General features: G+C 44.8%; 1 protein-coding gene across 1 annotated transcript; it reads right to left on the bottom strand.

The window, feature by feature from the left end:
* Nucleotides 1-34,174: 34,174 nt before the first annotated feature.
* PHOX2A (paired like homeobox 2A) lies at nt 34,175-56,256 on the bottom strand. The gene is made up of 3 exons (XM_085623406.1): nt 55,507-56,256; nt 49,520-49,707; nt 34,175-39,400 (listed from the first exon to the last, which is right to left on the bottom strand). The coding sequence occupies exons 1-3, from the start codon at nt 55,727-55,729 to the stop codon at nt 38,969-38,971; spliced, it is 843 nt and encodes a 280-aa protein (XP_085479532.1). The 5' UTR covers nt 55,730-56,256; the 3' UTR covers nt 34,175-38,968.
* Nucleotides 56,257-72,089: the final 15,833 nt, after the last annotated feature.

Genomic DNA, 72,089 nt, shown 5'->3' with positions numbered 1-72,089 from the left:
TCTGGATGTGCACCTCCCACACCACAAAGAAAACACCTCAAACGATCACAGCCACTGGCTCACATCACAATGGCAATAACCACAAAACTCAATACATCACCTGGTGCATACACTGCCCACTTCTGACTGGGGGAATCACAGCCGGGGTTCAGAGCTCAGCACCAGGGTTCATAGTCCAAGATAGACACGTCTGCCCTCGCTCGGAATCCAAACTCCCAAACTCCCAGTTTCTCAGCCTGAAACCCTCAGCTTTAAACACACTAGAAGATTCATGAAAGACCTCCTCCCACCGCCAGAGGAATTTTACCAGAACTGGCCAAGTTCCAAGCAAGCATTCTCATGACAGTAAGAAGCTCTCAAGTCTCTTCCTCCATTCGCACTTCTTCCAGCCTCTGTCTTGACGAAGCTCTCACAAGGCCTTCCACAGTACACTAAACAAAAACAATCGCTCAGGAAAACAGCAAGACCTTGAATGTGAATAACCCAAACAACTTGCAAGCACTGCTGTGCACGCAGCAGCAAGGCAGAGTCAGACATGAGGCCCTGTCAAAGGCAATAGTCAGCACCTATAATTCTCATCCACACAACTTACAAGCACCACTGTGCACACAGAAAAGTTTGAAGCAAGGTAAAGTCAGAAAGCAGGATGACATGAGGCCATGTCAAAGAAAGACAGCAAGAATACAGGATAGAAGAGAAGCAGATATATGCAGGACCATCCTACATTAAGACTAGGGTAAAATAACACACTAAAGTCAGTTAAAATGGTGGTAGTCGGAGGTCATCATAGGGTGCCAGACTACAAAAGTGTCTCTTTCTTTCACTACACCGGGGGGGAAAGCAGATTGCTTGTCAAGACTACAGGTTGGTAACCAGACAGATCATCTTAAGGAAGAGGACATTGACAAGTGCATCTTTGCGAAGGTTGAGGTTCTGATGGATACATCTGCCAGTGGATTCCTCACCTCGTGAATATCCCCTGCGCCAGCAACATTCGGAAACTTTTGTAGCAGTCCACGCCGATGGGGTCGAAGATGACGTCACAGAGACACGGCTCCGCTCGCGACTCCACTGACGTCACCGGCTCCATAAGAAGACCTCCTCGGCGTGATGACGTCAGTTCCCTTTTTTCCGCGCCGACGACGCCAACGGATTTCGGGAATCGTTACTGGTAGCTTTACCTGTTACTTTGTGTTTATTTCGAAGTTTCTCTGTCTTTCTTCGAGAATGTCGGCAAGGAAGTCTGGTTTCAAGCCTTGCCATGAATGTGGCAAACACATGTCCATCACTGACCCGCATGACGACTGCGTTTGGTGTTTGTCATCGGACCACGATGTTGAAGGATGTTCGTGTTGCAGGAAGATGAGCTCAAAGGCTCTTAAGGAAAGAGAGGCAAAGCTCTTTATCGCCCGGATGAAGAGAAAGGAGAAGAGAGGTAGAAGAAGATCCAGGTCGAGGTCGAGGTCGGCTTCCAAGTCGACTTCGGGACATGCTTCAAAGAGCAAGAAGCATAAGAAGAAAAGGAGGCATTCGTCTCATCACAAGGCCTCGACGTCGAAGTCTAAATCACCTGCTCGGCGTCGAAGGGAGTCAGTGCCTCCTTCTCCTGTTCCGGCTTCGCCTCCCGTTCCATCTTCTCCTGTGTTTTCTCCGGCTCCGGTTGATTCGCCGGTGCCGGCGTCCTCTCCGGCGCCGATGGCTTCTCCAGGTCCTGCAGGTCCTTCGGCTCCGTCTCCGACTCCGGCCCAGGATGAGGATGATCAGGCTCCGGGTGAGTCTGTGACGCCGCAAGTTCCACCGTCGGCGCCGGCAGGCCCGAGTCCGGTGTTACCTGACCAGTATCCGGCTTTCCCTAATCCAGGTCAGGACCCCTCGCAGTATCTCAATGCGATGTATGGGGTGTTCTCACGGGCCATGTATTCCTCTGGTGCACCTATGGGTCCGATGGGGCCGATGGCTTTTAATCTGGGAGTGCCGCAGGTTTATCCTCAAGCACCGTTTATGCCTTTCTTCCCAGCGACGCCGTCTTGGCAGATGCCGGCGCCGAAGACATCGACGCCGCTTCCCTCTTCACCGGCGCCGACTCGACCTCGTTCGACGCCGGCTGCTCCAGCTGATCCGCGTTCGACGCCTCTGCCGGCGCCGTCGGAGTCGATCACGGCGCCGCCGACGCCGCAGGTGCGGATCCGTTCCAGGAGGGAGGCGCAGAGAGTGCTGGAGGAGAGGAGCTATCTTATGGATGAGGCTGAAGAGGGAGAATTGGTCGAATCCGATGAGGTGTTTGACGAGTTGAAGGAGGCAAGTGGGTTGGATTTGTCTCCGGAGTGGGAGATCACTCCTCCTTCAGATGAACCTTCTAAAGATGCGGCTCCTTATCATGCTGTAATCAGAAAGGCTGCAGAGTTGTTGGACCTTCAATTGCCTTCTGTTGAGTTCAAGTCCAATATCTTGACTGAGGTGTTGCACTCTCCAACTGCGGTGTCAGAGCCACTGTTGCCTTTTAATGAAGCAATATTGGAGCCTGTGTTGGATGTGTGGCGCAAGCCTTTTTCGGCTCCTGCGGTGTCTAAGGTGGTTGCAAGGAGATATAGGGTGGCTCCGGGGGATCCTGAGTTTTTGTCATCACACCCTTCACCTGAAAGTCTGGTCGTTCAGGCTGCTTGTTCTGGACGTTCAAAGGGTGCGTTTCCTCAGGTCCCAGGGGACAGAGAGGCCAAGAAGGTGGACCAATCAGCCAAGAAAGTCTTTTCTTCAGCCAGTATGGCATTAAAGTCTTCTAATGCGACTTGTTTATTGGGGCGCTATATCCATGCGCTTATGGATTCAGCTAAAAAGTTGGCACCGAAGCTGTCGGAGGTGGATAGGGCAGGCTTCAGTGAAGTACTGTCGGATGCCCAGGCGGCTGCTCGCCAGGTTATACAGAGTGGCTTGGATACAGCAGACTCAGTTGCCAGGGTCATGGGGTCTTCAGTTGCCACCAGGAGGGGTGCATGGCTTAAGTCCTCCGAATTTTCTTCGGATGTCCAGTCGACCTTGTTGGACTTACCTTTTGATGGGTCTGGTCTGTTCGGGAAGAAGGCTGATGCTGCTCTCGAGCGCTTCAAAGAGAGTAAGGCTACGGCTAGGTCGTTGGGCCTTCAATCCCAGCCGAGAGGTACTTTCAAGAGGTACAGAGGTTTTGGAAGGGCGAGTTTTCGTTCTTATAGACCAGCCCAGCAGCAGCAGCAGCAGCAGCAAAGCTCCAAGGGATATAGAGGAAGACTTAGAGGTCGCTCACGTGGCCGTCAACTCTCCTCCTCCTCTTCCTCTTCCTCTTCCTCAGCCCCTCCCACCACCGCAAGACAGCCCTAGATTCGACATTCCGGATCATGCTGGTCCTGTGGGGGGCCGGCTTACCCATTTTCTACAAGATTGGGAATCGGTTACTACAGACCTTTGGGTTCTGGATCTTGTAGAAAATGGGTACGCCCTTCCCTTTCGGGAGTTCCCTCCAAATTACCCTCCTTGCCAAGGTGCTTGCTCGGAGGACCACCGTCTTCTCCTGCAGGAAGAAGTCCTGAAGTTGTTTCAGAAAGGGGCGATAGAGGTGGTTCCGGAGCAGGAGAGGGGTCAGGGATGCTACTCCCGGTATTTTCTGATCCCGAAGAAGGACGGCAGATTGCGTCCGATACTAGACCTCAGAATCCTGAACTTTTACCTGAAACAGGAGAAGTTCAAGATGCTCACCCTTGCGCAGGTTCTTCAGGCGCTGAATCAGGAGGACTGGATGGTGTCGCTCGACTTGCAGGATGCGTATTTTCACATCCCCATCCTGAAGTCGCACAGGAAGTATCTCCATTTCATGGTAGGATCGCAACATTATCAGTTTGCGGTCCTCCCGTTTGGTCTTACTTCGGCACCTCGAGTCTTCACAAAGGTGATGGCAGTGGTGGCAGCCCATCTCAGAAGATCGGGAATTTCGGTTTTCCCTTATTTGGACGACTGGCTGATCAAGGCGGAGTCGTCGGAGAAGGTGCTGTGTCATCTGCAGGATACAACTCGGCTGTTGTACAGATTGGGTTTTTCGATCAACGTGCCCAAATCTCACCTGGTGCCCTCTCAGCGCAACCTGTTCATAGGTGCGGTACTGGACACTACTGTGTGTCGAGCATTCCCTCCTCCTCAATGGATTCTCGACATACAGGAAATGATTCCTTTGTTTTTCAGCGGAGCGGTTGTTCCAGTTCTGAAGGTCCTTCGCCTGCTCGGTCTGTTCGCTTCCTGCATACTGTTGGTCAACCATGCACGCTGGCACATGAGGGCGCTCCAGTGGTGCCTCCGCAAGCAGTGGTATCAGCACAAAGGGGATCTCAGGGAGTCTGTGAGGATCTCCAGAGAAGCTGCAGCGGATCTATCTTGGTGGAGCGTGGAGGGCAATCTGTCTCAAGGAAGGCCCTTTCATCTACCTCCATCGGTGACCACAGTGATAACGGATGCATCCACCTTAGGGTGGGGTGCGCATCTGGGGGATCTGGAGATCAAGGGTCTTTGGTCTCCAGAGGAAAGGTTGCTTCACATCAACCTTCTGGAGTTGCGGGCGATACGCTTGGCGCTCAAGGCCTTCCTCCCTTCCCTTCGTGGTCGGTCTGTTCAGGTTCTGACGGACAACACTACCGCGATGTGGTATATAAACAAGCAGGGAGGAGTGGGGTCTCTTTGTCTATGCAGAGAGGCCCTGCGTCTATGGTCCTGGGCTCAGGACCATCGGATTTGTCTGATGGCGAATCATCTGGCCGGGGTGCTGAACGTACGTGCGGACAGTCTCAGTCGGCAGTTCTCTGCCGACCACGAGTGGAGGCTCCATCCGGAGGTAGTTCGTCACGTCTTTCGGACGTGGGGAACTCCTCGGGTGGATCTGTTTGCCACTTTCGAGAACGCGCACTGCCTGTCATTCTGCAGTCTCCAGTATCCGATGCAGGGGGCGTTGGGAGACGCGTTTCAGTTGAGTTGGGGCTCACGACTCCTTTACGCGTTTCCTCCCATACCCTTGATTCCTCGGGTTCTGAGGAAGGTTCGCCAAGACCGGGCCCAAGTTATATTGATCGCCCCGGATTGGCCAAGAAGGGTGTGGTACACAGATCTTCTCCACCTCTCCTCGTGCCCTCCGCTCCGTCTCCCTCTGAGGGCAGACCTCCTCTCGCAGTCGGAGGGGCAGGTTCTACACCCCCACCTCCAGAGCTTACACCTTCATGCCTGGAGATTGAACGGGGCAACCTGAATTCTTTCTCTCTCCCGCCAGATGTGGTGGATGTTATTTTATCGGCCAGGCGACACTCCACCAAATCCATATACTCCTATAGGTGGTCTAAGTTCGTACTCTGGTGTGGAGAGAGGTCGATTGATCCCTTGAAGGCTCGTTTGTCTAACATTCTGCAGTTTGCTCTTTCTCTAGCCCAGCAAGGCTTTGCTGTGGCCACTGTTAAGGGATATTTATCGGCTTTGTCGGCTTTCCTATGCCTGCCGGATCAGCCGTCCTTATTTAAATCACCTATTGTGCTTAGGTTTCTCAAGGGCCTTACGAATAGATTTCCTCCTACTCCCTTTATTGTACCTCAGTGGGACTTAAACCTTGTACTGACTTATCTTATGGGTTCTCCTTTCGAGCCCTTACATAAGTGTCCCTTGAGACTGTTGTCTTTTAAGACGGTTTTCCTCGTTGCAATCACCTCGGCAAGGAGAGTAAGTGAGCTTCAAGCTCTTAGTTCAAAACCCCCATTCTTGACTGTGCATGCTGAACGAATGGTTCTCCGGACCAGGGCTGCGTTTTTGCCTAAGGTGGTAACTCCCTTCCATCTGGGGCAGTCCATTACCCTTCCTACCTTTTATCCTCCCCCTCACCCTTCCAAGGAGGAGGAGAGACTTCACCGTTTGGACCCTAAGAGGGCGGTGAGCTTTTACCTGGACAGGACTAAGGACTACAGGATTGATGACCAGCTCTTTGTGAGCTTTGCTGGCTGCAGAAAGGGTCGTGCGGTGCACAAGCGCACCCTTTCAAGATGGATTGTGCTATGCATCAAGATCTGCTACTCCCTAGCTGGTAAGGAGCCTCCGGAGGGTTTAAGAGCTCATTCCACTAGAGCAAAGTCTTCTACCTCTGCTTTGTCTAGGGGTGTTCCTGTGGAGGACATTTGTAGGGCGGCAACTTGGGCCTCCCTTCACACCTTTGCAAAACATTATTGTTTAGACTCTGAGGTGAGGAGGGACGGACATTTTGCCCGTTCCGTCCTTCAGGATTTTCTGGTATAGGGGGATGGACACCCTCCTCCGGGAGCGGGGACTGCTGTGGAATCTATTCACGAGGTGAGGAATCCACTGGCAGATGTATCCATCAGAAGAACAAGTTACTTACCTTCGGTAACGCTTTTTCTGGTGGATACAGTATCTGCCTGTGGATTCATCACTGACCCACCCGCCTCCCCGTTGTCCATCCTTCTATTCCAGTGACTCTATGCGGTAATTCTATTGATGATTTCAAATGTATTTATGACTGTCAAGGACATTGGGTTATTTCTAGTGCTTTGATGTTTCTTTTCCACACTGTGTGTGTTGATATGCATATTGTGTACTGTGTATGCTGTTTATGTACATGTTGCTGTCAGTCCGTCCGTGTGCCTCGAAGGCATGGAAAAAAGGGGCGGAACTGACGTCATCACGCCGAGGAGGTCTTCTTATGGAGCCGGTGACGTCAGTGGAGTCGCGAGCGGAGCCGTGTCTCTGTGACGTCATCTTCGACCCCATCGGCGTGGACTGCTACAAAAGTTTCCGAATGTTGCTGGCGCAGGGGATATTCACGAGGTGAGGAATCCACAGGCAGATACTGTATCCACCAGAAAAAGCGTTACCGAAGGTAAGTAACTTGTTCATCAGGTACTAAGTGAGAACCTGGACAAATGGCATAATGCAATAATTGGTGATGGTGAGTTGCAAATGGCCATGGAATTTGTATTGAAAGGTTGGCTTACAGAGAAGAGTGTGATGTTGAGTTTACAACTGTTCAGGAAGATTGTGGATGAGTTGTCTTTGAAAAGTGGCATCCTTGTCAGCGGAAACAAGTTAAATCCTCCTGCGTGCTACAGGCAAAAGAGTTATTGACACAGCACTTGCAGGGCATTTGGCCATGACGCCCGCATAAAAGCATGTGAGGACCTAATAAATCCAAGACGATGCGATAATTCTCAGATAGCTTTAATAACTTTTACCACCGACAGGTTCCTTAACAGGTCTTCTCTCTAATGTCTCCTTTGCCAGAATGCCCATCTCATTGAGAACCATGAGATCCACATTCTGTCGCTAGGACAACTACTAGATTCTAAAACAACACATTAAGCAAACAAGCAAATTACAACACATCCCCTTTACAACAAAACAAAAACTTAAAACATACACAAAATAAATGATACAACTTTATGCAGACGAAACAACATACCCATAATCCCACACAATTCCAAGACTTAAGAAATTTGAGGTAGTAGATGTTAATATAAAACATAATCCTCAAATTTTGAAGGTATGGATCTCTGTCTACATGACCTTGCAACACAACCACCCCTTCCCTCTGGGACACAACTAGGAACACTGGCTGCACCCAGATTCATACCATCCAACTTAACCAACCTAGACATACTCCAAGTACAACCATTATTCAAAGTTACAACATTTTTTTTTATCCTTGTGATGACAAAAGGACCAGAAAAATTTGTCAACCCTTTATGGCAATGTTTCACTTTCTTCACCCAAACTTTATCACCTACATTCCACACCTTCTCCTTCACAGACCTTTTGTCATCATAATGTACTTTGTATCTTCTTTGATACTCAAGAAGCTTAGATTTTTTTTCTTCCGCACTCACACCCTTGCTCACCCACCTTGGAAGCCAAACAGGATTTAACTTAGAACTCGCCAATCTTCCTCTCAACGCCTCAAAAGGAGACTTTTGAGAAATCACATTGGGAGCTGTACGATGTGCCCACCAAGTCTCTCTCAACACCTCTCCCAAAGGAACCTTAGTATCCAAAGCTCTCTGGACACAACTTTTGACCACCCTATTCATCCTTTCCGTGAGACCATTCGCTTGTGGGGAATACAACGCAGTCTTTTGATGCACAATGCCTAAACCCTCAAGAAAATCTTGCATTTCCTGGGAGACAAATTGTACCCCATTGTCAGTCACCAGGAACCTAGGTACACCTTCTGAAACAAAAACATCCTTCAGAAACTCGATCACCGTCTTAGAATTCACTGTGCCCATGCACTTAGTGACCACCCACTTAGAGGTATAGTCCACCAATAATACAACAAACCTCTCCTGGCATGGCATCAACTCCAAAGGGCCCATGATATCCAACCCCAACTTAGTCCAAACTGCATCTGGAACTTCCACTGGCGACAGGGGAACTTGATTGGTCACATGAGACTTGTCATTGTTAGCACACAAATGACAATCCTTCACCACTGACTCCACCATGCTATCCATCCCTGGCCACCAGTACCTTTCCCTGACCCTTCCTTTCGTGAGACTCCTACCAAGATGCCCTTCATGAGCCAAATTGATTACTTTATCTCTGAGAGTAACAGGCGGAACCAACCTATCACCTCTCAATAACTTGTCCTCACAAAAAGTCAAATCATCCCTAACACACCAAAACGGCTTTAATATAGGATCAAGATCTTGAAAATTAGGCCAACCTTTAGCTACAACCCCTCTCAAAAGCAGAAAAACTTCATCTTGAGCAGCACTTGACAACCACTCTTCCTCAGAAGTTGTCTCCTCCACCACCCAATTCACACATGGTGGCTCCTCCCAAACCTCATTCCCACCTACCGGTAACCTAGACAGACAATCAGCTGACTTGTTGTTCAAACCAGGTATATAATGAACACGAAAATTGAATTCCTGTAGTCCTTCACTCCACCTTTTAAGTCTGGGAGTCAAATGATCACCGTGGTGACTAGAGTATATTTGAACAAGAGGACGATGATCACACTTCACCTCAAACGGAATCCCCCACAAGTAAAACTTAAAATGGTGTATCGCCCAATATACACTCAACGCCTCCCTTTCAATACACGAGTAGTTAGCCTCCGCATCCCTAAGAGCTCTGGAAGCAAATGCCACAACCTTCTCCTCCCCATTCTCCACCTGCGAAAGCACCGCCCCCAAACCCTTAAGACTGGCATCAGTCGTAAGAATGGTTTTTAACCTAGCATCAAAGTGCCCCAAAGTTGGCATGGCTCCAATCTCTGACTTAACCAGCTCAAAAGACTTCTCACACTCCGGCGACCAAACAAAATGCGCTCCTTTCTTTAACAAAACCCTAATCGGTTCCACCACACTGGCAAACCCCTTCACAAACTTGGAGTAAAACTCCGCCATACCAAGAAAAGATCTGACCTGTTCCTTGTTCTCTGGAGCAGGAGCTTTCATAATACTCTCAGCCAACTTAAACTTCGGTTGTATCCCATCACCAGAAATAACATGACCTAGATATGTTACAGATTTCAATCCAATCCTACACTTTTCCTTCTTGAGGGTGAGACCTCTATCTCTCAGCTTACTCAACACCAACCTCAACACTTTTTCATGCTCACTTCCACATTTCCCGTAGACCAAAATATCGTCTTGAAAAAACAAGACATTGGGAAGATCTCCTAGCACCATCTTCATAATCCTCTGAAAACATGCTGCTGCCGAAGCTAGCCCAAAAGGCATTCGCAAAAATCGGTAAGCCCCTAAAGGAGTAACAAAAGATGTTAGGTGTCTCGAACTTTCATGAAGCTTAACTTGATGGTACGCAGACGACAAGTCCAACACATTAAAGATCTTTGCCCCCTTCAACAAACTAATACACTCAGAAATGTTTGGCAAAGGCTGTCGATCCACCCAAATCCATTCATTTAATCCACGCAAGTCCACACACATCCTCACAGCAGACCCACCATCCTTGGGTGCTAAAACTATCGGAGACAACCACTCTGATGCCTCGATCTCTTCAATCACCCCCAAATCCAGTAACCTCTTCAACTCTAGTTTTAACGGCTCCACCATCAGGTTCGGTACTCTGCGCACCTTATGTACACAAGGTCTGGCCTTATTCTTCAAAATAATTCGGTGCTCAAAACCACTCAAACATCCTAAGGCATCAGAAAACACATCCGGAAAATCCTTGATCAATTCCTCACTGACATCCCCACCATCAATTGACGATATTTTCCCACATGAACACATCTCATCCATCAGCATGACTTGGTTTCTCGGATTGGTGGCATTGGGATTCAAAATTATTCCCAAATCACGTTGATGCCTCCATCCAAGTAAATTATCTCCCCTCACAGCAATGTACACTTTTCTTGTTATTTCTTTCTGTTTAAAAGTGATCTTAGCAGTTGTATAACCTACAATGTCCACTCGATAACCCCCATAACTAAAAGGAGCAATATCTGGAGGTTGCAACACTACGCTTTCCAACCCAACTACCTCATCCCAGATTTTGTTTCCAATTAGTGTGAATGGAGAGCCAGAGTCAGCCATGACAGTGAAATTGTTATCATCCACCAAAATGTCACAAAAAGGCATAACCACCTTCCCGGAATCTACTTTGTCTTCTACCACTGAAATATTAGATATAACCAAAGTACGAATCATGTCAGAAGAACTTTCCGCATTGTGACTTTTCCTTGCAGATTTACAAACCCTAGCATAATGTCCCTTAATTCCACAATTTAAACATACTGAGTCTCTGGCATAACAATTAGGAAAATTTGAGGAATGCGAAAAGCTTCCACATCTGTAACAGCGTACTCTCTTAACATCATTGCTATTTTTCACCTCCCTATCAAAAGTACGCTGTTGACGAGGATCACGCTCATTCCGCACTTGAGTATCCTTCTCTCTATTGCCAGCGGTAAGTGTATGAGTGTTCTTGAAAGTACTTTTATTCTTTGATCCTGATGACACTTTGGCAATACCATCAGAAAATCATTCTCATCATCACACCCCGACATAGAGTGTACAGTTCCTTGGGGTCTTTTCACATTCTCACTGTGGGTTTGATCAATGTCCTCTTTGTCTTTCCTGATCTCCTTCACCCACTAGGACATATTTTCTACCCCTTCCACAATAGCGATTGCTTCAGTTAGTGAGGGGTTTTTAGACAATAACTTCCCTTGTACCCTTGAACTATTGGTGCATCTGATGAGTTGATCCCTTACCAAGGAATCTGACAATTCTCCAAAGTCACACGTACGTGCTAATGTTTTTAAAGAAGCAACATAAGTACCAACTTTTTCAGTAGGACCCTGAACCCTTGTGAAGAACCTATGACGTTCCAAAACCACATTAATCCGTGGACCAAAATATTGTTCTAACATAGTCATGGACATTTCATAAACATCCGATGGTTCTCCGTCCCCATTACCAATAGTTAGAGGATCCATGCTGTCATAAGTGTTTCTGCCTTCAACACCTAAATTATGCAATAGTATTGCTTGCTTTCGTACAGCAGAAAATTTTTCTCCCCCAATGGCTACTAAATAAGAGTCAAATAGATTTCTCCATCTTTTCCAAGGAAGAAGCGGTTCCCCCTTATCTGATAAAAATGCTGGTGGTTGAGACATGCTGGTGGAGGTTGCCATATTTTGTAAAGTATTTAAAATGTTCCCCCTCAAAAATCAAATGAATTGTCTCACCTTAGATGTTCTTCACCAACCAGAAACCAGTTTTTGATGTAAGAACCAAGAAAATCGCTTAACTGTAGTAAAACGCGATGTTAAATTAGTTGCCCAAACCAAAATGGCCGCCACGCTTACTGACGCAATGTATTAACATAGCCCAATCTAAGATGGCCGCCACGCTTTATGCGTAATGTAACGCGAGCGTCAGTATCACCTTGTAACAATCCACGATCCAGGCGTTCTTGAAGCCGCGTGAAGATCGTTACCATGGAGTCAGCAGCGCGCATGAACCAGCCGTGTGAGAATCGTTGTCATGGAGTCAGCAGCGCGCGTAGGTGCTCGCGAAGCTTCAAACGAGTAAGTGAGCAACAGTTGTCCAAAAGTTCATCAACTCCAAATGAAATCCGATTTCAGAAATCGCTGTAAAATCGCTGTAATATCCTTGCGATGTAAATCCAGTAGATCCAGTGTAAATCCAATCCAGTAGCTGAACGTAGCCTTGTAGATTAAAACCTTAAATCCATAGAGTCCATCAAAAATGGGTTCGCAGGGGAATCGGTGGTAGTAGCTTGTCCCCAATCAAGCAACTCGTCGCCAGTAATAAATCCAAGACGATGCGATAATTCTCAGGAAGCTTTAATAACTTTTACCACCGACAGGTTCCTTAACAGGTCTTCTCTCTAACGTCTCCTTTGCCAGAATGCCCATCTCATTCAGAACCATGAGATCCACATTCTGTCGCTAGGACAACTACTAGATTCTAAAACAACACATTAAGCAAACAAGCAAATTACAACAGGACCATGTATTGTTGGCCATCCATGGACTGTGAAGAGCGCTATGGTGTTATCATGTTGTCTGAGTGATAAATGTCTTATAACCTCAGTCCCAGAACCCAGGGTGTCTCTAAGTCCTAACAAAGTTTAGAAAAGGTGTCTGTAGATTTTTTGGGCCTGTTCCATGTTTTAACTGCACATATGAAATATAATATTGTTTTGATTGACCATTTATCCAGATGGGTGGAGGTGAAGGGTATTGCGAAACCTACTACTGCAAGCTGTATTACATTTTTCAAATAAGTTTTTTGCAGAGCAGGTACCCCAGCTGAGGTGTTGTCAGACAACAGAATACAATTTACTTTGAGAATCATGCACAGGTTTTTCAAGAAAAATTGGATAAAACACACCCGTACTCCGTTGTATTGTCCACAGTTTAATGGAAAAGAGGAAAGATTTAACGTCTTGGTTGAGAGTATTCAAAGTGTGTTGAACTCTCGTGTTGATTGTGTGAAGGCTGTTAGGGATACCATATGAGCATATCACATCACTGTGCTCTCTGTTACAGGACACATTTCCTTTGAAAAAATGAGTGGAAGAAGTGTGAGGTTAAGTCTATCTCCCGAGTGGATGTCTGACTTTCTGGATGTGGGTGTTGATGTTCAGGTGTTGTCTGAGAAGGCGAAAGCTCCGAGTGATGAAGTGGGAAGGACTAAAGTTAGAGACAGATTGTCTGGTAAGCAAAGGTGCAAGAATGATATAATGCTGGAAGCAGAAGAATGGGTTTGCATTAAAGATCCTTTATTGCTAAGAAAGGGGTTGTAAGAACCTATCCAAGTGAAAAAGAGTGTGTGGTAATTCAGTTCAAATTTCTAATGGCCAGTGGTGGAACTTGTACCGTATAGCTAAAGTGAATAAGGACAGTTGAAAATCTTCTGATGATATGAGGGGTGATGTTGGTGGGGACTCTGCCTCGACTCTGCCTCTCTGCCCACTCTGCCTCGAGGGGGATGTTTTGATTTAAGGGAAATGTCCACAGTCCAGAGATCCTGGCAGCTTGTTAAGGGAAAGTTCATGTACAAAGAGATTACCTAGTAGATTTATGGAATAGGTTTATGTGTGTGTTAGGTTGTTGTGTGGTGTGTGTTATGTTGGTTTTTGTTGAAAATAAAAGGGTGGAGATGTGTGGTGTAGTTATAGGCGTATTTTCTATCTGTATTTGTATTGTGTAATTGATCATTCTGTAGTGGCTGGTGACACACTAAAGGTTCCCAGATGTTGCAATTCATTGAAGATGACTCCAGACTTTCTGACTTCCAAACAGGATTCCGTCCAGGAAGAGGCACAGAATATCCCTTCATCGTCATCTGGGATGACCTTAAAAACACAGTATACCGCAAAGGGGTTGTTGCACTATTTCTCTTGGACCTCTCAGCTGCCTTGGACACAGTTGACCATGATACTCTAATCCAAAGACTCTACGAAGCTGGCATAGAGGGGACTGCCTTCGACTGGATCATATCCTACCTTCAGAACAGTACAAATGTCATCCATTCTCCACCTTTCTCATCCAAATCATACTTCACAAAAGCAGGGGTGCCTCAAGACGACTCTATCATCTCATCTTTGCTTTTTAACATCTACATGAAGTCATTATTGGCAATCATCAATGAATTTCAGCTCACATGCTATAACTATGTAGATGACACACAAATACTCCTTAAACTGGAAAGCCCCAAAGCCATTAGAAACTTACAAATCTTCAGTTGCCTCAGAGCTGTTGATCAGTGGATGACATGGAGCCATCTCAAATTGAATGCTTCCAAAGTAGAGATACTATCATGTGGCGATTGGAAAAAATATGACCCACTTTGCACCTGGACTAACTATCTGAGACCTTCACCTAAAACATCTAAGGAAGTAAGAAACCTTGGAATTACTATGGACTCCAAATTATCAGTGAATGCCCAAGTGGACAAATTAGCAAGATCAAGCTTCATTACTATGAAAACTCTGCAATGCATCTTCCCCCACCTAGGATTGCCACACAAGGTCCAAACTTCTAGTGTCTAAACTTGATTACCCCAATGGCGTCTGCCATGGATCATCTTTATCAACTATGAAAAGACTACAACAGATTCAGAACTCTGCTGCCAGACTACTCCTACAGGTAAAGCCACAAGTCAACAACTCCCCTGCCTTGATTGCCCTACATTGGTAACCGGTTGCCAGAAGTTCCACATTCAAGCTGCTTTGTATCACCCACAAAGCAATACATGAAATAGGACCACTTTGCATCAGGAATAACATCATCAAATACATTCAACAAAGGAACCTTTGCTCCAGATTGGCACCACACCTCAAAATCCCACCATACAAGAAAAAACCATTGGTGGCACATCTTTCTTCCTCTCAAGTAGCCAAACTATGGAATTTATTACCTCCAAACATAAGATCCACAGATAACTATCTTAACTTCAGAAGATTACTCAAGAGCTGTCTCTTTCATGCATAACCACCATACTCAAACACAGATTTACAGCATATCCCTGTGTACATAAACATTTAATTTGATTATGTGTATGTATCTAGATGTGTATTTCTTGATATAAATATGTATAATAATATGTAATAATGTATCTATGTATTTATTACTTTACTCCTACTGTAAATAAAAACGTTAACTATCTCTAAGGCACTACCCTATATTTCACCCTATACCTCTCTCAATATATCCCCTACCTCCAATGTCTAACCCATCCCTAACCTCATTCTACTACTATGATCTCCAAAATAATCCTTTCTAGACTCTTCCCTCCTCTATCTCTCCTTGGATCACCACAAACCTAATTTTAATACTATGATCTCCCAAAAAACCCTTCTAAATTCTTCTCTCAACTATCCCTCCTTTGACCCATGCCCAAACTAATTTTACTATTATGATCTCCCTAATACATTTGTAGAGATTTTTCCCTCCTCCATCTCTCCTTATACTCATCCCAAACCTCCTCTTACTACTATGATCTCCCAATAAGCACTTTCTAGACTCTCCCCTCTTCTATCCCCCCATTATCCTTTTCAATCCAACTAACAGGCTCATATGACTACTGCTCACATTAACTCAAATTTCACTTTACTAATCCTTTTTGGGTTCCGGGGTAGAGTGCTACTGGTAGAAAAGCGCTTCAACACCTCATCAGGGGTAGTAAGCACTATATAAATACAATACATATGAAGAGTTCTACATAGGACACTGAGGAGACACAGAAAGAAGCGGTTGGGGACTGGATGTGTCTTCTAGGCTTAGTGATTATGTAACGCAGAAGTCTTATCGTTTACCAATAAATTATATATTGGTTCAACTTCTTGTGGCCACATGTGAACATCACCTAAATCCCCATCCTGAAAATAAATACCAAGATATATGGGAGCAGGGTAGGGATACCCTGACCATCGGCCTTGTGGAAGGTGGGGGGTCTCACTCGGAGCTGGAGTTGAATGCTCTTCATCTGGAGTGCAGGGACTCCTCATGGTTGGTCCTACGGCTGCATTTTGTGGTCTGAAAAGTGTAAAAAAGAGACTCGGCACATATTTATGGTTGTTTTTAATACAAATGCTTTATTTATTATAGTTTTTAGACTGATTATTATTACTAACCATTGCTAAGCATGTACATGGAAATACATTGGATTATAATTATTGATACATTATTGTAGTGATTTCTTGACAAAGCCAATGTCTGCTTTATAGAGGTTAATATGCTGACCCCTTGCTAAAGCAAATAGGTCAGCCTTTTGGTGCTCTGGCCCTTTGACAAAGCCAGTAGCTCTGCCTTATTTAAAATGGCATCTCTTTATATTATTGATTTATGATTTAAAAAAAACAGAAATTCATTGAAAAGACAAAGGTTAAAATGAGGTTATAGTTAGGTCTGGTAATAATATTTTACTTTCTATTAAAATAGACCTCAGAAATTCACTGAAAAAGCAAAGATTAAAGTGGCTTTATAGTTAGGTGACAATGTCAGTTAAAATGTGATATTTTAAACACAAACAACCACTGAAATTCAACAGTCATAGTTAACTGAAGTAACTATCATTTGCACCCTCACCATGCACTGCTTATTACCTCAAATTTTACATCACGGATGGCATATTCTATGACATCATTGGCAACATTACTGATGAGATTTGAAATTACATCATTGATGACAATACTGTGCATGGCGGGGGCAAGAGTATTCCATGCCAGTATTGGGCATTATGGAATAAACATAGCACAAAAACATCTACTTTCAAGACGCTGATGACATAATATTAAAAATTACATTTCCTCAATGTCACTCAATTGAGATTACTATCAGACCCCAGTTGGGGGTTAGGGGCAGGGGGCAAGCGGGGGCTAATGGATTTCAGCTGCAGAGGCTGGGATCAGTTGCCTCTGATGTTCAAGGGCCCGCCCTACTATGACTCTACAAAATTGGGCCAACCCCTTCAGCACTTGACTCTCATTGGTAGCAATGGCATGCAATCACAGGCTTCTCAGGAAGGTAGAATGGGGATGTGTAAGCTCAGAACTCAACATTCACCCAGCAACACAATAACTGGTTGTCTTCCCCAGTGCTTTTACTTTGGTAATTAAAAGTTATTTAATTCACAGCTAATACTTCACAGAACAGGTGAGAGAGACAACCACTTTCCCGGCACTTGCCATGGGACCTGAGCTGCCGCCTGGAGTCCTTGCAGACATGCAGGGCTCTGGTGATGACGCAAGCCTCTGGCTATCTACAAACCAGAATCTGAGCTCAAGGTGAGATATGGGGATTGTGCCATGGAAGTCAAAGGTTTTCTCAGTCAAAGTTGTAGTCCTGGTGAATCAGGAGGAGGCCTTGAAGATTTTTGAGGTAAAAGGATGATGTCTTCAATACTCCACCGGACTGAGAGCTGACAAGACGTGTTGAACTACAGATCGCGTAAATGATGCAACTGGCTTAAAACCCCAAATTTATTGAAGACATCATCCTTTTACCTCAAAAATCTTCAAGGCCTCCTCCTGATTCACCAGGACTACAACTTTGACTAAGAAAACCTTCTCGCCCGCAGATATTAACCAAAATCTGCGCTTGGGCTGTATACCCATCTGCACTGTCCTGAGGAAGACCCGCCGTGACGCTTATTATATTTTGCGCAGTACACGGGGTTGAAACGTCAACGCACCCTTATATGTCTACACAATGCTTCTGATCACAGATTAATTCACATAGGATCTTGTAGCATATGTGAAAAACCATAAAGACATATCAAGAAATAATGTACCTTTCTATTCTACTTATTCACTTTTACCGCATTTGAAATATATTGTATATACTATTTATCATCACATGTCACTTTATCACCACAAGTCACCAATATTTTGCTCTTTTGAATTTATGTATTATGACAGCCCATAATACTTTATTCCCTTAAATTACCAAATTGCAAACGTTTTATTGGTGTGTGTTTTTTTCCTCATTTATCTGATATCTGTTACATGTAATGAATATTTTTTGAACTTTCTAAAAGAAATTAGAAATTCCCGACAGAACCATTGTATTTATATAATACGCCCACCCAGGTTCTGAGGGACACCGGGTCACCCTATTATTTTTGCTCAATCCTTCGCTTTCTCAGCAGGCAGACCGACTTCTGGGCATGTCTGCTCAGAGAATCATATTCTTCAATCCAAGAAAGGCTTCAGGTTATGTCCCATCATCTTTGGGAAACTGGCTGTCAGTCACACACCAATTCTAAGTATACAGCAGTCCTCTGAGAACTCTGTGGAGCACTCCCTTCCTTGGTCAAAGAGAACTTGGAAATTAATTAACAAGTGGGTAACTGCCTCCCACTTTTAGACAGTCAAAGCAGACAAGGAATGTGGATTAGCTGGCTTCACTTTCAAAACATTTTAGGGTAGCTCTCCTTTTAAGTGTCCTTCCAGGCTGTTTCTACACCCAGCCTTTGTTTAGAGTGATGCTCCTTGCAGGAGGGTAGTCTCCAGCCTGCAGCATCCACAACAGAGGCACAAAAAGGTATGAGCTTTTTTGTACCTGGATATCAACAGACACGCTGAGCAGTCATTAGGGAAGAGACCAAGGGTTTTCCTCACCTAAAGGGGTCCCTTTGACCTTAACAACAGAGACAGCATTCCTACCCTTTACCCCACCATCTACCAAATGGCAGTGCTACAAGAAGGCTATCCAGCAGGTCCTCCCAGCAAAAGGCCTATTGAATTTCTAAACACTGTCTCGGCTTTTCCCAATTCAGTGTCTAGCTCTCCTCTCCCCTCACCCCCACCTAGCTACAGGAATGTCAGCAATACATTTCCACTTTCTGGAAAAACAATCTCACCATCTTGTGGACAGGAACAGGCCAGGAGCTTCAAAAATAGAACACACAAGCCTCCATTACTCTAGTTCACTCATATACTCAGTGCATGTACCACATAGGTTCACAAGAGTGGGGCTAACAGCCTACAGTCCAGTGACGTAGGTAAAAAAAAAAAGGGGGCTGATCACAACAAAGGATTCACAAAACATGGTACGCTGCCACAATCTCTCTACAGTACTCTAAACCCTCAAGAGGGACAGTAGCCCAAAAAGAGTCAATGTCAGCATGCTTTGAGCACCTTTTCCGGTGATGGATCAGGTCCAGGATCTCACTCAAGTCAAGGGACAGGCCTAGACCTCTGCATACACACTAGATCAGTATGAGGCTTTCACCAAAAATCATAAGACGGGACACTAGGAGCCTCCTTTATGGGGTTTTGATGTAGGGCAGTGCAGCAAGTCACCTTGTAGCACTGCCCTACGTAAAAGTGAAATGGCAGGAATGCACAATGGGGCACATGCATCAACCAAACCAAAAGCGATTCCTTGATAGCGAGAAATAAGGAATCGTTATTAAGGAATCGCTTTTGATTCCTTAAAAATCGCTATATTTACCGAATAATCAATAGCGGGGGCATGCAAACTCCGATTAGCTATTTGCGAGTTCGGTAATAGCGAATTAGCTATTAGCGAATTCGGTATTCGCGAAATCGCAAATGACCGCGTCGCTCCGGGAACGTGCAGATGACATCACCAACCAGGAAATACTGCAGCCCCACCCTCATTGCCTCGACAGAGGAGCAAACAGGAGCTGTGAGTGAAGACTGCCTGTGCAGAGTGAAGCCACACCGACTGTGCAATTCGCAAAACTGATTCATCATGGAGAAGGAAGTGCCATCCAGCGCTGAGTCAGCACGCAAGCGCAAGCGCAAGTTCTCTGACAGGGAGCTGGAGTACCTTATAGAGGGAGTCAGCAGCAAGCACGATCGCCTTTTCGGTAAGCTGTCCCTCAAGGTGCCTGAGCAGGAGAAGCGGCGCATATGGCTGCGCATCCGGGAGAGGGTGAATGCAGTTGGTGTAACGCCCCGCAGCATCGACGACCTCAAGAAAAGGTGGTACGACCTGCGGAAGCGTGCCAAGGAGAGGATTGATTGATTGATTGCAGAGAGGCTCCGGGAGGCGAGCAGGACCGGAGGCGGCCCTTCAACGGTACAATCCAACACTGCTCCGGAGGACCTGGTGGAAGGGACGATCGAGCGGGAAGCCGTCGTGGGAGTGACCCAGATGGACACGTCCGGCGCAGCCACAAGTGCCCAAGGTAAGATGCATGCCTGTGCCCATACCCAGCATAGCGTAAATCCATTCCCATGCCCCCAGCAGGACCTGAGTGTGTATGCAGCTTTGGGCCACACACCTTCACTCTTAACACTAGTGCATCATGGGAGTTGTAGTCTAGTCAGCCCAGTGTGCATGTACAGGCGTAAATACAATTACGGATCACCACATCAGTTGAACATGGAAATAGAGTGTTTATTTAGTGGATCACAGAGGGACATGTACGTGTACAACACTACGGAGGTGTAACTATCCCACTAACCATGCACTGTTTCACACACAGATGCATCTCCTGGGGAATCGGACGACAGCGGCCAGCTGATCATATCTGAGACACCGGTGGATTCCGACATGGAGACAGCGCAGGATGCGCATCCATCACCTCCACCTGCCACCCCACCACCACCAGCAACAGCACCACCAGCACCAGCACCACCAGCACCGGCACCAGCCATACCAGCTGCAGCAACAACAGCCACTAAAGCGCAGAGGCACAGGTCCCAAGTAGCGCCCTTGCAGGTGATGGAAACACCCTCCACACAATTGGGACAAAGTCAGCGCCCCATCACACCGCCTGCTGCACCACCTGGACGCGCCAGACTCCAACAGCGGTGCAGGGCTCGGCCAAGTTCTGTCTCCTCAGGCGACCTTGAACTCCCACACACTTCTGCCATCGAGGAGAGGATGCTACGTGTACAGCGCCTGCAGGGATGACACATGGCAACAATTAGCTCTAATATCGTGCGCCTTGCTCGGGAAATGCGTGCCATGAGTGCGGCGGTTAGGGACATGTCCACTGTGGTGGCAGAGGGCAATGGGCACCTCAGGGAGGACATCCAAGAGCTCACCCGTGCCATGAGGGAGGGCCATGAGTGCGAGAGGAGGAGGCACCGTCAGCAGTCGTTGCTGTCCGCGGCCTCTACAAAGGCCATCACACTTCTCAGCAACAGCACCGCAGTGTTGGCACGCCGCTCTGTGTCCTTGCAGGTGGACCTTGGGCACTTTTGCGGGGATGTAGCAAAGGCACTAGGGCAGATGACCGCTGCTGTCGAACACCTACAGAGCGGCACATTCAGTGCTGGTGCATTGGGAGGGGAAGATGGCAGTGAGGCTGCCTCGAGTGTCAGCAGTGTGTCAGTGGCAGAGGCCACCACCAGGCGCCGCAGTTCGCAGGCCTCCACGGGGACAAGGCGTGGTGAGGCGTCGGAGACACCTGAGCGGAGGCTTGGTGTACGTGGCAAGCGCCACTAGACAGAATTACAGGCCTACCTGACCGTGGTGGGGCAACCATGGTCCTCCCCTTCCTGAGTCTGCCCAGCCGTGACTTTAACGCACATTTGTTTTTACTTCTTACATGTGGTGCATTATTTCAATTGCTTGTTATGTTGCACATACCGCAGTGCTACTGTGCATTAAACAGTTGCACCCCCAACAAATTAGTCATGTATCATTCTCAAAAAGCAATTCATTTGCAAAAGCATTATTTACTGAAATCACTCCGGGTGACTGCACCTTCCCAAATGAATTGTCTGCATTTAGTATTTTTCTTCTGTCATCAGCCTCTATGTTTCTGCTTTAGCGCTGGGACACCTCTTTAAATAATAATCCGGCAGCAGGTTTCAGGTTTGTGTAGCATGGCACCACCAGTCTTGTGTAGGATTCGAAAGCGACTCTTCAGAATCCCAAATGTCCTCTCTATTACATTCCTGGTGCTAATGTGTGCTGCGTTGTAGCGTTGCTCCTGTGGGGTTGCTGGATTGATGTATGGGGTGAGTATAAAATCACGCAGGGCGTAAGCACTGTCACCTAGAAGATACAAGCAAAGACTTAGCAATGGTGAAGTTCATACATATGTGGTGTTCATGTTGGGAAGCGGGATTTGTACGTACCAAGCAGGATTCCCTCTCCAAATTCTCTGTTGAGTAGACGCCGGTGGATTCCACTGTTGCGGAATATGTAGGAGTCGTGTGTGCTCCCTGGGAAATGTGCCACTAGGTCCGTTATGATGTGATTGGCATCGCACACAACCTGCACGTTGATTGAGTGGTATGACTTGCGGTTACGGAATATGTACTCATTTGCTGCCGGTGGACATATGCGTACAGTCGATGCATCCAATTACATGGGGGAATTGTGCCACCTGGTAGAATGCCTGTTTCTTGCGGTCCAACTGCTGTGGGGTTGTGGGAAAGCTGATGTGGGAGTGTAGCATTGTCAGCATGGCATCTAGGAATTTCTGGAAGAAGCGTGAGAGTGCACTTTGCGATACGCCTCCGGCTACCGCAATTACCCCCTGAAAACTTCCTGAGGCCAGTAGGTGCAGGCTGCATAGGACCTGGACGTGCGCAGGGATTGCATTGGTCCGGTGTGTCTGGTGCTGCAGTAATGGTTCCAGGTCTGCAATGAGGCGCATGATCATGGCACGATTGAGTCGATACTTCTCGTACACCTCGTCCTCATTCTGGCCGAGCAAGGTGATGCGCAGTCTGAAAACTCTCTTCTGGACCCTTCTCCTGCGCTGTCCGCCGCATTGATACGCATCCTCCTTGCAAGCACGTAGAGGTCTGCCATTTTGTGGTAGCCAACAGGGTCTCCTTGGCCACATTTAAGGGGTTGGTGATTACCACAATCAGTTGCACCTGTAGAATCATTTTTTTTTATTCACAATTTTTTTTTTTTTAACTTTACCTCCAGGTTCTGATTCCCCTTATTTAGCTTATGCTAAATAGCGAATTTTGGGATTTTCGGTATTTGCGACTGTTGTTGCATTGGGTAGCGATTCATTATTAGCCATTGGCACTTGCCGGGAGCTATTAGTGATTTCGGTGATTGCTAATTCGGTATTTAGCGATTCGGTATTTTTGCATGTTGGTTAATTGCGATTCGGTATTTTACTGGATTTCATTTAGCGATTCGTTATTTGGTCACGTTTTGGTTGATGCATTGGGATTGGGTTTTTTTTAATCGCTAACGGGTGTTATTAGCGATTCGGTATTTTACCGACTGGATTTTGGCTTGATGCATGAGGCTGTAAATTTATCCAGTTCAGTACATTTCTTTCCCCCAGCACTGGTGCCATTTTGTCAGCCAATGCAGGTACACTTGCACCATGGTGCAAGGGTGTCTGTGTTGTCAGCAGGATTGTTTTTTGTGCAGGCACGTCACCTTCCTGCACAAAAACAATCATGAGAGTCATTTTCCTCTTTCTATGTGTGCTGCAAAATGGAGCACACATGGAAAGAAGAATAAACAAGGAGAAATAAAGTTATTTCTCCTCGTTATGCCTCACCTCAAGAGGCGTAAGGTTTTGGTGCATCCCCAGGCTTACATGGTTTGTAAATCTGGGGAAGAATCAACCATGTGTGTTGCGTGGGAACACCCACCACAACGCCCATGGAATGCCTCCTGAGCTCAGAGTAAGGCGAAGCAGCGATTTGTACTGCCTTGCCTTACTCCATATCTATGAGGCTATTCAAATCCATGCAAGATGGCGTTGCATAGCCTCAAAGATATGATTTCAAGGTTTGCGCTGCCGCAGCATCACAAAAAGTGACTCTCCGGTGGCACAAGGGACTCATAATTATTCCCCGAGATTCTTGCATTTAAGCAGTGGCGGAGGTAATAGAGGTGCCAGGGGGTTGGTGTCCCACCTGGCTCACTTCTGGTTCCTGTTCCTTAAATACATTTTACAATTGAAAAAAAAGCAATTCATTTGCAAAAGCATTATTTACTGAAATCACTCCGGGTGACTGCACCTTCCCAAATGAATTGTCTGCATTTAGTATTTTTCTTCTGTCATCAGCCTCTATGTTTCTTCTTTAGCGCTGGGACACCTCTTTGCTGGGGCAGTTGTGCGCTCTATAAAACAGGCTAACATAACATAGGAAAATGCTTCACAGGTCATGTTGCTGGCCTAGTTACAATGAGGCTTGGGCAGGGGTTAATATCAGGAGCATGGGACCTGGCTGTAGAGATGCAATGCTGCTCCATCTCTGGATCAGCAACCTGGCAGCAGGTTACAAACCACTGCTGTCAGGCTGTGCCTGCTGTCATTTACTTCACAAAAAGCACATTCTACGTCTTTATATTTGCACAATAATTAAATTGTTGCCATTTTCCTTGTGTGTCGGTGCTCTTCTATCCTCCATTGAAAGGAGGAACAGATATTCTCATAGTGGAGGTTGCCGCACTCCTGCACCGTGCACCAGTTCAAATGGGCAGCGTACCCTCGTGCAAACTGAATTTGTTGGGTCAAATGAGATATGATAATAACTGGCAAAGGATTGGTGCGTTGGGAACATGCTCTAGAAACTGTCACCTGCAGGAAGTGTCACATATAGTCTGCGGTGGCGCCCCCGCAATGGCGGAGGAGCATCGCACCCTTCCCCGCTAGCAGCCAAAAAACGACAAATAAAACAATAACGAACCTGTTTATTATCGTTTTATTTTTCTCTGTAGCATCGTCTAGTGGACGGGGCCATGGGATGACCGGCACAGGGAGAGTGGTAGGTGCACTGGTTGTCAGTGCGCATGACAGTTTGGTCGGCTGTCTCAGGCTGGCCAAACCATCATGCGCACTGTAGCGCTCTCCAACCCAGTTGCGTTGCTGGGATGGAGAAAGCAAGTCCAGGCTCCCAGTCTACCTGGGAGGGCAAATCCACGGCGCTCAGTACAATCCTGACACGCTTTCACGCAGCGTCATGATTGGCCCAGGGGATTCTGGGAGCCTGTGCCTGCAATGCACAGTGACGGAGCCAGAGAGGAGCGTCAAACATGTAAGTTATTTGTTATTATTTTTTTAGGGGGTTGTCCGTCCCCAATCTCCTCTGCCCTGCCACTTTGCCCAGACAGCGCCTGCTACTGCATACAGTGTCCATTTCTAATGACATATTTCACAAGGTTGAGCATCTGCTGCAGTGATCTGTGCGTTATAACTTTAAGGTCAACGGACAGATGCACTAACATAATGCTCAGAAAACGTTGCTTATTTAAAACGTTGCAAATTTTTGCGACCAGTATCATTTTTTGAAAACCGACCTATGTATTAATAGCAGAGACCCATTTATTTAATTTCCCTGAAACATGGGATCTAGTCTTTCCTTTCCACCCTGGAAAGGCACTTTTTAAAACACTACTTTTACGTTTGATAGCAGAGTAGCAAACGACTTATAAAAAGGTTTGTGTAGACCTATGAACTTATGAGTTATTCATAAACTTTTTTCTAGGCGACTGCCCGGAGAACGCTCCATGCACCCCCTGGTCAAAGATTCTCTTCAATGAAAAATATGTAAAACTGGAGCATTATTTGCAATAGTAAATCTGACCTGCTTGTGATCCTAGTCCTTTGAATCAGGAAATGTCCATGTGCTGATCTCTTTTTTGCATATATACGCTTCACTTGTGAACTCCAAATAGACTTTATGAACACAATGCAAAGAATTCAGAACTAAGAGTCGTGGCCCTGTCTAAACCTGAGAAACCAAATCACAGAGCCAAGGCTCTGAAAGCGCTCCATTGGCTCAGGGGGAGAGAGAGTCATGTTCTACATCCTGAGTGTTGTGCATAAAGCCTATGGAGGTAATGCTCTGGAGTTACTTAAGAGCCAGCCTCCTCACCACAATCCTTATGAGTTCCAAAAATGCAGGCACACCCCATCCAGCTGCTAAACCATATTCTTAGCTGCTTAATGAATAACATGGATCGCCATCTGGAATCGATTCCTTGATTTCAATATTTCAAGAAGGGCCTAAAATGGCCATTCTTAGGTCTCGCCTGATACAGCACGTGTTGTCGCTTGCAAGACATTTTGTTTACTTATAGGGGGCTTGGCGCATGCCATTGGCTGGCTTCATTGTCACTCTCATTTACTTTCTCCTCTTTGGTCAACACGTGCCAGCTTGACTTTGGCCCTCTCTTGGAACATGGCCCCAGTCCTTGCTAATTGTCCTCCTTTGTTCACACTTTCAAAACTACTTTTTTCTTATTGTGGAAGCACTCCTTAAGAGTGCATGTTGCTTGTCCCCTCCCACCCTCCTCCCGATGTCCTTGGTGTTGCTTCACCCTTCTAATCCTCCTCTTGCTGTCTGTTGTGTTGCTTGCCCCCTCAAACTCCTCCAGCTGTCGTGTTGCTTACTCCCTTCCACCTTTCTCCTGTTGTCCATCGTAATCCCTGCCCTCTTCCGTCCTCATCCCACTGTCCGTATTTGCTCCACCCTCTCTCAAGGTGTGCTGCTTGCCCTGTTCCTCTCTGGCAGTGTTGCTTGCTGAATCCCTCCTGTGTTTTGTTGCTTGCCCAGCTACTTGCAAGAAAAAACAAGCGTAATGATGCGGCCTGCTCTGGCTGTGTCATGGCGCTTTATTCCAAACCTTTAGGCCATGATACGCAGTAGAATATGTCTAAAAGACATTGAGAAGGCCAATAGCACATGGTATCCCACATACAACTAAGGTCATCCAGCAAAATATACACTTGAATATTGCACATTTGCGAATGATTCCTTATTGTGGGGATGGCTGCGTTCCACGTCGCGTAGCCACACGTGATCTCCGCCCCCCGCCCCACGGCAATGGCGGTTTGCTTTGTTTTCTCCGCATCTCGATGAGGAGACGCGGAGACGCATCAGCGCTGATTTTCTTCCGACGCGTTCTTGTGCCCCCGGGAGGCGGAAGGTGGATGGTGGAATCCTTTTTCAGAACCAGCGGTTAATTTAAGGCGTTTTTGGCACACATGCTGGGAGGGTCGGACTTCGCTGGCTGTATTTTGGATATCATCCTTGCGCTTCGTCCCCGGTGGAGGAAGAATTTAGTACCGGCTACTGGTGACGAGGGGGAAGGCTGCTGTTTAAAGAGACTGTAATTGAAGCTGGAAATCTGGAAAACTTGTATGGCTGGTGGGAGAAAGAAAAAATAATTATACTCTGAAATTTGTACAACTTAAGACTCTCTACGTTTCTTCTTTTTATAGGGTTTTTTGTTGTTGTTTTTTTTAAAATAAGGTATAGCAAGAAGTAGAAAGCCCTATAATAAAGCACCGCCCAGTCTAACAATTTTTGGAGAGTTTTTGAAGAGATCTAAAGGGCGGTGTTAGAAAATGAGAAGGAACATGAATACGCGCCCTAAAGCCAAAAAGCGCCTCCTACTGGCTAAAGAAACTAGAGAACTGGCCTGTTGTACTGATAAAGACATTAGCCTGAAATCACCTGGACCTGACTCTACGTTTGAAAGTTCAGAAGAAGAGGAGGGCATTGCAGCGATGTTGGTGGAAAGGGACGATAAAATAGAAAAAAACAAGAATGCTTGTATCTCTCTGCCAGCTTTACAGATCGCTGAAAATCAAAAGAAGCTGAAAGTAATTAAAGAAACAAAACAGTTTCCAGTCTTTTAAAAAAAGACGGCAGCATTAACCCCCTCCTTGGCTTTGAGCCCAGCCTTGAACCCTGCCGCAGTCTTGGTACTAACGACGTCGGAAGGGGTCGTGCTAAAAGATTCCCAGGATGCCTCAAAAGAGACTGGACTGGCCGTAATGCACGGCAGTATGTCTCTGACTACTACAGAATGTTTGGAACAGGGGAAGGACTTAGAGCCTTTGGAGGATCTACAGAAGTCAGTGAAAACAGTTGTCGATATTCCTCCTCTAATTATACCTGCTGCAGCAGTATCTTTATCTAGCTTGGAATATAATCCTCTAACTTCTCCTAGCGGAGGGTTTAAACAATCAGAGGCCACTGGACAAGAAATGCAGCATATCGGTCTTCCTAAAAAGTTTGGAGGTGAACAACTATTATCGGCTCCGGATGTATCTTCTGTCTCCCCGTCCGATAATTTAAATTCTGTTATGGATCTAAACGGAGAGCTTCAGCTGAACATTAAAGATATGCTAAATCTAATATTAGATGATATCCGGGACTTAAAAAGTTCGCAAAGATCCGAACTGGCCTCTATCCATCAAAGATTAGAAAAGATCGAAGAGACAATGTTGAGTCTTCCTACGAAACTGCAAGAAGCAGAAACCAGAATTTCAGCATTAGTAGATCAAATGGTTATTGTATCAGAGAAAGTTAAAGAGGCTGTCAAAGATAAAGATACATTGATAAATAAGAGGAGTTGAAGAATCACTCTAGGAGATCTAACCTTCGAATTGTGGGCATACCAGAGGGTCTTGAAGGATCTCAGCCCTTGCAGTGGATCAACTCTTTTCTTAAACAAAAAGTGGTTCGGGAATTCGACGGCGATCTTACAATCACTAGAGCTCATCGGGTGCCGTCACGTCCTTTTCCTAACTCCTCTCTGCCTCGAAAATTCTTGCTAAATTTTGCAGACTTTCATGTGAAAGAAACAATTTTGTCTAAAGCAATTCAACAAAGACAGTTTGTTGTTAATGAGACAGCAAGTTGCCGGATCTTTTCAGATATGACAGCTGTCGCTGCACGTAGAAGAAAAGAATTTGTGAAAATGCTCCATCTTTTTAAAGCAAAAGGAGCACAAGCTTCGATCGCTCAACAATCTAAATTGACAGTGTTGGTTAGAGGCAAATTTATAATGCTTTCTGATTTAGAGGACGCCCAGAAGCTGTTAAAGGAAATTTCGTAGGGCCCTAAGCTGCTTAGCGGTCTATATTTAAGGAGGCTTTAGGTTAAGAGAATAGCTAAATTGTGGGTGTTCTAAGTCGTTTTTAGAGCTTAAATCTGTTATTTAAGAGATGTTGGAGTTTTGAGAATTGGGGGGGGTAGGGGGGTAAGGTCACGGGGTGTAAATTCAAGACACCCAGTTTAATTGGGGGTGGTAAAATGTGGAAGGTGTGGTGTTGGTGAGGGGTTCCACATTTTGGGAAGGGTAGGGGTGGTAGCATAGGGGGAAAAATGAAGTCCTTTATTTTTTGGTTTTTTCAATTCTACTGTAAAATTATAGTAGATAGGTTGAATTTGGTTCATAGGAAGGACCATAGGTTGACAGAGTTTAAGTCAAGTAGCTATGATGTCTAGCATCGAATTACTGAAGGTTATTTCATTTAATGTAAACGGCCTAAATAATAGTAACAAAATACGGGCAATTGAACTATGGATTAAAACAGAAAATCCGGCAGTGATAATGTTGCAAGAGACGCATATTTCCGATACTAAGCTGCCAGATTTTCGTATGTTTCAATCTCGGGCTTCGTATCGGGGGTTTTTCTTCATCCTCTGCCTCCTTGAGAGGCACGGCCATATTTCTAAATGAAAAATTACAAGCAGAGGTAGTGAATTCTGAAAAAGACCAAAATGGTCATTGGTGCTGGGTAACCTGTACCCTTAGACAGTTTAAAAAAACCTATAACTTTTGTTAATTTTTATGCACCAACAGAAGATAGACCCAAAGTCTATGAGGAGTTATTTCAATCCATAATTCTGGTACCGGGGGATCTGATAATGGGGGGGATTTTAATATCCTTATGAATCCTTCATTGGACTCCTCTGAATCAAAGTGTAAGCAGTGGAAACCTAGATCTCTTAAAACTCTACAACAATATAGCGTCACTCTTGACTTACACGATCCCTGGCGAATAATTAATCCAAGTAAATCCGCATTAACATGCTGGTCTGGGAGGCATCGCTCCTCATCTCGTATTGATTTCTTCCTGGTTTCCCGGACGTTAGGCTTTAATCATCAGGCTTTTCTGTTTAACGGATTTTTCAATCATGCGATGCTGAGGTTACAAATTAAACTGTCAGAGGTATCAAGGATCCCGAAAAAATGGTCTCTTAATCGACATTATCTATATGATGAAATTTGGGTGGGTGCCTCCATGAAGGAGATTCGACATTTTTTGAGCCGAAATATGGGCACAGCATCGCTACATACGATCTGGGATGCTCTTAAAGCCTTTTTCCGGGGGTTAGCTATTGGAAAGGATTCTGAATATATTAAAAAAGTGAAGAAGGATAAGAAAGATTTGGAAGACAAGGTGCAAACAGCATATGCCCTCTTCATTAAAATTCCTTCCCAGAATAATAAAAATCTGTTGACCCAGGCTAAGTATGATCTTACCTCTAATTATTACGCTCAGGGGGAATCAATTTTTCAGAATGCACAGCAATAAATGTATGAGGAAAGCAATTTTACTGGCCGTTTCCTAGCATGGCAGGCTAGGGAACGAGCCGCTTCAAACCATATAAAAGCATTAAGATGCCAGTTAACTCTCAGACAAAGTAAGGACCCTGTCTATATTGATGAAATCATGGTGTCGCATTATGACTCCATATATGGCCACCAGCAAAATGTGGATCTGAATACCCTTCAAAAATTATTATTAAAAAACAATCTACCTAAACTCACTGAGTTAGATAATCTTTCTATGGCCAGCCCTTTCACAATGGAAGAACTTGAAAGGGTTGTTAAAAACTTGCCGAATGGCAAGGCTTGTGGCCCGGACGGATTACCATCAGAGTTTTTTAAGGTCTTCTTTAGTTCATTTTCTGAATTTTTTCTTCAATTATTGAATTCTATGTTAGAGGGGGGTGAAATACCCGAATCTTTTCGTCAAGGCAATATAGTAAGCTTTTTAAAAAAGGGGAAAAACAGTGAAGATCCGAATGCCTACCGGCCGACAATGTTATTAAATTCAGATTATAAAATCTTAACTAAACTATTATCACTTTGATTTATCCGGATCAAAATGGCTTTATTGCCTCCAGACAATTGGCTACCAATATTCATTACTTAACGGAAGTCCTTGACTATTTTGAGATACAGAAAATCCCAGCTCATGTTTTATTATTGGACGCCGAGAAGGCTTTTGACCTCGTTGTCTGGGACACATTGTTTATGATTTTGGATCAATTGGGTATCTCTTTCAAAATTATATCTTTGATTCGGAAATTGTACCAAGGGGCAGAAGCAAATGTCATTGGTAATACTTTAGTCGCCGGGGTGGTCAAAGTGAGGAGAGGCACAAGGCAGGGGTGCCCTCTCTCACCTGCTCTTTTTGCATTCTTTATTGAACCTTTGGCGGCGGCCATAAGGAATTGCCCGATTATTTGCCCTCCAATACCGTCAATAGCAAAGTTAAAATGATATGCCGATGATATAATGCTTATCATTAAAGCGGAATTGGAGGTCCAAACTAAAGCTTTTCAGCTTTTTGAAAATTTTGAAGCCTTAGGTGGCTATCGTGTTAACAAATCCAATACTGAAGTTATACAGTGTGGCGGAAACATCGGGGACTTACATAGAGATATTCGGTCATGTATTAATACTAAACCAAAGAGATATCTTGGCGTACATTTCTCATGTTCAGTTTCTGTTTTATATCAATTGAATTATGTACCGCTTTTGCAGAAAATACAAAATCTTTTTGAACGCTGGGATTCTCTTCCCCTCTCTAATTTAGGTAGTGTTGCATTAATTAAAATGTCGGTTCTTCCTTTATTCAACTTTTTATTCTCAACTATTCCATGCACTTTATCTAGTGCATTTTTCAACCGAGTTGAGTCTTTGTTTACATCTTTCTTATGGGTGAAGAAGACTCCGCGCATAGCACTTAGCACTTTATACGAGGATGTGGATCAAGGAGGCTTAGCACTCCCGAATCTAAGGGATTATTACTATGCGTATTTTGCGCAATATTTATCTAGATTCAAGCCTCAACCACAGAGTTATCCCTTTATTAATAGTTTAAGGAAATCCAGATTCAATCCCCCCTGCAAATTTTTAAATCACCTAAATTGGTTTGTTATAAATGTCTACACTGGTTTTTCAAAAAACGACAGGCACTGTTTAAGAGATATGATATCCCTGCTATTAATTCAGCTACACTACTGTCAGGGATGTTTTCAATGGCAGGGATTTCATTTTCCTTAGATCTTACTATGAAATGGGCTGCTGCTGGGTTTTACAAGGTGTCGGATTTCTTAAAAGATGGAAATTGGCTTTCTAAGATCGAAATGTTTAATCGGATTCCAAATGATTTTATTCTTCATGGGTCTTACAACATTTTATATAAATTTTTATTGGAATTAGATATCCCCCAAATCTGTGCACAAAGTCAATTAGTTAATGATTTGTTTATAGAAACTGTTAACAGAAAACCGGGTGCTTGGAAACTGTTTAGCATTTGCTAAGAACGTGGATCTCGGAAATAAAGCAATAAAAAAATGTACTGATCAGGAGAATGTGGTGATGACTTCCGGGGTTTGGTCAATGATCAGCAAATTAAATTTTCATACTTTGAGGGGCGCAAAATGGCGAAGAATGTTATTCTTTAGTAAATGGTTGCTCTATCGAACCCCCTCTCTTCTTCAAAAAATGTATCCTGATCACCCAGCAAGTTGTTTCCATTGTATCAATCATCCAATAGCTAATTGGTCCCACATTATGTGGTCGCGCTTAAAAATTCAGAAATTTTGGGAAGATATCTTTGGCTTTTTGGAGATTGAATGTGATTTACATTGTATTAGGACAGAGAGATTGATTTTCTTGGGGTATGATATTGAGGTTTTACTCTCACCCCAAATGATTAAATTAGTATGCATTGCCATAGCAGTAGCTGGATCACTTCTTTTGCAGAATTGGCGAACCGAAGTAGTTCCATCAGTGGTAGAATGGTCCCGCAAGATGCAAAGGGTGAAAAAAAGTGAATTCATTTATGCAAGGAGAATTGGAGGTCTTAAAAAATTCTATAAAATATGGGCCTCCTACTTTGATTAGAAAAGAGGGGATTTTCTGATATCAACTTATTATTATTATTATAGAGGATCCCTGTGGAGGTGGTTTTTTAGATCTTGATGGGTTTTGATCTGCTGCTTCCTGAATTGAATGTATTATTTTATCTTCATGTATTATGGTGCTAATTGTTGGGCATATTTGGTATTGTTTTTAATGTGTTTTGTATGTTTTATATGTCTTTTCTTGGACTTCTATAAAAACAAAAACAAAAAAAAGAAGAAAAAAAAAAGAATATTGCACATTTGCACACTTAATACAGTCATGGCCAAGGGGAGTACTGCGTCCAAACAAGCCATTGGGCAAGTCAACGGCTCATTGTGTAATTTATACTGATGTGTATGATGTGCTCCTAAAGGTTGCACTCACTAAACTGCTTATCAGGGTCACTGGTAGTGAGGTAACCAGATGGTTTCATTTGGATATCAGTCCACGGTTTTGATGTGGCAGTCCTTGTTCTCTTCAATTGGACAAATAGTGTCAACTTAACCAATTAAAGTATTCTCTAAAAGATAAGCTAAGACTTCAAAGTGACATCCTGCCTACAAACATTCTGAGGAGCACACTACTGGGCCAGGTGGGTTGGAAAGTGGCCTCCAATACACAAAGAGACAGGGAATTAGAAACATGGGATATCTTCATATAGGTTGCAATTTTATGAAAACGAGACTGTAAGTGACATTTTGCCCAAATCTTCTTAGGTAGCACGAAGGACTATAGGGCTATGATAGTTGACATCACCTCGAGGCACTGTAAGCCGCTGAGACATGCACTTCAGGCGGCCTGTGTTGCATTACCACTGTCAATCGAAACTCCTACGGTGGCAGCGACAATGGTATGGGAATGGTCAGATATGTGACTAGACTCTAGGGATCATGTGACTGGATTGGGGTGGCTGTTCTGTAGGGGAGGGGGAAGGGCATGTATAAGGTACTAGGTAAATAGGGGTATAGTCTTAATTTTATCAGACAAATGTCCTTGCTCACTACTATTGGCGTCCAGTAACTCATTGTAACAGCATGGTTGCACACTCTGAGGGCAGAACAACTAGAATGTGGGATCAGGGAGCAGTTGGAGAACAAGCCCCCATCTGCTGCTTTCCACACCAGGAAATATGTGATTTTACATGCTGATGTGTAAAATTATTTTGTACGTGCCTGCAGTGCATGCCTGTCTGTAACAAATTATTTGTATGAAATATTCGAGATTTGTTGGACCCTTTTCTTTGTGTTCCACACCAGCTTTTGTTTTTGATGTCTCTCGCGATCACTAGTAATACAATGAGCCAGTCACTTCTTCAATAAATTAAGTTTTATTTGGAATAGCATAATTTGCAACTGAGTTCAATAAATTACAGAACAACCAAAAATAAAAATGGCGAACGACATTTGGATAATTATCTCAGCGTAAAAAGATTCTATAAGTTAATAAACTTGTGTGACGCACTGCGACACGCTAAAGGGAAAAGGAAACATATTTTAAGTTTCGGCGGCTGGTTTCATGAAGTGGGCTTCCGAATTGTCCACGACTGACCAGGAACTGCTGGGCGGCGAGAGTTGCTGTCAGGAGTTCTGAAGAGAGGAAATAATGCTTTCTACTAGCCAGTGTTACCACAAGAGAAAAAAGTGACACCAGTAACCTCAAAGCAGGTCAACTTTACCACTTTGTCATGGCTACCTGTTGACAAATGTCTGCCGTCACCTACAAAATTGACAATTTAAGGCATAATGGATCTCGTATTCATCTCTTACAAGCATATCTTTGAAAAATGTGCCTAAACTGAGCCCATCTGTTTATTAGCAAAGATGAGGTTTACTAGCAACAATGAACTCAAATGTTATGTCAACCCGGACAAACAAGGCGTGTACTAATTGTTTCAAATGATCTGCATGGATTTAGTACCCACGAACAAGCATAGTGCTGTCCATGCTTGACCCACTGAGTTGTCTCAGCCTTTACCGGACTCCGCTCCATTTGAAGCTTTCTGTTGGAGACAGAGCTTAACAGTTGAAGATACATGTACAAAATCCCGAGGCGAATAAAGATGGGTATGTGTGAAAAAAAACAGACTCGCCACGTTTCCATATGGACCTACCCAATGGTGGTGTAGGTCGTAAATACCTCGAAGATGAGGAAAGCATGGAGAATGGAAAGCTGTTTTACTTGCCAAGAAGGGAGAACTTGGGGACAGGTCAATTCTGCTGCTCCAGAACATCAGCAAATAGCAAAATTCAGAAGAGGAGGGATGACCGCTTCGAGGCTGCACATTCCATCATTCATTGTCATCATATCTGTGTTTTATTTTGCTCAGGATGTGCCCATTCTATTTTGGAATAGAAGATTTGTATGTGAATGCACTTTCATGTCTGCCTTTTGAGCCATCAGCTAGGAATAGTGCCTTTCCTGATACACGTAGATAACAAGTCAATTGTTTTCTTACTTCCTCGCTGCCTTTGTGCAGAGATGGGATGTTTTTCAATCGGCAAGCAGTTCTCTGAAGCATGTTCCAGAGCAGTCGTTGGGACCGCCAAATAACTGAAATGTTGCTCCATATTTCACTTCAGATGCTATCAGGTGGGTTCTATCCACCACGACCAATATACTCGAAAGTGATGACACAGGTCTTGTGGAGATGTCATCTAATGGGAACATGCGGCCTGCATTGTTTTTGTTAAATTATGTAGCATTGGTCCGAAAAATTAGGACTGCTAAATCCTTCTCATGCACGTATGGCCTGAGATGGTCCCCTCACTGTCTATGAGGACGCAGAGGCTCTTCCCTACAATCATGCACATTGGTTGAGAGCAGATGTCAAAGTGAAGTGTTTGAGCCACCCTGCCCTCATAGTAGATTTATCTAGTGCAGCCGTAACACGGAGCTGCTACGATCCCTCTGAGAGACCTCAGCATAGGTAACGCAAGACCTTGTGATGTGCTGCATGCTATGAGAAAAGAAAAGAGGGTTTACCCAATATCCCTAAGAACCTGGTTCATAGCTGAGCAGAACAGAAAAGTTAACTTTCTCTATTTTATTGATGTTCCTTTCTTTAGGCACAATTTATTTTATCATGACAAATATTAACATTATATAAATGACGCAAAGCGACCACTTTGCTGCTTATATACATGCTTTGAACCATCGATATGGCTTGCAACTAAGGGAGAGCAAATTTTGATCTGCATTTGTCAAAGCACAGGAATGTTTAGAATTTTTTGGTTTGCAAATGTGTTTGTAAAAACTTCGCAGACATTTGTACATGTATCCATTTAATTCTACGGAGAAGCATTTGTCCATGAAAATCAACAGAATACAATGTAAGGACCTGGGAAACCTAAGCAAAAGGCATCAAAAGATGTCAAACATGATGACATATGATTGTGACAGCGATAAACAATTTTTCAGTCCAGAGGTTGATATCCTCATAGGTGAAAGTAGAAAAAGTAACATTTGACAGACTAATGAAACATCACCTTCCAACATGTGTCTATTCCACTGCGGATATGGTAATCCTCTCTGGGCCTTTTCCTAACATGATTAACAGGCTCACTTGCCACACATGTAGCACCGGTATTCAGAATAATCAGTAAACCGTTCCATCACATGGCGGCGAGTTTGGGACTAATCAACGAAAAAATATTAAATACAGCAAATCGCAAAGTATTGAGATGTTTAGTAGTGGTTACAATGGTCCCTCTCTAGAATTTGAGATATTTGAGTTTGAGGGTATTAAAATATCTGATAGAGACATCAATAGTGCTTCTCTTTTACAGTTTTGAGGTCTTTTAATTCGAGGTGAATTAATGTCAACATTGTTTTTCTAGTGCATTTGTTTACTAACCCTACTTCAACCTCAGTGAAGGCAACGGATGCATAAACTTCTCATCATGGTCCAACTACTGGTTTTCTATATGAGACTTCTAACAATCGAGCTCTGACTTAGCTTGAAAGCCAACGCCAGTTACATAAAGTGCCCCAAGCATGCATCAACTGTCTAATGCAGTGCAGTCCGTTACAGCACATTACACTAAACTGCAGTTTGTGGCAGCACAACCGAGGCTATTTTCTCAATTCTCAGTTGATGTTGCTAAGTGGTCCATGCTTGCCATGAACAGGGCAACTGCACTTTACATGACGTATGCCTCTGAAGACGTCTTGTTCGGTCGGGGGCCAGGATTGTGGGAGCAATATGTCTGGTGCTGTGTTACCAGGGGGATGTAAAAGGGGATGTCATTTAGGGCAGGTGAATCCCTTCTGCATTGCACAATCTTGCCTACATTTCTGAGGTACTAGTAATAAGTGAAGTGAAGCAAGTTTCTGTGTGTTACTGAACATGGCGTATAGACAAATCTAGTTATAGTAAATCTTGTTTAACTGCCTGGGTCAGACTGTATAAAGTTGCCATTTTGCCTGGATTTGACATTTGTTCTCCTTTGACGCTTAGTTTCCAGTCTTCAGTTTTTTGTTTCTTCAGAACTGTGCATCAGGTTGTAAATGTGCTGTAGACTACTGCTGCACTAACGTAGTTCAACCATATCAATATCATGTATACCCGTTTTACTTTACGCCCCTCTATCACAGAGTCCAACACCATATAATGCAATGCACATGTATCATCTACCATTCTGGAAATCAGTCCCTGGGAGTCATTGATTTCTGTGTTTCTTTGCCTCAAACACCCACCTCAGCTCCCACTGTTGGATATGAATATGACGAAACAACGGTACTGGTAAAGATGCAGCCAGTCTAGAATGTTTAGTTTTGGAATCTGACTTCTTAGAATCATGTGGGAAAAAAGATAAAAAGACAATGTTCTACTGCTGCTCTCAGAGTTGTGCCTTAAATCCCATCAAAGGTCCAATATGCTTTAATGTCTCATACACAAAGGAACCACTTTCCTTTGGGTACGGTGTGCACCCTATGAACCAACATGGAAACATATTACATTTTGGGGTCCACCTCCTGCTTACTGAGTGTGCTGCAGGGAATATTATCCACAGCAACTGCATGGATAGAAAGCAGGACAGACAATTAAGCAGGTCATTTTTTGGCTGTTGTGGCTCCCACTGTGGCAACCCACAGAGTGAGCCAAGGATATGTGTTATGAAGCAAACTACACAATTCGTAGAGTAAAAATGAAACACCAAATGTTCATTAACTTCAGAGAAGAGAGGACAGCATCACCTTCAATAACGGGTTCTGACTACGAAGAACTGAAATGTGTCAGGCAACTTGATGTCGCCGTATGCCTTATGAAACCACAGTGCATGACCTTCTGGCATGTGTGGTCCTGATGGTCGTAGTGCATGAAGCAGGAGCAGAATTCTGTGGGTGTTTTTGTTGTGCACGTGATAATGTCTAAGCGTTGGAGAAGTAGTATTGCCAAAGGCATGATAACGTGGGAGCAAACTGGTCATCTGTGAGAACAGACTCAATCTGAAGTATTACTAGTACCTTGAGGGTTTGGTAAAACAGTTACTGCCAATGAGAGGTTGGCTTCTTCTCGTTCTTCCTTTCTGAGGAGCCCCTACCTGTTGTAGATGCTGATTAGCTTCTCCTCTCTGCAATACTGATTTATTTGTTCAAGAAGACTACGAGTTGAGGAGTCCAGCTGTTCCATTCTCTGCTGGAATCATATTAGCTAACCCCATGGCGCATGGGATGACTTTTCAACAATGAAGAACCATTTGTGGTTGTCAAGTAGGAGTTTTTTTTTTTAAAGAACTGTGACTTTAACTTTATTTAAGAAATATGTTTTCTGTCTTTTAGTTAAAGTGACTCATTCTCTCAAGTTGGAAGTTCCTCAAAAAATGGAGCATGGGTATTTTGTAGACAGGAAGATGGAGCTATAAAGAACAAGTTACCCCTGAAGTTCTGTCCGACTCCCTAGTCCTGAAATGTATGTGGCCCGAAAAAGATGACAGGCTAGCCAGTCCCATCTCTGTTTTTAGGACTAGTTGAAAGAAGAGAAGGAAGAAACACTCTGGAGAGTTCATGAGAGGTAGGAGATATCCCATAACTTCCCAGAAGAGGGCACTGGAATCAGTTTGTTTTGTACAACTCTAATTTTCTTTACAGTTCAAGGCTTGTCTAAAACAGGTTTGTCTTGAGAGCATTGGGCTTCCGGTGGAAGGAAGACAGAACTCCAGCGAAAGGTCCGGGCACTGCGTCTGCCGGCTGCCAGGCCTTCAGTAGGTCAGCTGTGTTAGAGCTACTGGTGGTGACGCCAGGCCAGAGAGGGGCCTTTAATGACTGGTTGATGTGGTTAGGTCCAAGGGTTGACACTGTGCCTGGACTGGGGCTCAGGCTGCTACCAGGGCTGTTGAGGCTGCCAGTGTTTTGGAGCGAGGCTGTGCTGTCAGGGGTGGGGCTGCAGTTAGACTCTTTCGACTCGTCATCTTCAGACGAGGAGCGTGTGTCAGACTTCTTGTTCATGGAGCCGCTGCTGTTGTTGTTGCCGCCTTTGGAGTTGGCTGCTCTTTCCTGCTTGCGGAACTTGGCCCGTCTGTTTTGAAACCAAACCTGCATGTAGCAAGAGGAAAAAAAGGAAAGGAAAAATAGAAAGTGTGAAACATTAGTGACATTGACAAATTAGTTTTGAAAAGACACATACTTACTGCAGCAACATGCAGAGGTACCAGAGTCCACACCTCTTGAGCTTACATTACATTCTCTGACACAAGGCATCGCACCCCTTGCCCCCACCCTAATATTGCAGTCTCCATTGCAATGCACACCAACCCACCCATGCCTTGATATTCCCTTCTTCGAAAAATTGCATGGTACCCCCTCTGCTATAACCAATGTTCAATGCAACGCAATTCTGGATATTTTAGCATTCTCTACGGGAATCCCTGCCATGTGACTGCAACTTTGTACCATGTGTACACCTCCTCCTTGTGCCCTGATACTGCATTCTTCCCATGCAGCACCTGCAGCGCTCTACTGTTGCCCTGCTCATATGAGTTCCACTACATCTCATGACATTACTCATGAGATGATCGGGCTTGCAGAATTGATTTCCTGTGTAGTTTTCCTCACTGGATTGCCACTGCGTCCACCTCTGTTTCTAGCGCTAGATAGATGAACTGTATATGTTACTCCAAGGGAAGATGCATTTGCATCTGGTAAGATCCACTGAAGGGCGAGGCTGCCTCTGCTGCTCTCAGGATGAACATTAGCATGAAGCGCGTTAGAGGAGACAGCTTGTGGTGCTAGTGCTCCGTCAGCACATTTCAAGGCATGTGGGAAATTGCTTACAGAGGGCATTTGGGATGTATGTGCATTGATGTATAATTCCACTGCTACAACTGCATGTTGACATGGCATAGTCCATCAGCACCGGCCCCACTAAATACAGCCATTTTAATGCATCTGGTTCTAATTGCAAGAAGTGTGAGTTTTGTGAGCATTACGTTAATCATGGACAGCGCATGACTCGATGCATTAGCACAATGCTCTGCTTTTGTTGCTATGAACTGACACACCTACAAACACACCTATTTCCCTACCGATTTCAGCAGAACACAATAGAAAGATATACCTTAATATATCAGAAAGCAAGACAGGCTGATGGAAGAAAGGTAAACAGTGATGTAAATGGACAGGCCCAAAAACAGAGAAATCGAACATACATACTGATCAATCTATAGTAACAGACAGTGCAATACTAGTTGGGTCAGGGTGGAAATTGTCTGAGCCTTTTGTACTATGCGAGGGAAGTTTTTATTTTGTTTGTTCCTGGTCGCGAAAGGTCTGACTGCACCTGGTGTCCTTGCTTGATTGCTGCTACAGAATGGTGAAGAGGGGGGGGGGGACTAGCGACCTATGTCACGCTCCCACTGCCTGAGGAAGTTAAGTTGTGAGCAGTCCAACAGCTTGCACCCATCAGAGTTGCCTGTACAGGTAGGCCTGCCTGCGACAGGACAGAGTGACGCCCTTTGACAAGTCCAAGCAGGGCCGGCATTAGCACTGGTGGTGTCCAGTGCATAATGTTTGTTGGCGCCCCCCTCAATTCCCTCACTACTACCCTTTAACAGTGCCACTCAAGTCTCCATAACCACTCTCTCTCAGATGCATTTAATTAGTTTTATAGTGTCACTCATATCAGAGTAGGGTGTCAGAGCACTTTACATCACACACACTACACAGAGACAATCATATGTGTGTAAATCAGTGTATAGGAAACGTTACGTAAGATAGACGACTACAATGGTAGACAGTATAGGTTAATCGTGCTTGCTCTCGAGAAGCAAAAACTCAGAATTTAAAATATAACACCATGGCTGGAGCTTATCTTTAATAATCAGAATTGATTCTATCCAAATGTCCCAAAGGGTTAGGGGTGGTGCTTTCTAAAAATCTGGCCTGTGGTGAGTGGACCCCCATTGCATATGCCAGCCGAGCTCACATTCCCATGGAACAGAGGTATTCGCAGCTTGAAAATTATGCCATTGGCATTCTCTGTGGATGCCGGAAATTCCACCTGTATCTTTACAGACCTGCGCTCAATATCTACACGATAATAAACCCCTTTACCCGTTATTTCAAGGATCAGTTTACAAACCGCTGCTGCGGGTAGAAAATGAATATTACAATCACAATAGCACTCTCTGTCAGTCAAATACAAGCTGGAGCTCAGAACCCTGTGGAATATTTGTCATGACATTCCCGGCCTGCCACCATTAAGGAGGAGACAAGAACTCAGTAAACAGAGGAGTATGTGAGGCTTGTGGCAGTGAGGTCCTAACCACTGTCGATTTTGCTTGATGAGATCCTGGAAGTTTAAGAGGCAAATGACTGCCTGCAACTGATGGTGGAAAAATCTGAAAAGGAGGTTAGAAGATCCACAAGGGAAATGTGTCACGTCAGATGGAAGTAGCTTAACGTGTCCTTTCATCCTTGTACCATGCCTGGCATGGGCTGGCAGTCTCTACCGAAGGTCATCTCATGAAGGGCACGATGGCTGATTCCTTACGGCTTGACTACTCATGTTGTCCAGTTTGTGTGTGGGGTGCACCAGGGCATCGCCAAGACCAACGGCCAAATTCTGAGTAAAGTATGGTTTCCCAAGCTGGACGAAATGGTTGAAGAGGCTGTTCGAAACAGCGAGATGTGCAAGCAACAGGGAGCCCTGAGCCTTCCCCTCCTAGCATTATGGAGGTGGTACCCAAATCTCCCTGGGACTGGACCAGGGCTGACTTCGGGGATCATGCCAGATGGACGTTACATTGTTGTGGTGATTGGAGTGGAAATCGTTGCTACTGCAGCTGCCAGTAAAGTTATTTCAAAATTCCGAAAAATCATGGCTACCCATGGTCTTATCCAACACAGCCAAACAAATAAAGGCCCCCTGTTTCAGGGGCAGGAGATAGCAGATTATCTAAAATCTTAAAGTGTGAAGCAATGTAAGCTCACCCCCCCACCCCTCCCCGTGGCCCCAAGCCAACGGCAAATCATAAGGGTTTATTCGCACTGTATAAAAGGTTTGCCCGCATTGCCCAGGCCATCAAACAGAATGTGGAATGGGTCGTTCATTCATTCCTGAGCGAATACCATCAGACTCCCCATTTGACCACAGGTATTGGCCCACATTTGGCCTTCCTGGGCTGGAAGGTTGTAGATGCTATCCAACATCATCCTAAGTGGCTTCCAGAGGAACCACAAAGGGACCAGGCAGGCTTATCAACACAGAGAGAGACAGAATGCTGAGGCCAGAAAGCGCCAAAAGAAGAGAACTGCAGGAGGGAGATTTAGTAATAGGCAAAGGGCGATATACAGGAAGCAAATTCAGACTCCCTTTCAGAAGAACTCCCTTGAGACAGGATACCATGATGTCAGCCCAAAGAGGGTCTGGGGCAATACAAGGAATATATCATTGTTCAAGAGACCCCACAGATAGGTGGGAAGACAGAAGGAAATAAATACATTCGCAGATGCATAAACATACAGAGAGATAGACATACATACATGTATGGAAACAGAGACAAACGGCAGGCAGTAAGATAAAAGTCAAGCAGGCATGTATGCATCTATACATAGAACCGCAGGCTGGGTATAGGCAAACGGGCGGCTAGGCAGCCAGATATACAGACAGAGCAGAGAAGTATACACGAGCATGTTTAAAGACAGCTGTATAGACAGCCATAAAAAAACTGATGAAAATGTCGACAGTAACCCTACAGAAAAATAAAACATAAATACAAGCAGGCAGACATCAATCTATAGCCTTGATCAAACTGTCTGCCCAGTTGGAAAAGGGTCGCTGATAGGTACATGCCTGACGCGGACATTGAGACACAGCAGAAGTAATTAATGAAGAGCAGTGGACTCTGCAGGGGTTGACACATACACACTGAATTTTAGAAATAACTTGGAAACCAAAATACAGTCCTACTACAAAGTTGAAATACGCACGGCAACTAAGCGGTCGCTTGCCACTCGGAAGGCACATAGGTTTGAATTGTACAAGAGGAAACTATCATACCATATTTTTTTTAATTTCTTTTCTCCTTCCCCTTTCCCACCATTGCTATTTCCTCCGTGTACCTTCCTCTCTGTCACATTCCTTTTTCCGGATCCCTGATTCCTGCGCTCTCCCTCATCTCTCTGCTCTCCATCACTCTTGGGTTATTATAACCATCTTTCATATTTTGTAGGGCTGCAGGCCCCGCATCCTTTCACATAAAATTAATGTATCTTGGAACGCCGTACAATTTTTTTGTGTTATACTAACACGTCAGTAATAAAAAAACAAAAAAATGAATACAGGCGCTAGCCGATGGCAAAGTGTGAGGAACGCGTCATAAATCAAAGGAGTTGGGGCTCGCGCCTCACCATAGCCTTGCGTCACCCACGCGGGGGTTCGCTCGTTCTTCGTCTTGCGTCACCTACGCGGGGATTTTCGCGCCCGGATGGTTCAACGTAAAGGGGCCGCGCGGCCCGCGCCTCGACGTTTGCTGTGCTTCACCTGCGCAAGGTGCTCGCGGGGAGGGCACGCGCGCCTATCGGAGACGGTCCTCGAGAAACCGGTACCTCACGGAAGGCTCGAGGACTCTATCGAAAAAGACAGAAACCGTAAGCCATGGTTGAAGGTTTTATTTGGTGAGCAAACCACGAAATGAACGAGGTTACGGGTGCAGCGTTACCTAAAAAAGTACTTTGTTTTCTTAAAATATATATTTTTTAAATACTCCAGCCTAAGATTTATTAAGCCAACACGTTTTTGCTGTCGGGGAAGGCGACTTGGTGAGTATTACCCTCGCAACTAGAGTGGTGCTATGCGAGCCGCTAGTTTGACGCACATTGAGAGACAGTCATTGCAGTACGTAATGGGCAGGTATGAAAAACTGTAGAGAAATAGTGCCAGGGCCGGCTTTAGCACTGTTGGCGCCCGGTGCGACAATGTTTGTTGTCGCCCCCATACATGGTGGAGGTGGTGACCACCTTCACCATGGATTCTTTCACTATCACCTTTAAACAGTGCCCCTCAAGTCTCATAACCACTCTCTTTCAGATGCATTTAATTCTTTATATAGCGTCACTCTTACCATTGTAGGGTGCAGAGCACTTTGCATTACACACGGTACACCAAAGTTGGACGTTCTCATTTATAATAAGAAATGAACCATTTTTACAACATTAATCTATGGTCTAATGTATACGTTGCAGGGTGCATGTAGTTCTTTGAGGACAATTAATAGTTCACTGTTCTGTGTTAGGATTTTTACTTATTTACAAAAGATTGGGGCAGATTTATGTTCCCTGGCGCAACCCTGCAAATCACCAGGGATGCGCCAGGGAAGATGCATCACGCAAGTTTGCCCTTGCGCCACTGCAGATGCGCCGCATTTACTATGCGGTGCATCGTGGCGCAAGAACAAGAAGATGCGTGACGCATCTGCCGGGGTTAGGTTGGCGCTGTGCTGAAGTTGTGTCGCAAGCGCGACACAACTCCAGCACTGTTCCAACCTGCCCTATCCCTAACATGGTGCGTCACACCTTACGCCGTCTTGAAGCAGGCGTAAGGATTTGACGCACCAGCGTCGGAAAACTGACTGCGTGAAATCTTGTAGATTTCACTGCGTCACTTTTCCGAGGCTTTTTCCAACGTAGACGTAACGCCCACCCTGCATACATTAAACCTGACGCGGGTTTAATGTGGCGCAGGGCTTTACCACGTGACGCATCTCCCTAGATGCGTCACATTGTAAATCTGTCGCAGCATGGCGCTAGCTTTGCGCCACCGCTGCGTCACAAAAGTGACGCAACGCTGGCGCAAAAGTGGCGCACAGGGCTTGTAAATCTGCCCCTACGTCTCTTAGAAAAGGAGTAACCCACTGGCCTTTTTACATCATATTCACTTTGAGGTCTGAATGGTACACGTTCATTGCCATTGCGGGATATTAACCCTCTGTGCTATTTTATTATCAGTTAAAACCTCAATTAGACAAAATTTCGAACTCTTCAGGAATAACTTTAATTGCTGGAGGCAAAGAACACAGCAGCAGGTGATTTTAACAGCAAAATAAACTTGGAAACTCGGCGCCCCCTGAAGCCAGCACCCGGTGCGGTGGCACCAGTCGCACAGCCCTAGTGCCGGCCCTGAATAGTGCTCATAATTTTGGTTGCTACCTTTCAAGACAATACAGAGTGGAGGTAGGACCCTGTGCAGAAAAAATATAGATCCCAAAATGAGAGGTTTTCAAATTCTAAGTGTTAGGAGTCGGTACTTGAAAAGACCATTTAATTCATTTCAGTATTAATTTCGTAGCATGGCAATTCAGTCCCCGTTTGCTTTAGTCATTTAGGAATGGTGTACAAAGTTGGGAAAAACTTTTGAAAAGATTTCTTTGCATACTAGCGGTCTTCATTTTACGTTTAAAAGAAGGTAAATAATACTTTTAGCTGATAGTGGTCATGCCAGTACAAAAAAAGCTGGTCAGGTGTCAACTGTACGCAAAGCAGGGGCGGCTCCTCCACTAAGGCGGGATGAGCGTCACACCATTGCTCTCAGAAAAGTGATAAAAGGAAAAATAAAATGATAACTTCGTTATTATAATTATTTTTTTTGTAGCTATAAGGCTAGGTTAGGATGGGGCTTGGGTCACGGGGAGGAGTGGTGGGCACACTAAGTGCGAATGACTGTTTGGCTGGCCGTCTTGGGCCTGCCAAACCGTCATGCGCACTTTGCAGGTTCTCCACTTGCACAGCCTGGTGAAGAACATGGACAGGCTCCTAGTCTCCGTCTTGACCAATCACAACGCTGCGTTGTGATTGGCTTAGGGAAGCCTGTGTGATTCCTGCTTCTGGGACTCACCAGGAAGAGAAGCAACAATGGGGGAGAGGCGGCGGTTGTGAGGAGGTAATTGTTTTTTTATTTTTCATCCACCCTGCCACCCCATTCCCAGCTAGCATTCACTGACACAAAGCCCTTCCAAAGTTAGGCTGTCCTGCATCTAAATCTGTTCTCCCTTTCTGCCTTGTACACAGCAAGTTTAACTGGAGCTTAAGCTTCTTTGTGTGCTGTTTCTACCTGAAAATGGAACTAAGGCAGAGAGTTATAAAGAGGTTTGCCTTGGATCACACAACGTTGTAAAGTAAGGAGGTCGGTGGCGGTTGGTAGGGAACGGGGGTGGCAGGGAAAGGGGGTGACAGGCCGGGTGGAAAAAACAAACTATTTAAAAAAAAAACAAAAAAAACGTACCTCTTCCCGGTCGCTATCTCTTCCCTGTTGTTGCTTCTCTTCCTGGCGAGTCGCGGAAGCAGGAAGCACACAAGCTCCCCTAAGCCAATCACAACGCTGCAATGCACCATTGTGATTGGTCTAAGTGCTGTGGATCGGCGCTCAGATGGGGACTGGGAGCCTGTGCATGTTTTCCACCAGACTGTGCATTACACATGCCTAGCCAGGCCTAAGATTTGATCTCCTTGGGACCATTTCATTGCCAAAAATGGTAAAGAGATGATCAGTAATAAGAATACAAATATAAGATTATAATTCAAAACTATTGTCCTCAGGAAAACCAAATGTATTGAAGTTGTTTGTCATTGCTGCAACATGTTGAAATCACCGGTATTGTACTTATAGACTGTCCAGTGACTGAACCAGTGGTATCCTATGCTGAGAAATTGAGTATGGTTTAAAAATGCCACATGACATCCTCTCTCACAAAATATTTGGTAATTAGAATAGCAATTTCCAGCTGCAAAAGTAAAATTAATGACAATCCTTCCGAAAGCCTAATCACAGAATCAAGATTTGCTGAATTTTAAAAGTACAAGTTGCAATCAAAAAGCTGAAAATCCCAACATAGTTTATTGCTGGAGATCGTGCGTTTCCAGGGGAGTGACATGCCCATAACTTATGAGAATGTGGCACACACCCAACAATATTCCCAAAGACGTTTTCAACTGTCCAAATCAATGTAGCCCTAAGTGCTGTAAACACCCCATATTTCCCAGGAGAGGAGGGGGTGGCTTCTCTAAACGTAGGACAATGATTGTTCCGCAGAAAATAGGGAAATTAGTGAAATATGTAAATGCACATTTACCACTTGTTTACTCCTTCGACTTGTATGCACCGCACAGAGGCATGGTGTAGTGTTAGGTGCAGAACAATACTTGCCTGTATTTTCGAACGCTTTTTGCTATGGGTGCTGTGAAAAAAGGAAGTGTTAGCTCAAGGGCCTTGACTATAGATTTCCATTGTGTCAAGCTGATGCTCACACAGTCTCTTGCTTACTGGTCAAGATGGGTTTGTTGCATGATATTATGATGTTTATGTTAAGGCGCTTTATGAGTGTGTTATGTCGCATTACGATACGTTGCAATTACTATATCATGTTGGATTCTACTACATTGCCTAACGATCCACTTGGATACATTATGTATCATTATTATGTTTTAGGCTACATTTCCCTTTTAGTTACGTTCGATAGTTTGATATGTTATTTCATGTTGCTCAAGGATGCATTATGTATTTTTTCCCCTATGTAATGTGGTTGCAGTATGTTATGTTGCTTTGTCCTAAGTTACTAGGGTGCATTTTGTTATCTTGCAGTGTGATGCTTTGAGTTTCATTCCAGTGCTTTAGTCTATGTTTCATTGAGTTAGGTTGTTTACTGCTGCTGTATGTTACAGTGCGTTGTGTTAGGGTAAGGTGCATTATGAATTTTACTCTGTGTTATGTTATTCTACACGGTGTTTGGTAATGGAATACTGTTATGTGTGAAGGGTTAGAGAGGTGTAGAGGTGGCTATTTGTGGTTGATTTTGAAGCTGCCTCAAATTGATCTTCACAAGCCTTTAAACAAAAGGTGAACACTAGTGTAAAATCACCTATAATATTGTTTGATACCCATGTTTTCTCGGTTTTATACACCGTATTCCTATCAAACACTGGCTCCAGGGTAGCACTGGAAAGTAATCACATTAGAGGAGTTATATCAATGAGGCGTTTGCTCGGGAGTGCAACCACAGAAGTTTCGTGACACATGAACAAACGCTTTTCTTTTATGCAGCTTGTGATGCCTGTTTAAGAGATGGGATGTATGCTTGTAGCTTTATAGTCCAAACTGATCTAAAAAGCTTAGACAAATCAAGGGGTACAGAGAAAAAGTGAGGAATTAAGGGGTAGAAAACGTAATACAATTGAGTAGTAAATAAAGTAGAATTTGAGCAGCTGAGCGAGGGGATAAGAAACGAGTTTTGGGGGGTAGGGAAGTCTAGAGTGCACAGAAATGATGTATGGAAGTGCCAGAAATAATTTGAACCACTAGTAATTCATCTTTGTGCATTCTCTTCCATACATATTGGATCACATATGCCTTTATAGAGCGATTCAACCTGTTGTGCCTGCCTCAAAACAGAACACGTATCTATCAACGAGCATCTTTATCATTGTCTGTCGCCTGAACCTTCTCTTATTACGTATAGTTCTTTCTTGGGAGCTCTTGGCTAAATGCCATTACCTATTAAAGCACAATGCACTAGTGAAAGTTATTTAAGAGGGACAGTACCCTTGCTAGTAACTGAGCACAGCACAAAGAGAGCGAACTGTGCATTCCATGATTCATTTTGGTTTGATGTGTCATGGGTGGGTGGCATTTTTGACATCCTGCACAAGGGTTCACCGATTTAGTAAGGTTGTTTATTTTTTGAAGCCCAGTACGGTGATGGTAGTGCTCAAGGTTGCAGGATGATTATTCCATAGTCTTGGAGCTGGCAGTGAAAAGACCTTCCATCTCTTGCTCTTTCCCCCCCCCCCCCCCCTCTCCTTCCCCAGCAGAATGCCCCAAACTACCTTTACATCTGCAGGTGAAGGTTCTGCAGTGTGCTTCACTGACATTACCTGAGAGTCTATTTAGAAGTAGGTATATGGTTTTTGATCTGGTTTAACATTGGGGTGTACACATGATTTCAAGTTTAGGCACCATACACCTATAGCACCAGAGTAAAAAAAAAAAAGCGGGTGTTCATGATTGTGATGGCCGCCTGATAGATGTGTCCCCCTATACTTTGTTATGGACCCAAAGCACAATGTTACGATTACAATGGCTGTACCATGTACGGTGCTGAGAACGTTTTGAACACAAACCCAATCCAAACATGGTTACAGTGGTCATTCCATAAGCTAGCTCACCTGAACTCTAGCTTCGGTGAGGTCGATTTTCAGCGCCAGCTCCTCTCTGGTGTAGATGTCGGGGTAGTGCGTCTCTGCAAAGACTCTCTCGAGCTCCTTTAGCTGGGAGCTGGTGAATGTGGTCCGTATACGCCTCTGTTTCCTCTTCTCGTTGATACCCGAGGGGTCAGAGAAGAACTTGTAGGGAACTGAAGGAGAAAAAAAAGACTAAGCTTAAGGGCTTTAACATTGTGTTTGTCAAGATGGAGAGCGCGAGGTGAGAGCGATTCAGATAGACCACAAAACATGTATCTGGGATTTGCCCAACTACAATGACTCCAAAAGCCACAGCTTTTTACCCCAAGGTTTCAAACGCCACAATTCATAGATTTCAAATCGTTTATGTAATTGCTATGGGTATAAATACAAATCACTGTCCTCTGTACTTATGTGTTTTATATTTGACTATGTTACCTTCATTAATATTACTATCCCAATCAGTGCCATAACGCCACACGGTGGTGTATCCGTGCCCAAAAAGTAACATTGCATACTGTTTTTTGTACAACAAAAAAGTGATAGATGGAAAGCTTGAACTAATCTCGGCCCCCTGTAATTACTATGGCCACATCCCAGTCTATCGTTTTTTTGGGCTGACATAAATTCAAGCCTTCCATCCATCACTTTTTTTGTTTTCTTCTTTGTAACATTGTAAGCGGGACAGGTATGGCGAGGTATGGATGTTATGCTAATTGTGTTACTGGAACCAAGCCGCCTGAAAAGCCCCAAATAAACTGAAAACGGTATTGGGTTGCTTGTGTTACTGTTAAGAGAGGACCTCACTTGGCAGTTCGTGCTGGACTGTTCCTGTTGGAGTAGGACAAAAACTGATTTGCATATGGCTAGGTTTTTAATCTGAGGTGGCATGGTTGCAAAATATCGATGGACTAGGATGTGGCCCAAGTAATTACCAGTGGCCGAGATTATTTTAAGCATCCCATCTATCACTTTTTTGTACAACCAGTAGTGTTCGCAGAAATTGTGTTACGATTGTGAAATATTTGCATAATCACAGTAACTACATATGTTTTATACTTTCTCCTTAATGGTGAATTAATGTTTGTTTTCTAAGCACAAGCATGCTTTGAATATGCACTTGAGTGAGTACCTTAAATCAATAATCAATCTACACATGAAACGTAAATAAAACACAAGAATTCTGTGCAGTCATCTTTCTCTTTTTTTGTGGGAAAATTGCAAAAAACAGTTGTCAACCCACTGGTCCAGCAGACAAAATGCACTTTTAAAACAGCATTTAAAAAAAGCTATAAAGACTTCCGTGAAAGCCTTTACTGACTACGTAAAGTTAATTATTCTTTCCTGTTCTTTTTACTACATATTGCAGTGTTCAACTTGTTGCTTTCAGTGCATGCCTCCCCCACAATAAATCATTTTTACATCCTACTAATCCAAATTTAAATAATGTACTATAAATGTTGCATCCTTGCGAATTATAACCCAGAAAAAGCCTTCTCTTGATTCTGGGGTCATTACTAAACAACACGAAAGACTGTATTGCGCTTCTGTGGGTGACAGGTTTTGACCAATGCTTAGAATAGAATTTTCTCTTTTGTCATGAAATGTAAAAAATTCATAAAGGCTCATTTGTATTGAGGTCCAGTAATTCATTTGCGGGTTCTCTTGACATCTACAAATCTCTTGGCCATGTTGTTTATTATCATCCTGTTACCACAAACCCCGGTCTCATAGGAGAATAATGCTACTTTGAAGCCTCTGACCGAGGAGCCTTTATCGTGGACCATGCAAACACACCCAAGAGTTAAGTGGTGGCATATGCAAGTTAGACCCAGAATTCACTATTGATGGATGAGGCAATTGGCTTTAGTGGCACATGGGTTCTACTGTGATGCCATCTGATTTGTGTGTTCTTATAGACACATTGGTTCACCTGTCATGTTTCTGTTCTTTCATAACATGTGTGTGCTTGTGCATATGTGTGTATGACCATTTATTGAGGGGCTGACATCGTATCATCAGGGTAGAACAAACCAGACCGTTCCGCTACCCAGTCAGAGGCCTAACCCATTCTTGACCATTTCTAGATTATACCTTCCTTACTCTCTGGGGTTTTAACGACCTGAAAGGCTATAACTCCAGAAGGGACCACTAGGAAGTAGGCTGAAGTTGTTTCACCAGGACTGTCACCCGTTGGTCATTCCATTCCTGTAGGTCATCCTTTTTTATACCTTACCTTCATTATTTTATTTCTTATCACCACGAGACTGATCATGTCAAAATAATTAAATAAATGAATGTGAGGGTTTATGGGTTGACTCAACACAGAAAGAGACTACTTCACTACGAAGGAGCTTCTGACTTTTGGTGGATACAGCCTTTGACCTTTTTCTTCCTCCTCAAATCTTGTACCTTCTCTTTGAAATGTAGGTAGCAAGTGCAGATGGTGGATCTCCTTAAAAGAATTGTAGCTACAAGCAGGCACTCCTACTCTGCTGACACTATGTGAAATTTGCGTGTCCAAAGATTAAATGAAAAGTACACTTGGGAAGACTTCCCTATCCTATCGTAAAGGATGCTCGACTTTACTAAGAATACTAAACTGCTGCAAAGAAGCACCTATTGCAGAGTATGCAAGATTACTGTAAGTGTAAAGGATCCTCAACTGTCACAAAAAAGGCTTGTTTATCGCAAAGAAGCTATACCATCACAAAATGCTTGAATGTGTCAGAAACACTCCTAATTAAAATGCACCTGTTGCCCAGAATGCTTAGCATTCGCAAAGAATACGCTCCTATAAAGAGCACACTTTTGTACCGAAAGCTTGACTTTGATTAACAATCCTACTGTATAACATAAGATACGCTGTTAGTGCAAAGAATGCTCAACCATCACAAATAACTCTTGATGATTGCAAAGGACTACGCCTTGCCAAATAGTGGTCAATTGTTGGGAAAAGCATGCTTTCCTATCATGGAAAATGGCAGAGACTCATAAAGTGCTTACATTGCAAAGAATGATCAACACTAAGCTACAACTGCGAATACTCCACTATCACGGGGACTATTATTGCATTACTGAAAATACTCCACTGTCACAAATATTAATCAACAGTCACAAAGACAAGTAAGCTAGGTAAAACCTGCTTAAATGTTGCTGCAACACTTATTATCTAGAGAATACCTGAGTACTGCAGAACTGTTCAACCACCACGCAGGTTCTGCGACTGCCCTAAAGAATACCCAACTGTCCTAAATAACACACTGCTCTTCCAAACAGTACTTTAGCCCTGCATAGGACGGTGGACTCTGGCTTATAATTCTTTATTAAGAGTGCCTTTCTGTCAGATGGAATATTTTTAGGAAGGATGTTTGACAGTGTCAAACCGTTCTCCGCTACCGGAAAGAGTGACTGACACTCACATACAATATGTGACTTTCATAGAGCGTTCTTAAATAGTCTGCTCTGGACCGTCATGAAGAATTCTGGAAAATCACAAATAGCAGATAACTACTGCAAATGAACTCTGCAGTCAAGGATATCGAACGATCCTAACTAATGCTCCACTATTGCAACAAGTACTTGACTGTTTCAAAAAATAGATGATAAATAATGCACATGCGTCGCCAACAAGCTCACCTATCCAGAATACTGGACTAGCCCAGAGCATGCAGACATATGACAAATACCGCACAGCCATCACAAACCATATCCACCTGCTGCAAACAGTAAAAGACATCAATGACGGAGAATACTGGACTAAGTCCGACAACTTGACCCTAACAAAAATATTCCACCATGTGGTAAGCAGTCCTCTTCCATCGCGAAGAATGCGGGACTATCACAAATTATAGTCTTCGCGCAGACAAGCGGGTAAGGTGAAAACAGCGTTCGACCTTTTGAAATGGAAAAAGAGCCATTGCGCTGCCCCTTCTCGCCGCCGGGTCAAGTTTCGCCTTTTGTGCCGCTGCGTGCTGATGTTGTGGAGACCTCCGGGGGCGGAGAAGCTTGCAGAAATGTCCCTCACAGGGATCCCTCTTTGGGAATCTCGCCCTGGGGCATTAGAGAGGAGGGAGAAAATGTGCTGCTTCTCGAGGGAGGCATCCACAAGAGAACACAAACAAGAAATACAAAAGGTGCTCCAAGCAGATGGCCTGCGCCCGCAGCCACTCACGCTGTAGGTAGCAGCGTGTGCGCACTTTGAAGTGCCCTTTGTCGCATGCATGTGAGATCTTCTGAGCACTTTTCCGTCCCCCGCTAAGACCAGTGTAGATTGAATTCGCTTGTGAAATACCTTCAGTGCATTTCCAATAGAAGAAGGGCGCTTTCGAGAATACCTCTAATAAATCGACAGCTGCACGCGAAATCCAATACTATGAGTGATGCAGAGGGACACTGCAGGTTGTAGAGTCCGAAAGTGTGACTTCTAATTTCGGATCACCGCGTTGTGATCCTAGACTAAACGCTGTTTCCCTGTTCCTTCGGCATCATTGTCTGAAGACATTACTAGCGCATTGAGGCGGCTTAGGCTACGGTGTTCAGTGGAAAGCAACCGCTCACATCTGAGAACATATGTGTTCTTCACCCACATTCAGATGGGTCTGAAGTCCTGTCATGGCGTTTCGGGTCTTGCGCTGAGGCCCTGCAAGATGCGCACCGGGCGCCTCTGTTCCAGTCTGACAGGACCCTCCGAGGAAGGCAGCATTATTTAATCCGAGGCCGCAGTTCCACCTTGGCGCCTATCTCTTGATCCGATACCCACCGGAGGTAACCTCATTACCCATCAATGTGCTGTGACTCTCCAGGTCTTAACCTCATTAAAGCCCCCCTCCATCCTCTCCCACATAACTTACATCTCTGTATTTCGCACAAAATGGACTAATACGTTCTGGTTTCTCCTTCTTTCCCCCGTTGCAAACTCGGGTATATATATAGGCATTACTTTCGCTGCAATAAATTCATTGCCACCCTTGCAACATTTTGATGACTTATTTTCACACACCTGCAGGGCCGGACTGGCTACCGGGCGTTTTGGAATGCTGCCAAGCTGGGGACTGATTCCGTTGATGGGGACCTGCGTGTACTGAACGAAATTCGTTTTGCTTTAATTATTTCGAAGTACACGTAGGTCTCCATGAACGAAATCAGCCCCCACCGCAGTGAAATCAGCCCCCTGCTCGGCAGAATTCCAAAACGCCCGGTAGTCAGCCCGGCCCTGCAGAGCGCACGTTTGGCTAAGGTTATTGTTATATATTTGTTATGTTTTAGCAATTTATTCTTTCCTGTGCTTTATACTACTTCCGCCACCTCCATAAGACATTTTATGCTGGAACATGACTGGCACCATAGTGATAACAATGACATTGCTTCAGTTTCCCCATCACTGCATCAATAATAACATGCCTATTACTTGAGCATAGCCATGTTTAGCTTGTTTGTGCCATTCCATTAGCGGGCATTTCACGCTCATGGTTCATAACTGACTACGGCGGAAGCCGATCCTGACTTTCATCCTTACAATGCGGATAAATTGAGCATTATGTGGGTGGTAAATCCGGACGTCTGCAGTTAAAAATGACAACGTCGTGACATGGCAACATGTGTGCGAGCGAGCAGTTTATAAAACAGTTCTATATATAAGCCGTGAGCCTGGTAACCTCTGCTGGTTACAGCGCTATGAAGCCGCCAGGCAGCGTGACGTGAGCAAGTGGCATACTAAACAGTTGTATTAATAGTGCACTAATGTGTTTTAAAGTGGCTGTAAAACAAATTAATTAATTGTGGATACGCTTTACATCTATTTGACCGTCTTGGTGAATCATCGCCATAGCCTTTCATCGCTGCATCCTTTATTCTCCCTTTAATGTTTAAATGCCTCTGTGGTCTCACACACATCCCTTCTGGTGCAGGGGTCTCCACAGAAATAAACACAATACACCGCTCTCTTTGCGGCGCCTCAGTGGCACGTTTACCTGTGCTGTACGGCGAGGGCTGGTGGTCCCGCAGCGCCCCCAGGGAGCAGTTGGCCGTGCTGAGAGGGGGGCAACCCGGGCTGGTCCCGAAACTGCCTCGGAGAGGGGTGTACTGGAAGCTGTTGGCCTGGCTGCAGGAGCTGAAGTCGGCGTAGGCGGAGGCCTCCATCGCGGCCATGCAGGAGTCGTACGAGTTGAGGTACGAGTAATCCATTGTGTACATGGAGGAGGGTGGGCCCGTATAGAAAGGGACCTCCGAGGAGCCTCGCGCCTTGGAGAACTCGGGGACGGAGAGCCCGTGTTGCAACAGTTCACTCACAACAGCTGACTTAGCGGCAAACAGACATCCCTTCTTTTTAAATCTGTCTTTCTCCTGCCCTGTACTGCTTTTTTTTATTTTCCTCCTCAACCGTAAAGGGAAACCTCTTGCTCTCGCTGTACAGCGCTCTCAGTCTTCTTGTCCTCGAGGGCTACGGGAGTTGGACTTGACTTCCAGTTTGCATCCTCCGGCGCGGTGGTTGTATCTTTTTCCTCCTGTCGGAAAGTCCGTCTTTTTATCCTCTCCTAGGAGGCAAGGGTCTTCTGTCTCCGAACAACCCCTCGGGTCTGGGATGTCGTGCTGGAGTTTCTCTACGTGTAGTGTTTCCAGGAGTCTCCGCGGTGCGTGGTGCTCTCTCGCAGTGCAGTAACCCTCCCTCTCCACGCTCTCTCTCTCTCACTGCCTGAACCCCTCTGGCTGCGAATGCGCCTCCCGGCTTGTATGAGATGCTTCAAATATACGTGAGAGGCAGGGGAGAGACAATGCGAGGCGGTGGTCTCTTTGCATGACAATGTCTCGTCCCTCTGTAGTGGGCAGTGGAAAGGCCAGTCCCCTCCCACCCAGAGCGCATCACTAATCTGTCTTTTTAACCCCTCTGGGAGGGGGCAGCACGCCCCTTTTCCATTTCTGTTTTCAGAAAAGTGTACATTTTCATACCGTTTTACTTTTTTGTTTCAGTATACGGAGGTAATACGTTATTTTAAAAACACTGGAGACATTTTCCAACCTGAACAACCGAGTATTAGAGGCTAACCCGGTGTAATTTAATTACACCTTGGTTTTTATTTTTGTAGAACAAACCGGATTTCACTAATTCTTTTATCTTATTTGATTTTCGTAACAATTTTTCTCCCGTTAAAACCAACAATTAAATTAGGCTTGTCTTATTTATTTAGTTTTCGAAGGTAGTCAAGCTGCCAATATTTCCGGGCCATTTCATGCCATCCCTCAGCCTCGGTCACTTCATTTAACAGGACCTTTTCTATTGGTAGGTGACTGTGTATTACTGTCTTTTTTTTCTTTTTTTTTTTTTACATTTGTTGTTAAATGTTTTCCTTTCCACCGTTTTGCTTGGTCGTTAGTCGTTTATTAGCCGATTCTTAAGATGATATCAACAATAACAGTAAAGCAGCTGATAAAACAGCAATTTGAAATCGAGCGTTTTGGTTTTTTACAATATATGTAGTATTGTACCTTTTTTGCACTGTTTCTGATGCAAACATTGCATCTTTTAAAATGTTGTCGATACAACTTTTGAAAGGTGGCTACGGCATGCAGCTTCTACAGTCACATACACCATGCTTTCCCCAGAAATGTAGGGGTGACGCATAAACTCACCCTGACTCCACGCCCTGCTTGTGTACATGGCATATAAGTTGCACTGTTTTTTGTGTGTAATGTATCTCAACTCACTTTATGGCACGCTCTTTTAGTGTTCGGAAGTTCGGTTATATCGCAGCTACGACTGGGTAGCGTCAAGTTGGGTAATCGTAGCACCTGGAAGCGTTAGCAAGGAAAATGCCATTTTATGGCTTTGTGAAAAGATCTGATCTGATGGGGCCGGAGCATGCGTTACGTTAGATAACATACTCTAGATTATAGTATGTTACGTTTAGATACACTATTATGTTTTGTTTGTTAATGTTTATGGTTTACAAAAAGCATTAAGACTACACATTGATATAAGTGAGCATCATGGAAGCTATAATAAGACCTACCATTTTTATTATTTTGCTAAAGTCTATAAATTCACACATTTTAAATACCCGGCTTCAGCGGGAATACCCTTCCCTTCCGTAAGTAGCGGCCCCTTTCAGCGCTCCGACTAGCTCCGCTTGGCGCTAACAGCGGTCCTGCATATCGTCTGCCTTTGAGTATTAAGCTGCCTCGGCGATCTGGTTTCTCAGAGGGGTACGGGGTGGTCTGGAGTCTAGTCTAGTGTGGACCGATTCGGAGGCCTAGGTGTTCGTTGGGGGCAGTGGGGGCTGATCATCGGACAGAGGAGGGTGCACCGGGAAGACCTGGCGTGCAATGATACCCGGCTTCATTTATGATCAAATAATTCATTTTCTTAAGATATTCGCCTGCTCTTCTTTTCTAAAGGAAAGTACCGTTTGCAGTTGCACAGAAAAGGGAAAACAGAACCTAGATCCGAATGAAATATATATAGGCACACTCTACCTTCTCTTACTCGTCAGGTGGGTGCGTATGAGGAAAACGTGTACGCATTAATAGAGTTTGTGTGCGTGTGTGTGCCTACATCTTTTTGCCGTTAGCGGACGAACAAAGACAAATTAAGTGCTCCCTAGATTCATATGTAATGATTGGTTCTCAAGACAAGTACAGATGGACATTGTGTCTGTTATAAAAATGAAATATTTATATTACAGAGGCACTTATTATTTTGTACTTTGTATATGTTTATGAAATATATCGCGCTACAAGCCCTTATTAGCGTGTGTGTAGTAAAACGAATGTCTGTAGACGTAAACGCTCATTATTCGTTTATCACACTTTCATACATGTATATATACATACTTAATCCGCACTTGGATTCTTAGTACAGGCTGTATATATGCTTGGTAAACGAATAATGCCAGTAACGCAACAGTATGTGTATCCGTAATATTCCGACCATACGAATGTTATTTACACAAACGGCGTAAGTTGGGAGATAGCTGTACACTGCGCGCGCGTGTTCTCCACACACAATTACAGCTCGTATAAGCATTTCACGTAAACACTCGCATATTAATGTAGTTATTATATCTGTTCCTCCCTGCATCGCCCTCCTCCCCCTTTTTCATTTAAAGAATGAAACTGATACTTAATTCTGGACTTTGTTAGAAATGTTCTTTCCCGGACCTCTGAGCCCCTCTTTAAACCGACCATGTTTTGTGGCTGTATTTTGCAGCAGACAGGTAGGATGGGCGTCTCTCTGCCACTGGCCATTAACTGGTTAATAGGGCCATTAACTCCTTCTGAAAGCACATCTTGCTTTCAATCTCGCATGTAAGGAACCTCATCCCCTCCCTAATTCAATCAGACACTTGAACCACGCTCACTGTCAGATGGCCCTATATAGCAGGAGTTTTTTTTATTTACAATTGGAAGGAGAGGGAACGAGACGATTAGAGGGAGGGAAGAAGGAATACAGGAACTGATGGAAGGAGATGCGGGCGTAAGGGAAGCAGAGGGGGAGCACGAAGGTAATAACGGCAGGAAAGACGGACGGAAAGAAGGCAAAGTCGGGGAGAGGGGTAGTTGGGCGGAAGGAGTACATGACAGAAGGGAGAGCGTGCGGAATGAAGAAATTAAGGAGAAACCGGGAGGAAGGAAACACATGAGAAATGTAGTAGCGGGGAAAAGGAGAGCAGGATTCTGGAATGAACACACCTCAAAGTAAATGAGCCAAATTAACAAATAAAGAGATTGAAGAGAAAAGAACGAATAGAACCGAAACAAGTAAACAATTAAGACGTACAAGTAACGCAACGAAGGCAGAATAAAACAATATAACAAAAGTATGAGAAGTTAAACACAGAATAAGCAATGAAGGTGATAAAGGAGAAATGTAGAGACAGAGATAAGAGAGAAGGATGCTGGAATGAACAGATTTCAGAAAGAAAGGAGCACAAAATAAACAAATAAGGAGAGTAAAGCGAAAACGGAAATTAATAAAAACCAAACGACGTCGCCAGTTAAAACCTACAACGATCGAAAGGAAGGCAGAAAATAAAAAATATGACAGTATGAGAAGTCAAACACAAAATAAGCAATGGGGGTGACAAAGGAGAACATAAAGAAGAATGAATTCCACAAAAGAAGGGCATTCATTACTGAAGAAAGAGAACACAAGATAAAATATATGAAAAAGAAGAAAACAATAAACAAGTGACTGAAGGACGAAAAGAGATAAAGTAATAGGGTATAAACGTAGGGAATATAGACACTCATATAATATAAATTACGCACAACCGTAAACCGCACTCACCACAGTGCGCTCCTGGTGTACACATTTCTCAGTATAGGAAGGTGCTGGTGTACACCTGGGTCAGTAAAATGAGCTGTTGGTGTGAGCATTGCTCGGTACAAAGAGCTGTTGGACATGGTTCATTATGGCATAAGCATGACTCGGTAAATGTGTCTGCTGATGTTCCTATAGTTCGCCACTTAGAGCTGCTTATGCATGTGTTGAACAGTACTGATGTAAGTGTGCCTCAGTACTGTGGAGGTATGAAATATCGAAGAGGGACCATCAACTTACCACGTTATGGTTTCCAAAATATCAAGTACATGTATACCATACTTAACCCCACGTCCGTGTACCTTGACAATATGTTAATCAATCAGTATTTGTAAGCGCAGCTTATCATCTGTGAGGGTATCCAAGCGCTAAGTTGCAGGGCTCGGTCGAAAAGCTATGTCTTTAGTCTCTTCCTGAAGTCTAACAGCGAGAGTGAGGTTCGAAGGTGGAGTGGAAGGCCATTCCAGGACTTGGCGCTGTGGTAGGAGAAGGAACGGCCTCTGCTGTGGGTTTGGCGGATGCGCGGCGTCTGTGCATGGGATGTGGAGCAAAGGTCTCTGGATGGTTGGTGGAAGTTCAGGCGGTTGTTTATGTAAGCTGGTCCCAGGTTGTGGAGGTTGTTTTAGGCGTGTGTCAAGATCTTGAATTGGCATCTTTTCTGGACAAGGAGCCAGTGGAGTTTCCTTAGGTGTGTGGTGATGTGGATCCACTTGGGTAGGTTGAGAATAAGTTTGGCCGCTGAGTTCCGTATAGTCTGGAGTCTTCTCATGAGCTCAGTGGTGGTCCCTGCGTACAGTGCATTGTCGTAGTCCAGCTGGCTGGTGATTAGGGCTTGCATGACTGTTTTCCTCGTGTGGATAGGGAGCCATTTAATGATTCTTCAGAGCATGCGGAGAACATTAAAACAGGTGGAGGAGACTGCATTGATCTGTCGTTTCATGATGTTTATAAGGTACATAGCTATGGAATTCAGATTTGTAAATCTATACATACTTAAATGCACTTGCCTCGTTATTTTTACTACTGTATTCAGGTATGTCTAGATTTCCCACTTGATGTTCCAGATTGCAACCCCTCATAAAGAGCTGTTGAGGGTGAACAAGTCCCGGTAAAGGAAGCTGGTTCTAGTACACACTGCTCGGTAAAGTGAGCTACTTGCATACTCCTATCTCAATTCAAAGATCTGCTGGGTGTACAGTACAATCACTGACTGGTGTATATGTGACTCATTACAGAGAGTAGTGTTGAGTACACATGGCTCAGTAAAGAAAGCTGCTGGTATACATATTGCACAAGACTGGGTTCAGAAGTTATTGGGAGGTGGTAGAGTTATCACAGCCTCCTAGTCCAAGTAGGCTCCAGTTGTATACATTTGGGCGATGAGAGAGAGCGGTTCATTTAGCTCTGGAGTCCTGTGGCTTGCTTACTATTGGACCACCAAATTTAATGCCAAATGCACCCTTTTAGCCCTTGACACTCAGAATAGCAAGGTATCCCAGTTCAGTGCTTACTTGGACATAAACCCAGAACGGCCAGTCAGTTTTTTTATTTTTATACACTTTTTATCTATACAAACATTTGTTATCTGGGTCTGCCGCCGTTGGTCTGACATGGTATAAAAATAGTAATTACATTACCGGTCGGTTCCCCCATTGCTGGCTATATGATTATGAAGGGAAAAGGTCTAAAGTAGGAAAATAGAGCCAGATTGGAATAAGTCGAGGAGGAAGATAGGACAGAGATACAACCGTATATACTCTCTTGGTCTGATCGCAGTTTTGCTTCTGGTCCTTGACTTGTCTCTTGATTATATCCGACTCTTATGGTGGCTCGTACGGGACAAGGGCTTTGTCCAGAACTTCCCATAACCCTCTGGATGACGCTTTCCATGGGAAATATTGCACCGCCAGATTGTCCGCTCCCCTGAGGTGGGTGACCCAGTTTAGCCAGCCTTTGTAGGATGTTTTTGAAGTGTCTTTCCAGTTCGTTCGTACCAGTTTAATCGCTGCTGTCAAGAGTAGGTCCAATAGTTCTCTCTCCCCCCTCTGTGGGGAGGTTGGTTCGGATAAACGCCATAGTGAGTGAGGCAAAACTCCTTGGGATCTTACACTTAAAGACATTGAAAAGTCGAACACCCTGTCCCAGAAGTTCTCAAGTGTTGGGCATTGGAATATAAGGTGTTCCAGCTCCCCTTTGTTGCAATTCCAACAAAGTGTGTTATCTCTGAGGCCTAGTGTGTGTAGGCGAGCTGGGGTCCAAAATGTTTTGTGTAGAAGCCATAGTTTGGTTTGGGCTAGGACTGGGGTGATCTTATTTCGGGTAGCTGAGGCCCACAGCTTTTCCCACTCCTGTTCATTTAGTGGTGGTTCTATAAGTTTATCCCAGTATCCCTTTGTTTTGTGGTTGAGTTTGGATTTGAGAGGTCTCTAGTGTTTTGTATAGTTTTGATGCTTGGTGGCCTAATTTATTTATGATTGCTACGTATTGGAAGATCGAAGTGTCTGTTATTTTAGACTTTGTTAGGGCCGTCTTTATCTTTAGAAATCAATACAGATCTAGGTCTTCTAGTTGGTAGGATGCCTTCAGTTCAGCGAATGTAAATGGTGTTGTTTTTTTCTCTAGTTGGTATGGGTGTGAGATGCCCTTTGCTATCCATGTGTCATATCTGAGAGTTTTCCCCTTGTATTTGATATTGTTGTTCAGCCATAGTGTCTCTGATTTGGAGCCTTTGATGCTGACTTCCATTTTTTTTTACGCTTTTTAAGAGCGCTATCTTGGTATTCCTCAATATTGGGTTGTTCGTGTGTGGGTATAAGTTAGTTGTTAGTAGGGCTAGTGGGTTCAAGTTGTTCAGAATGGCTTTTTCTGCCTGTAACCACACTGGTGTGTATTCTGGTGGCTGTTCTACCCACTGTATGCCTTGTTTAACTAGGAAAACTAGTTGGAAGACCTTGAAGTCTGCTAGGTTCACACCCCCTTGCACTTTTGGTAGTCTTAGTTTTTTATGCTAATCCTCGCTTTCTTGTCGCGCCATAGGAATTTGGAGCACATTTTATCTATCTTTTGGTGGAAGTCCTCTGTTAGGAAGATGGGAAGCATGCCTGACTGATAATTTATTAGAGGCGTGATCATCCTTTCTAATGTTTCAATTCGGCCCCACCATGTCATGAATTTAGGTGACCAGTCTTCTAATTGTTTCTTTACCTTTGCCAACAGAAGTTTCTCGTTGTGCCGTAATGTGGTTATCAGGTCACTACCGAATAATATTCCTAAGTATTTGACGTGGCTTGTCTGCCAGGCTAGTCCCGATTCTCCCAACACCTCCCTAGAGCAGTAGATATTTAATTGTATGCACTCTGATTCTTCATTGTTTTTTTTTTTTTAAATATTTTTTTTATTGTATTTTGACAATGAAAGAACATATAGAACATAATATGAGTACTTGACATGATTAGTTGTAGAGCAATTTCAGTCGGCCAGTGTTCATAATACATATCCCCTACAGGGCTATACATTGAGGACACGAGAGATCCAATTGTACATAGATCATGACATCTACCGCGCACATTCCTACACAATGCCGAATGGGTCATAAGTTACCTCATGCTGAGTTTTTCCCTCCGCCTCCCAGATAATGAACCCTAATTCTCTGCTTCTCCCTCCAACTCTAAGCCATAATATTTCATCCATGGTGTCCATACTGTCTTAAATTTCCGCGGACAGCCCCTAGCTTTGTACGTCACCTGTTCTGCAACCATGTATAGGTCTAAACATGCCCTCCGTTCCTTTAGTGTGGGCGTTTGTTGCACACCCCAATATTTCGCTATGTCGCGCTTGGCCACTACTAATCCCAGGTTAGCCAGTAGTAATTTTCGTCGAGGGATATCTACCTCTGTGGAAATACCCAAAAGAAGGAACCTCGGCTCCATTTCTATCTGGACCTCAAGGTTACTATTAAGTTCATTCACAATCTTCCCCCAGTATGACTGAATTTCCCTACATTCCCATATGGTGTGTATGAAAGTCCCATCTCTCCCATGACATCTAAGGCAATTTGGACTATCTGCTTTTCCCATTTTGTGAAGGCGGGCTCTGTTAAAATATGTTCTATGTAAAATTTTATACTGAATGATGCGTAAGCGAAGCTTGATTGCCACCTCCCGAGGGTGCATGAGAGCGGCCTCCCAATCTATGTCTTCCAATGTTCCGGTAGTCTCCTCCCATTTGGTTCGGAGTGGACCAAGCTTATCCGGCATATTATTGAGTAGTGTTTTATATGTATAGGAAATAGCTTTAGTCGGGATCTCCTCTTGTAATAGGCAACCCTCCAGTGGAGCATACTCTGGTAGTGCCTCCCCCTCTAACCCCTCCGCCATCCATGCATGTTTTAACCGAAGATATGCATACATTTGTGTAGCATGGAGTTGATATCTGTCTTTGAGTGTTTCAAACGAGGCAAACACCCCCTTTCTAGAAGGTCCCCTATCTTGGAAATGCCAATCAGGTCCCATTTTTTAAAACCCCTAAGCTTCCCTATTTCGGACAGTCGATTCCCTTCCCATAGCGGGGTCTCCCTGGTGCATTTCTTGTCCCACTGCATTTGCCTCTCCGCGTGTTTCCAAGCCTCCAGTGTCCTCCGGGTTGCCTGAAGTAGTTGGCTACTGCCCTTGCCACCATATATATAGTGAAGATATGTACGATTTCTGAATTGTGATCTCTCCAGCCTATATGTCAAATGGTCTCTTTGTATATGGATCCACTCATTGATAACAATAAGGTGGGATGCCCTGTAGTATGCCCTGATGTCTGGAAGAGCCAGACTACCATTATATACACTTCTTTGCAAGGTTCGGAGTGCTACCCGTGGGTATGCACCATCCCATAGAAGCAAGCGTACCTCACTATCTATTTGATTGAACAATGTGTCTGGGATTTTATGATCGATATTTTGCAGCACATAGAGCAGCTGTGGATCATTTTATACATGGCGGCCCTGCCCATAATAGTTAGGGGGAGTTTGCGCCACCTCTTAATGTCTTATTGAAAATTGTGGATAACTCTCTTAACATTACGTGCCAGGCTTTCCGCGATATCAGTGGTAATGTAAATGCCAAGATATGTGAAGCCTTCCGTTGACCAACGTAAACAATCAGGGAGCCTCTGTGGTTCCACCGACCCCCAATTGGGTATAGTGTAGATTTACTCCAATTGATTTTGTATCCCGCATGCTTCCCGTATAACTCAAAAATCTGCAAGATTCGTGGGAGGGTCACACTGGGGTCGGTCACGTACAATAAAATATCATCCGCATATAAAGATATGCGTTCCTCTTTGAGTGTTCTGTTATCGTCTACGAACCCACCTAATCCAGGGGTAGTTCTGATAACACAGGCAAGAGGTTCCAAAATAAGAGCAAAAAGTAGCGGGGAAAGAGGACATCCCTGTCTAGTTCCCCGTTGTATTGGCCAAGGTTCAGAAAGATCCCCGTTGACCCGAGCCCTAGCCATGGGTTTCGTATAAAGTAGCGCTATCCAATCTTGGAAACCTGGCCCAAATCCAAATTTCTCCAGGACATACCTCATAAAGGGCCAATGAATGGTGTTGAATGCTTTTTCAGCGTCTAGGGATAGCAGTAAATGTGCAGTGTCTCGATCTCGAACGACGTCCATCCAATTGGCCACCCTGCGTAGATTATAACGAGTGGCACGTTTAGGCATAAAGCCAGATTGATCACCCTGAACCAGTGATGTAATTACCCGTATGAGGCGTGTAGCGAGGATGGTGGCTAGTATTTTAGTTTCAATGTTCAACAATGATATAGGACGGTAGGAGCACAATCATCTAGGGGTTTCCCGGCCTTGTGAATCACCACTACAATCGCCTCTCTAAGATCAATAGGGAGCAACCCTTCTTCTTTAGACTCCTGGAACATCTTAAGTAGGTGCGGCGCCAGAAGAGAGTTATGTTTTTGAAAGAATTCTCCTGGAAGGCCGTTGGGACCCGGGGTTTTCCCCAGTTTCAACCTGTTCATTGCTTCCACCACCTCCTCCAATGTGATTTCTAAATCTAGAGCCTCTTTTTCCTCCAAGGAGAGACATGGTAGATCAATGTCTTCGAGATATTTGCATAACTGTGCATCGCACACCTGTGTTCGGGCGGTATAAAGCGTGACATAGAATCGGGCAAAGGTCCCAGCTATATCTTGTGGCGTCGTGTAGGATTTGTCTGCCTCCCTAATAGAGGCAACCCACCTAGATTCTTGTTCCTTTCTTCCCAACCATGCCAGTAGTTTACCTGCTCTATCCCCTGTCTCATACAGTCGATGCTGTGTTGCAAGCTGGTGCGTACGCACTTCCCTGGTGGCCAACGCCTGGTACTCCCGACTAGTGATGTCGATCTGGCGGAGGATGCGTGAGTCTAATGTAGGGGCTCCTTTGCTTTCGAGTTCCAGTAGTTTATGTTCTAAACTCAGGAGCATTTGAGTTTCGCGTCTCTTCTGATGCGCAGTGATATTTTGTGCTCTATCACGTAACACTCCTTTTGAAAGCTTCCCAGAGTGTGATGGTCGATTGAACCGAGCCAACATTCTCACGAAAGTCAAGTTCTATTTCTACTCTGATTTCTTTGGCCACTTGTGGATCTTTCAGGGCCCATGCACTCAGCTTCCAGGAGGTCCTGTGCCCGCCTCTTTGTGTCCCCACCTTCATATAGAGCAGTGAGTGATCAGATATCCCTCTAGCCAAGTATTCCACTTCTTCTACATTGTAAAGTTCTCCAGCTGGGGCAAATAAATAGTTCAACCGGGAGAATACCCGATGGGCTCCAGAGAAATATGAATATGCACGTCTAAACGGGTGGCGACTTCTCCATAGGTCAGTTGGCCCTAGGGTCAGCTGAAATCTTGCAAGGGCAGTGGCCTCGCCAGACCCAGTCCGGGCCAGCGATGGGTCCAGGGAGAGATCGCTTGCATCATTGAAATCACCCCCAATTATATGCGTGGCGGGGTCTGCCTGTAAAAAGATTGCAGTTACCGTTGCTGGAGACGTGAGGGAGCACATACGTTAACCAATAACCATGCAGTATGGTTCCAGACACCCTGAACTGCCACATATGTACCATCTGGGTCTTCCCATTTTCGTACAACCCTGAAGGGAGGTGACTTTCGTGCTAGGATCGCGACTCCTCTTGAACCTCGAGAGAAGCCCGCATGTGCCAGAGTAATGTATTGCCCCCTGTTTAAGAATGAACAGTGTGGACCCATAAGATGTGTTTCTTGTAACAGTACAAAGTTTGGCTTGAGCCTTTTGAGGTAATTCGCAACTAAACCCCGTTTAATCTTATTCCCCAACCCATTGACGTTCCACCTCAAGACTGTGTATTCTTCAGCGACCATAGTATTAGTAAATGTAGTGCGTGCAATCCCCACCACCTTCCCCGTGGTGTACACCTATTGTAATACTCTTGATCTAATTGTACCTGCATGGGGTGTTGATTTTTCATTGTTAAGCTTGTACCCTGAAAGTTCTGAGTATTCTTTTATCGTGGACATTAGTGCTTCTATTGAGGCCTTGGGTTGTTCTGTCATTATCAGGATGTCATCTGCATAGGCTGCTAGTTTTATGACCACTCCATTAAAGTTGACTCCTTTGATTTTTTCATTCTTTTTTGCGCTCTGAATTAGGGGTTCTAGTGCCAGGAGGAAAAGTGACGATGAGAGTGGGCACCCTTGTCTGGTTCCCTGTTGGAGCTTGAACGTGTCAGAGAGTGACCCATTTACCATGATGCGCACTGTGAGGCTTTGGTATAGGGCCATTGTCATTTTGATGTAGTCCTCCCCTAGGTTGTAGTTGTGCATGGATTGCTCTAGGAAAGCCCCATGACACCTTATCAAAGGCTTTCTCCGCGTCTAGTGCTATAGCCACTGCTGGTGTCTGTCTCGTTGAGACTTGTTCTAGTATGTGGCAGAATAGGCGTGTATTATCGCTCGCCATTCGGTTTCGCATGAAGCCGACTTGGGTGTTGTGAGAAGTTGGCCTGATGTATGATGTCACTAGTTATAGTGTACACCTTATATCAGTCCAAATACCCTTATGGTGATTGGTTGTAAAGTCAACCTTATAGACCAGCTATCCTAGTGGTAGCATGGACAAGAGCAGTCTTAGGCTAAACTCTGAATGGCATGTGAAGCCAGCTGTGATACCATATATAATCCCTTGAATACCAAATGAAAGGACACCACAACAGATATATATAAAATAAAGTGTATTTATTCTAAGCAAACCCTCAGCACTCTTTATGAGATTAGAGGTAAGTACAACACAGTCTTATTAATGCATACAGTAAGTCACACAGGTAAGTAATACAGTTAGGCCCTAGGGGCCACGCAAACCATATACTAAGTAAGTGGTATAAGAACCACTGTCACGGAAATAGAATAGGCCTAGGCCTAGGGAATCGCTGGGGCTACACTACACTAGCGTTAGTTAGGAAGTGGGAGGCCCACGGGATTCGTGTGCAGAGTGGAAACACTCACGCGTAATGCGTAAAAGTCAATAGCAATAGTACAGTTTAGAAAATGGTAGATTTAGGACACTTCCGGAGTAGCTAGGAAGTTGAGACTTGAAAACTAGACACTAGGATAGTCACTATCCTGATGAGCACCGGAGTACCCAAGTTACCTAGCCCACAGGCTGCGGGTGCATAGGGGTGAAGATGCGTCGTTTTCGTCGTCGACTCCTATGGATGCCTGAAGAAAGATGCTGACAGGCAGTCAGGGAAGAGTGTCCGGTGGATCCCAAGGCTGGGATCAAGAAGAGAAGAAACCTGCAAGCAGAAGGGACAGAGTCAAGGTCACTAGCCAGTGACCACGTGGAACCAGGAAGGAACCAGGCGATGTCGTGAAGAGTTGCAGGTGAAGGTGAAGCTTGTCGCTGCAGCCAGGAGGACCAGGAAGCGTCGAGGACGACCAGGACCAGGAGGCGAGCTGTCCCACGAAGGCTCTTGCTGTCGGCAGCGTCGAAGTTGGACTAGGACTCACCAAGCCTTGGCAAGCAGAACCCACGAAGAACAAAGGACTTGCTTCTGGTGCAGACCAGGAAGGTCTGGGGTGCTTCTTCTTTGCAGAGAAGCGGGAGCCAGTCTGGAGGAGCCAAACCAGCGCAGAAGATTTCAGGGTGCGTCGTCACAGAGGCCACTAGCCAGCGGGCAAGCAACCGGACAGACGCGGCAAGCAGGAAAATGCTGAAGGGCCCCACGCAGGACTCGTGGAGTGTGGGGGGCTGACCTTCGGTGCAGATGGTGCTTGGGGTTGGGGCTTCTCAATCCCCGGTGCACAACTTCGAGGGTACCTCAGAAGCTGCGCTGTAAGTTACTAGCCACTTTTCCCAGGTAGCCGGTCCCACGTCGCTCGTCGCCTCCACGGATCTCAGCTCTGCTGCAGATGTGGATGAGGGTCGGAGAAGTCTGGAAGTCAAGGCTCTGGTCGGGCTCTGCAGTCGGTTCCTCGTAGAACGGTCGCAAAGCAAAGGGTAGTCTCTTGATGGTGCCTGTTTGCACAGGGTAGCCACTCCTTGGCTACAAGGGAGATTCTTCAGTCTTCTTCTTTCGTCGAATGTCGAAGGTCCAGAGTTTCTGTTCAGTTTTGCAGGTTCAGGATAATCTAAAGTCTTGAGGCCCAACTCCCACTCTTATACTAATCTGGGGGGCTGGGATACCTGCTAGGTCACGCCTTATGGGTGGTACCTGGGAGGGGGTGGTTACACCCACTTCCCTTTGTCCAGTTTCGCGCCAGAGCTGGGGCTGGAGTGCCCCAGCGCCGGTTTGAACTGGACTATGCAAGGAACACCTTGTGTGCCCCAGGCATGTCTCATTCCTTTCAGCCCACCCTGCCCCAATACACTAAAGGCTGTCTGGGGAGGTGCTAGCACCTCCCCAAGCAGGAAACCTATTGTCCAGGCCTCCCTGGCTGGGATCACTCCCAGCTGCAGGAGGTCAGACTTGTGTCGTGGCAGCAGCATCCATTTTGTGATGCTGAGGCTTTGGTCAGAGGCTAACAGTTGAAGTATGATTTTAACATGTCTTTCCCTCTAGAAGGGGGGAATAATATTCTCATGTCCAGAAATGGCATGGGGGTATTATTCCCTAGTGTTAGACACCTTACACGACATGTTTTGATAAAGCCAAACCATAGTTACCATAACCGTCTAAGATTATAAGGCACTTTAAGAGTATATGGTAGGCTATATCATAGAACAGCTATAAGGACAAGGTTCCGAAAGCTGCAGACAGGCTCAGCTCATGCTAGAGCACCATCTCACATGTTACCAAGCACTCTGCCTCCAGGATTGTCAAGGCCTGCCATAGGAGTGACTGATAGGTACACATGTGTCTATATGTAAGTTAGGTATAGGAATACTACACCTAAGCAAGGGGTGATTACACGACCTTGCCCCAGCTGAGTGATCAGCCAGTTGTGTCAAAATGGAAGGCCAGGCCAGGGGTGGCATAATACATGCTGCAGCCCCTGGTAGGCCTAGGGTACACCTATGCCCTGGGTACCTAGGGTACACTGTACAGGGACCAATAAGGTGATCCTATCCAAATGGGTTATGCACCTAAAGTACATAGTATTAATTTAGAGAGAGAACAGCAGGGCTGTGGGTCTGATTAGCAGGCCCACAGCCACATCTAAGTCGAAAACCAGTAAAGCAAAAGCAAAAAGTGGGGGTGAACATAGAAAGCAGACCCTACTCTCCTACACAACCCCCCCCAAACGTAGGGACATTAAACTAACCTTGACCAGTTGAGTCTTCATGTTCTAAGTGGAAATATCTGGAGAGTCCATCTGCATTGGCAAGGTCAGTCCCAGGTCTATGTTCCACTGTGAAGTCCATCCCCTGTAGGGAAATGGACCACCTAAGAAGTTTGGGATTTTCACCCTTCATCTGATTTAGCCACAAGAGGGGCTTATGGTCTGTCTGAATCTTGAAGTGAGTGCCAAACAAGTATGGCCTCAGCTTCTTCAGGGCCCAAACCACAGCAAAGGCCTCCCTCTCAATAGCTGACCAACGTTTCTCTCTAGGGGTCAGCCTTCTACTTATAAAAGCAATGGGCTGGTCTTGACCATCTACATTCAGTTGTGAAAGAACAGCTCCCACACCTAACTCAGAAGCATCTGTCTGGACAATGAACTCTTTGGAGTAGTCTGGACTTTTCAGAATAGGTGCACTGCACATGGCCTGCTTCAGGTCATCAAATGCTTTTTGACAGCTTACTGTCCACTGAACTTTCTTTGGCATCTTCTTGGAGTTCAAGTCATTAAGTGGTGTCACTATGGACCCATAGTTCTTAACAAACTTTCTGTAGTACCCAGTCAGGCCCAAGAAAGCTCTGACCCTAGTCTGGGTAGTTGGAGGAACCCAGTCCTTTATGGTCTGGATCTTGCTCTCCAGTGGTTGAACCTGACCCCCACCAACTAGGTGGCCCAGGTATACAACCTTGCTCTGCCATATCTGGCACTTAGTGGCCTTGATAGTGAGGCCTGCCTTTTGCAGGGCCTCTAAAACATTCCTCAGGTGGACCAGGTGATCCTCCCAGGTGGAGCTAAAGACAGCAATATCATCAAGATAAGCTGCACAATAATCATCCAACCCAGTAAGGACTTGATTCACCAGCCTTTGGAAAGTGGCAGGTGCATTCTTCAAACCAAAGGGCATTACCACAAATTGATAATGTCCTCCTGGGGTCGAGAAAGCAGTTTTGGCCTTTGCACTCTCAGCTAGTCTGATTTGCCAGTAGCCTGCTGTTAGGTCAAATGTGCTCAAAAACTTAGCAGCTGCCAGTCTGTCAATGAGCTCATCTGCCCTAGGTATTGGGTGGGCATCTGTCCTAGTGACAGCATTGAGACCTCTGTAATCCACGCAAAACCTCATCTCTCTCTTACCATCTTGGGTGTGAGGTTTTGGCACAAGGACTACAGGACTAGCCCAAGGGCTCTCTGAAGGTTCAATGACTCCCAGCTCCAACATCTTTTGTACCTCAACTTTTATGCAGTCCCTGACATGGTCAGGTTGCCTGTAGATTTTACTCTTCACAGGCAGACTGTCACCAGTGTCCACCTCATGGGTGCACCAGTTTGTCTGACTTGGGGTCAGAGAGAACATATGTCTGTAGGATTGCAGAACTTGTCTGCAGTCCTGTTGCTGATGGACAGTGAGGCTGTCAGAAAAGACCACACCA

The sequence above is a fragment of the Triturus cristatus genome, chromosome 8 (assembly GCF_964204655.1).
Source record: "Triturus cristatus chromosome 8, aTriCri1.1, whole genome shotgun sequence".
Taxonomy (NCBI): Eukaryota; Metazoa; Chordata; class Amphibia; order Caudata; family Salamandridae; genus Triturus; species Triturus cristatus.
Note: the sequence above shows the minus strand (reverse complement) of the source record. Positions and strands in the feature narration are given on the sequence as shown.

Coding starts and splice junctions, on each gene's coding strand:
- PHOX2A (XM_085623406.1), bottom strand. CDS start 55,729: ATGTACACAATGGATTACTCGTACCTCAACTCGTACGACTCCTGCATG. Junction 49,708..55,506: donor GCCCTCGCCGTACAGCACAG/GTAAACGTGCCA, acceptor TTTCTCCTTCAG/TTCCCTACAAGTTCTTCTCT. Junction 39,401..49,519: donor TCACCGAAGCTAGAGTTCAG/GTGAGCTAGCTT, acceptor TGCTACATGCAG/GTTTGGTTTCAAAACAGACG.